Source organism: Carcharhinus amblyrhynchos, chromosome 19 (assembly GCF_965287045.1).
Source record: "Carcharhinus amblyrhynchos chromosome 19, sCarAmb.v2.hapA, whole genome shotgun sequence".
NCBI lineage: Eukaryota > Metazoa > Chordata > Chondrichthyes > Carcharhiniformes > Carcharhinidae > Carcharhinus > Carcharhinus amblyrhynchos.
Genome location: NC_137342.1, coordinates 14,247,379 through 14,319,467, shown reverse-complemented (window position 1 = coordinate 14,319,467; position 72,089 = coordinate 14,247,379). Strand labels below are relative to the sequence as shown.

Genomic DNA, 72,089 nt, shown 5'->3' with positions numbered 1-72,089 from the left:
AACCCAAAACATTCCTATAATGTTGACAGTACTTTTTTGCTGCGTAATAGGTACAAACATAGAAATCAAATGTAAAGCAACTTTTCCATCTATTTCCATGTATATATTAGAATTAGGAAGAAGCACATAGTTACACATACTATCACCAGCTATAAGGCTTCCTCACATTCACCCCCACCAAGCCATCCTCCCATTGCCCTCTCACATTAACTCCTAGATGTGGTACCCAATTAAAAAGTCCTCTAATTAAAAAAAATTAAGTTTTATGTTCTGTCATTTTTAATGGGAGGAATGATGTTGGAAGCTGATTATTTTAATGGATATAAACAGTTCCTGCTCCCTTGCATACATTCACATCTCTCTAGTATTCACAAACATACTCACATTTCTCACTTTGCTCTCTCTCACACACACACACTCTCACCCCACTCTCTCTCTCACACACACACTCACACACATATATACCCTTCTGTCCAAGGGCCAACCTCCCCACAGCTCTTTTCGAGAGGCCTCAACATCCCCACATCGCCCACCTGATCTTTTCTGAGGGCCGAACCCCTCCCCCTGCTTTTCAAATGTGTTTGCTGGTCATGTGGCTCCCTTGGAGATGCTTCAGAGATCCCCCAGGTTCCATGGACCCCAGTCTGGGAACCCCTGGTTTAGTGGATGTTCCTACGTTAGCTGCACTTGTATTTCCTGTGTGGCTCTCACAAGCACAATTCATCTTACAAGTTATTGACTTCAGTTACTGTGGGAATTTGGGTTTGTCCACAGTCTGTCCTTTGAGACACTGCTGCCAACAAGTGGCTGACTAGCTCCTGCTGTGTCTCTGTGAGACTGAGTGAGACATTTTCCTCACTCTCTGCTATTTGTTTGGGGATTTTCCTTGTCCTGTTTAAATCCTGATAGAAGGTGTCTGTAAACCAGATCTCTGGTTCAACCTCTTCTTTCTTTTCAAATTCTACACATCTTTCCTGGGCTTTTTTTAAACTTTACTGACATGGGTTTGGCTGCTTTAACTGTGATGAGTTGTATCCTGCCCCAATTTATCTTGGTTGATCCTTTGCTGGTCTCTGGAAAATTCTATGAACTTTCTTCTATCCATTGAATCTCTACAGTGCAGAAGGAGGCCATTCAACCCATCTCTGCATGACTCTTTGACAAAGTATCTTATCCAGGCCCCCCCCTCGCCTTATCCCATAACCCCACGCAGTTACCATGGCCAATTCACCTAACCTGCACATCTTTAGAATGTGGGAGGAAACCGGAGCACCCAGAGGAAATCCATGCAGACACGGGGAGAATGTGCAAACTCCACTCAGACAGTTACCCAATGCAAGAATCAAACCCGGGTCCAGGCAATGTGAGGCAGCAGTGCTAGCCATTGTGCCACTGTTCTATCTCCTTAATCTTTATTCGCTCTATCATCTGTATCAGACTTCCTCAGCCTGGCCAGTATTTTGCTGGCTCTTTCTTGTTCCCCCAATCTCTCTGGACTGTGTTTGGGTCTCTGGTCACAGTACCTGGTATCCCACTAAGCTCAGCACAAGCCTGCCCATCACCATCCTGGTGTTCCAGTTACTCCGTTGGTGATTTTTTTTAACTAGAGAAATCTCTAGGTGCTCCAGTTTTCTTTCCTCCGGGTGCTCCGGATCCCTCCCACAGTCCAAAGGTGTGAGGTTTATGTGGATTGGCCATGCTAAACTTGCCCCTTAGTATCAGGGGGACTGGCTAGGGTAAATGCATGGGGTTATGGGGATAGGGTTTGGGTGAGATTGTGTTTGGTGCAGACTTAAAGGGCTGCATGCCCTCCTTCTGCACTGTAGAATTCTCTGAACCTTTAAACATGGGCCAGCAAACCTGCCTGCTGGCACTGTGGTGTTTGTTCAGCTTCTGTGATCAGCGGGCAGTCATCTTTTTCAGCATTTTACTGGCAGTTTTGAAAATCTAACAATTAGCTTGAAATTCAGAATGTCCTGGGACATGACAGTTTTCAGATGTGGATGGGGGTAAAGTAGAACTGAGAAGTGGGGGGACGGCAATGGTAAAGAATTGAAATGGAATAGGGAAAGCCAAGAAGGAAAGTATAAGATAACGAGGGAGGGGATTCGTCAAAGATGATGGAAAGGGTGTGATGGCCTTGGAGGGGGTCCAGAGGAGTTTCATAAGAATGATCCCAGGAATGAAAAGTTTGTCATATGAGGAGTTTGCGGCCTGTACTCAATGGAGCTTAGAAGAATGAGGGGGGATCTTCTAATTGAGACTTACAGAATACTGAGAGGCTGAGATAGAGTGGATGAGGACAGGATGTTTCCTCTAATGGGAGAGACTAGAACTTGAGGGTACAACCTCAGAGTGAAGGGACGCTCCTTTAAAACTAAGATTAGGAGAATTTCTTCAACCAGAGGGTGATGAATCTGTGGAACTCATTGCCACAGAGGGCTATGGAAGCCAGGTCATTGGGAAGAAGGCAGAAGAATGGGGATGAAAGTCATATTAGCCATGATTGAATGGCGGAGCAGACTCGATGGGTCAAAAGGACTAATTCACCTCCTTATGGTCTTATGGCGAAGATAAAGGAAAGCTGAGCTGAGAGGGATATGGCTCAGGTATGTAAAATATCAAGAGGACAGGATGAGGAGAGGTATGGACAAGTAGGAAAGGCTGGGTCACGGACATGGGTACAGGGAGAGTGGAAAAAGGTTCCGGTTAGATGAAGACTGAAAGCCTCCTTTTGAATCTCCTCAGCCCCACTGTTTAACTTTATGCTCCCACTATCACCATTATCTTCTAGCTCTACTCTCCAGTGCCAGCTCTAAAATTGCTACTTTTGCATCTGGAATCATGGAACAGTAATGGCTGACATGAGTGAGCAGAACGGGGGTAAATGGAAATTGAATTGGGAAGTGCAATGGGATGTGATAACCACATTCTGGAGGGGAACACCAAGTAGGCAGATCAGACTGAGGGAGTGCAGTAATTCTCTGCCCCACTTACTCTTGCTGCTAGGCTACTGGGTAGACTTCCCTGAAGTCCTAGCCATGCGCTATCAGCTCTTGGCTTCCAACTGCATATGGCACTAAACCTTGGGAATCGTTCCAGGGCCTCAGAAACCTTCTCTGAAGTTGGCAGACTCCATAGCATTTGAAACGTGGTGTTTGTTTTCCAGCACTATAGGGATGAGGTTTTAGACAGGAAGGGGAAGTTCCCAGAGCCTGGAAACATGACAGTCATAGACAGGAATTCAAGAGGCCTCAAACAGTAGGTCTTGGACCTGGCAGCATAGGGAGGGGAAATCCTTTGATCTGTAAGCAAGAGGCCTGCTGCTCTTCAAGAGTGGGTTTTGAATGTGGTAGCCTGGAAGAGCCAGGGTCCTATTTCCTGGGACCTACACATCTCAGAGCTCTCTTCCTGTGACATGTGCTTCCACTATCTGAACATTTCTGCACCTACATACCTCAATATTAGCACTGTCCTTCTTCACTTGCTACAGATCGCAGAACAGTCTCCAGTACCAAAAATATTAACAACATTAATTCCATCTCCAATATCACAACACTATCCTTTTCAACAGTCCAAAATGCTCCTCCCATGATATCGCCATTCACTATTCCCAGTTCTCGGAATGTGTTTCCAATGGTCAAAAATTGACACTCCGTACCCAATCCCCTATCTGAGAAACATCCTTTTTTAACTTACTCCACACTTATAAACAACCCCTCCCAAACTTATACATTCTGAAATATCCAAAACACCTAAACTCTGAAACTCCCTTCCACATTTCTCAAATGTTTTGTTTTCACTTTCTTCTGTAACTTTTCCTTCATCACCTCCCCCTTATCAACTTATCTAGCTCTTTACATATTTCCCAACAGTCTGTTTCACACTCACTGTCAAACATTTTGCAATTCCAATTACTGATCACCAAGCTCCCTGCCAGCCCAACCTTGCTTTTTCTTGAATCTTTCACCATTCCCTGCCATTTAACTTCATCAAATCATGGGTGGTGCGGTGGCACAGTCGTTAGCACTGCCAGGGACCAGGGTTCAATTCCCAGCTTGTATGTTCTCCCCATGTCTGCATGGGTTTCCTCTCCCCTGTCCAAAAGATGTGCTGGTTAGGTGCATTGGCCATGCTAAAATCTCGCTCAGTGTATCCAAACAGAGGCCAAAGTGTGCGACTAGGAGATTTTCACAGTAACTTCATTGCAGAGTTAATGTAAGCTTCCTTGTGACATTAATAAATAAACTTTAAACAAATATAGAAGGACCTGGCTGGACAAAGCTTATTTGTGTTTTACAAAAACTTAATGTACTTAAAAAAGTTTTACAAAATCTTAATATACTTAAAACTTAACGTGTATTTTAAGTAGACTGATGTAAAGCACTAAAACTGGGAATGGATAATAAACAGTGTACATATAGATAAATTATATTACTCTACGGGATAGAATGTAGGTGGGGGAATTGATAGCACTGGGGAGCAGATCAAAGAGCCATCAGTACAGTATGAAGCAGCAATAAAGTAAGTAAATAGTATTTTGTATAGCACAGGAATAAACCACAGTTTTAGGGTGTGATTCTGAGTTTATACAAAGTGGTACTTTGTAACCCACCTGATAGGCACAATTCTGGTTGTTATATTATGAGGAATAAATTCAGTGGAGAGAAACTGAATTGGTAGCCAGGCTGATTTGTGAAGAGGTGTGGCAGAAAGTGAGAATGCTTACATCAGAGAAAACACAGGATCTTTTCTTATTGGAGTATTCAAGGTTTTTAAAAGGCATAGCCAAGGAAAATGTAAGTACAGATTAAAAAAAAATTTCCTCTACAGTCTCATCTGAACTTCTTTCCAAATCTCTGAATAGAGATATGCATCCAATCCCTCTCCTAAAATTATTAACATCATTGACGTGAATGGGGTTTGTGTGTGACTCACAATTTCATTGACATTTATGACCCTTCCCATCACACAATCTGATTTTGGCATGGTTTGATAAATTTATGTGAGTCCACAAGACAGAAAATTATGACATCTCCTGGCCTTCTATGGAAACATGGCGGATGGGATTCTCCGACATTGCCCACGGCTGGGATTCTCGGGTCCTGCCGCTGTGAATGGAGATTTAGCTGAGTGTCACACTCTCTGTTCCCACTGGCAGCAGTAGGGGGGCACGTGACACTGGAGAATTTGGATTGGCATCTCTGCTCATTTCCATATCGATCCCATTTCATATCCAGCGCCACACCTGAAAACCTCTGAGCCCTCTCTCTGTCCTGTTTCTCCAAATACTGTCTTTTACCTTCAAACCAAACCTTCCTGAAACTCTTGCTGCAGCTTTTTTTGCATGAGGATTTTGTTTTGCAAAAATATACCTTATTCATAAAATGTCTGAAATAAGATTACAAAACATTTCAAAATGGTCACAACAAAATAGGGAATGATATTCAAAGTGCCTACGTGGATCAAGTGAGAATACTTGCACAAAAAAACCCAGGATTTTTCTTATTGGAGTATTCAAGATTTTTAAAAGGCGTAGATAAGAAAAATGTCAGTACGGTTAAAGAAAACATTCCCTTTACTGTCTCATCCGACCTTCTTTCCCTATCTCTGAATGGTGATGTGTGTTCCATCCTTCTTCTAAAACTATTAACATTACTGATGTGAATGGGGTTTGTGTGTGACTCACAAGTTCATTGACATTTATGAGCCTTCCCATCACTCAACTTGAGTGAATGCTATATGTATCACAATTGTATTGAAGTACCATGAGGTGTTTCAATACAATTGTCATACTTATAACCTTCACTGTATATATCCAATGTGAGTCATTCAGCCTGAAGGGCATATACATTTTCCAGGCCCTCAGTTCACAATGGCTGGAAGATCTTAGACAGTAAAATGTCCCCCTTATGCCTCTGCAGCAGCTGCCCCAGGCTTTAGTTCATTCCTCAGCACGTAGTCCGAGGACTTGCAATGTGCCAATCTGCAATACTTGATTGAGGACAACTATTTATACTGGGAGATTAACTAGTTCTGACAGACCAAAGACCATCTTTCACTGAGTAGAACATCCTCCAGCTGCAGTCAGTTTGCATCCCTGGGAACAGCCCATGGATCAGAGTGCTGTGTTACAGAGCTGCTCAGGATAAACATCGACAAAAACCACTGCATCTTTCCCTAGAATTTTTTTGCAAAGGCACAGTCCACAAGGAGGTGGCTAACAATCTCATCTCTTCCACAGCCACCATGAGGGCAATATGTGGATGGCGTGAGACTCCAGGAGGGATTTGATAGGGAGAGCATTTCTCACCACTGCCAAGCTCGTTCTTTGCTTGTTTGAAAGTTCTGACAATGAGGCATTCTGCCAAATGACCTTGACAATCTGCTGAGGGAACCATCTGACAGGATGCATCATCTCCTTTTCCTGTAAGGCCTCTAAGGACATTATGTGCAGAGTACTGTCTGATGGACTAGTGGTCAAAGGTGTTTCTCTGCCCAACTCCCACGGGAGTGTGGCTTTACCCATCCTTTGTAACACTGGGGACAGGTAAAACCGCAGTCCAGATGTTTGCGTACCGAGGATCAATGTACAGCTTGATGTAGCTGCATACAAAGGGTGAGGGCGATGTTGGGCACATTTCTCCCCCTTCATCCAGATGTTTGTCCATCACATTCCAATCTATTTTTGACTTCCAGGTAAAGTGGACAATGGCTTGAGTGATTGCTGCAGCGTGGGAGTGATGAATGGGGCAAACTTGCAACATCGATAACAGCAACACCGAGAGTGCCTCACACCTGATGGCCAGGTTCTTACCCACACTGGAGAGGGAACATCACTCCTACATGCCCAGATTTTTAAAACCACAGATACTACCGCCTTCCAGGTTATATATAATACATAGTTCATCTAAATGAGATCCCTAGGCAGTCTGACCTGATAATGAAGGACCAATCTGTTGGTTCGCAAAGAACGTGGTCCCACTCTTGCTGTGATTTACCTTAGCTTCCAAGGCCATGTCGAAGTGGTCATAGATGTTAATCAGTCTGCGCACTGACAGCGGATCTGAGCAAAAGATGTTGGGGGGATTCTTCCAGCCCGCTGCACTGCTTTATTGCACAGTCGGCTGGAAGACTCGAGTGGAGGCCGTCACATGGGCTCCCCAATTGGTGCCATGCCTTCTGTGCATCTCCGGCAACCAGGTTTCCAGCACAGTCAGCTCCACGCCAGAAATTGGCATGGAGCTGCATATTTCATTTAAATGTTCATTTTAATCTATTTTACATATTATTAGCTGGCCCGGGACTGAAATCTCTGGACCTGGTGCCCCCCCCCCGCCATCCCCCTCACCCCCGCCAGGACTGGGAATGGGTGCAAAAATGGGCACCATTCCTACAAGTCACATCATGTCTGATTTTATGACATTTTCCCGCCGCAAAATGGGCACAATGAGGTCATAAGATTCTGCCCTATGGGTGGGGTTTTATGACCTCGCTCGAGCGAGACCAGAAATTCCCATCCGAGATCAATGGAGATTTCCGTTTTTGATCCCTAGCCTTCTCCACTTCCGTGACAGGTGAGGTGGTAGACTTCCGGCGTTTATGGTTTATGAACACTCTGACGTGAAAAAAAATTCCGATCTCTCTTGGTGATGCTAGTGATGTTCTTCAAATTAAGTCCTCAAGTTTAAGCTTTTTTTTAAAGTTTATTTATTAGTGTCACAAGTAGGCTCACATTAACGCTGCAATGAAGTTAGTGTGAAAATCCCCTAGACACCCACACTCTGCTGCCTGTTCCGGTACACTGAGGGAGGATTTAGCATGGCCAGTGCACCAAACCAGCACATCTCTCAGACTGTGAGAGGAAACCGGAGCGTCTGGTGGAAACCCACACAAACACAGGAGAGTGTGCAAACTCAGCACAGTCACCTAAGCTGGAAATTGAACTCGGGTCCCTGATGCTGTGAGGCAGCAGTGCTAACCACTGTGCCACCGTTACTGACACATTTTCCCAATTTACCTTACCAAACTTCCTCATAATTTAAAATCCTATTATCAGATATTTTCTTAATCTTTACTGTTTTTATGAAAAGATTATTTCCTCTGGTCTATCTTCGGATGCTTCGGATTCCTGGTAGCATCTTAGTGAAATTTTTCTGCCCACTTGCCATTTCCTTGACACCTTTCCTAAAGTAAAGGGTGAAAAAAGAGCATTGTGTTCTAAATGTCATTTAACCAATAATTTTGTACAGGTTCAAAACTACCTGTTCGGTTTTGTACTGGGTGCCCTTATTTAAATAACCTTGGATCCCATATTATTTTTGAAAGCATTGTCAACTTGATTTCCCACTTCTCAAGATTTGTGCAACTGTACCCTTAGTTCTCTGCTTGGCTACTCCTGTACTTGCACTGGTTAGAGGTAGAAGACAGAGTTAATGGGATAAATAGACAGACAGACTGCCAGTTATATAGGTACTGACAAGAAATTATATTTCATTGCCATAGCAACCAAACTAGGATGTCAGCCAAGATAATTGTAACAATCTCCCCTTAATATCAGTAATCATGTCACAGACTTTCAATTACTGTTCCTGGACATCTAATCTTTTTTGTTACATACATCCAGCATCACACTAATATGCACCAATCTTTGTGTCAAATCTGGCATAAGATGTCGATAGCTCCAATCAAAAGGATCATAAGATATTCGCAGATTGAAGAAAGTCATTCTGTCCCTCTTAATCCAATAAACAAGAAAAATTCTACACTGCTCCTCTCCAGCGTTGCAGCATCCAGTCACTGCTTGAAATATCCCTAGGATTTTACCCATACCACTCTAACTTGGAGTCCATAGCAAGTTTTAATCATCCTTTGTGAAAGGATTACATTCATGATCTGAGGACCAAATTTTGCTTCTACTTGTTTGAACTATGATGACTTGTCTTACGGTCAGTTTGATTCGTTTTAATACATTATTGAGTATTTACAGGTCAGACATAGGCCGCTTGGCCCATCAGGTCCATGCTTCACATACACCTCCCCAAACATTCCTTATCTAGATCAGCAATATATATTGCTCTTTGTTTCTCCCTCATCTAATCACATCGATGCTATTCATCACCACTACTCGTTGAGGTAATGAGTACCATTTTTCTAATCAGTTTCTGGGTAAAGAGTTTATTTCAAATTCCTTCATGGATTGATTTGTGACTATCTTATATTTATGGCTCCTCGTTCTGGTCTTGCCCACAAGTGGAAACATCTTCACTATATCTTTCATATCAAACTCTTTCATAATCTTAAAAAACGTCTATCAGGCTACCCCAAAGGCTTCTCTTTTGTAGGGTAAAATGCCCCAGCCTGTTCAATTTTTCTTCCTAGACATAAACTAGTTATCATTCCAGCAAATTATTATTGCACCTTCTCCAGTGTGCTCCTTCTGTAATATGGAGATCAGAGGCATGGTCTCACCAAACCTCTATACAAGTTCTTCACAATTTGTCCGCATCTCAATTTTACCCCATCAGAAATGGACCTCAGGGCACTGTTTGCATTTTAAAAGTCATTTTAACCCTTGGTGATTTGCCTATCTGTCCTCCCAGAACCATTGATTTCTCTTTCCCATTTAGACAGTCATTTTTTTGGGTAGTAAGTGGTCTTCTTATTCTTCCTTCCAAAATGTACAAATTCACACTTATCTACATCGAAGTTCATTTGCCAATTACATATCCTTGTTGCAAGTTAATTAATGTTGTCCTTTATTTCAGTGCAGTTCTCCTCTGTATTAATCAGTCACTTGCTATCCATTCTGCTACTTGCACCAGGCACCACACAGGCAGAATTTTCCCATTCCGCCTGCCATGGGAATCATAGTGGGTGAGACATAGACCATGCAAAAGTCCATTGACTTCAGGCAGGATTTTCCAGCATTGGGGCGAGCGTGGCAGTAAAATCTCAACCTACGTGTCCACCTTATCGAAGGCTTTTTTGGAAAAGCAAATATACTTGGCTGTAACCTCCAGGCTCCCCAGTGTTGGATTGGACGGTTACCCCCTAGATTCACTGGGGATTCCCTCGCAGGACGTCACAGGTTAACGTTTTCCAGGGCAATTGCCCAGCAGCACAAACTCCCTCTGGGCAATTTCCGAGCGCTAGAAATGATTCAAAAATGTGATTTAAACCACAAACTTTGGATGGTTCCAGAAGGATTACATACCACCCTACTTTCTTTTCTTACCCTTAAACAGTAAGTTCAAATTGAACAATTCAGCAGCAACCTTTTCTGAGTTTAAAATTGACAAGGTTATTTAGTCTCACAAAAATCCTGAAGTAGCACAACATCACATGTTCATTACTCACACACAAAAATACAATACAGATAAACATGGTGCACCTTTACAGATTACAGTTAACTCAGGCACTGATTTATGATTTCTGGTCTCCCATGTGGCTTCTTGAATGGGTTTGATGATTCAAATTTGAAGTGCAGGTCTTGCAAAGTGAAGGATTCACAGCAGATTGCAAGGTTTCTTGGGTTTCTGATTGTAAGGTTTCTGGGCTTGGTTCCCAATGGGAGCAGGTTAAATGCTTTGGCTGCTTGATGACTTGCAGTTAGTTTCAGAGTCAGATTCTCAAACTGGCTGATGACTGATAGTTCTGCTGGGTTTTGCTCGGTCCTGAGGTAATAATTGTAGTAAGGGTGCTGGTCCTGAAACCAGCTTTAATTAGAGTCTATGGCGTTAAAACATCTAACACAGTCTAGTTTGGATGGGGAGGCCATAGCAATACAATTGGAAGCTGATGGTTGGTAATTGAGTTTTGATCTTTGCTCTTGTCCAGTATAAAACATGGAGCTAGGGATGTCTGGAAATTATACATGTTGACCCATCCTTAAACAAAGAGATTTGCAAATTCCACATATGGCTGTGATGTATTATTAAGAATCCCACTGACACTATCTGCGAGAGTGTCTCAAAACCCCGAAGAGTAACTTGAAGAACTGATTCTTAGTGGTGCATATTTGTTTGGAATACCGTGAGGAATCATATACAACCCAGTGAGGAATCAGTGCAGACATTGTATAAACAAGGAATAAAGTGTATTTATTAAAGTTTAAAAAACGGTATTATAAGTCAAATCCACACAACAGTTACCACACAAAACAGTTTAGATGACCAAGTCTGACGACACGTCTTTTCCTGGTTCAGCAAAGGCATGAAGCTGTGTCTTTTGGAGGAAATTATCTGCAATTTACTGTGGTTCTAAATGTTAGATGGAATAAGCCTCTGCCTGACTATTTTATGGAAAATTAGCGTCCTTCCCCAGTGAAGATGCTAGCAGTTAAATTGTTCAGTTTCTTTGATATTCCGCCCTATGGATTGGGCTGTCTGCATCTCTCAAATGTCTTGCTTTTATAAGTTATCATTTCCTTAGTTCCATTGATCTCTGATAGATGCTTTTTCTGACATAGCAATTCATACCTCGATTTCTCTAGAAGCCTGTTAATCTTGTTACTGGGTAAATTATTTCTCATTATTCCTCCAGTTTCCTGCTGGTCTTGTTACTTGTTTGTTACTTTCTTTTCCTCTCAAGTTCAACTATTAACCTCATTAACATCCCAAATTTCCTAGCAGGTATCAATACCTATGTCAATATCCAATTTGGTATTTGCCAGTGACTTGATACTGCCTACCATACCTGGGATGTTGTAATTAATTTTCTTTCCCTTATCTAATAAAAGATACATGGCCAGGCTTGACAGAGGCAAAGTAATTATTTAATGTTTCTGTCATTTCGTGGATATTACATGTGAGTTTATTGTGTGCATCTCTCAGTTGCACTTTTCCTATCCTGATTTATGGTTTTTCCTTTGTGTCCTCTACATTGTTGTCTTTTTTTACTGAATGCCATTTATTTAGCTTTAACGTTGCCCTATTTTTTAATTCATCCTTAGTATGTCATTGTTGCTTTTTTTGCGAACTTTAGTAGAATGCATTTCTCCTTGATTTCATTAATCTCTGTTTCAAGTGTTTCCCACTGCTGTTCTGCTTCTTTGCCAGTAACATTTTCTGGGTTATTTCCCTAGTTCCATTCTTATTGTCTTAAAATCAGCTTCTTTTCAATGTATTACTTTGGTATTTTTCTTTATAGTAGCATTTGCCTGTTCCACCTCATTTACTATCTTATGGATCTTGATAAAATCACCTTCTTTTCTAAGCTGAAAAGCCCAAGGTGGAGGGATGCAATCCTGAAATGAACAAGGGGACTGTGATGTGTCATTAAACTGTACCTATTCATTGTGATGCAGACAGCACGTAAAGGTCAGGTTCTTGCTGATTTTAATAATAGTTCTGAGCAGCATAGTGCTAAATGTGCTGTTGCATTTCTGCTTTCTAGTAAGGGAACCAAATTTATTTGAGGCTGGCACCACTGAAAGCTAGCCCATGCTACTTAAGATCAGCTTGCATCTCTTTTTAAAATTTTTTTCATGGGATTTGACAAGGCCAATATTTGTTATCCATACCTATTTTATTTTTTTACTCCACGCTTAAAGTTACAAAACCAATGATCAGAATGGACCGGGCAAACCCAAATCCATTCACTGCTTGCTCCAAAAGCCAAACTGAAACTCTAATTGAATCCAATTCATGGTCCCAACAAGAGAGACAAACAAGATCCAAGCTGACAAGATAAGGCATTGCATCCCATCTTGGGCTTTATCTGATGTTTGATCTTAGCCAAAAGGCCAATTCCCTTGACCTGAGTGCTTGCTGGACCATTTCAGAGGGTAGTTAAAAGTCAACCACATTGCTATGGGCCTGGAGTCACATTTAGGCCAGACTGGGCAAGGATGGTAGATTTCCTTCCTTAAAGGACAGTAGTGAGTCAGATGTGTTTTTACATTTGACAATGGCTTGTTTCATTGTCACCATTACTGAGGCTAGCTTTTTAATTCATGGTTATTAATTAAACTTATATTCCACCAGCTGCTGTGGTCAGATCTGAGCCTTTATCCCCAGAACAGTAAAATAAAACAAAACACTAAGGATGCTGGAACTCTAAAATAAAAACAGAAAACGTAAGAATTGAGCAGGTGTGGCAGCATCTATGGACAGAGAAAGCAGAGTTAATGGCTGGAATTTTACCGTCACACCCTCCATGGGAATTGGAGCGGGCAAGGGGCAAACCATGGGAAGGTTGGTTGACCTTGGGTGGGATTTTGGGACAAGTGAGGCTGTAAAATCTCATCCAATGTTTCAAATCCAAGTCATAAGGACTTGAAATGGTGTTTTTGTTTTCTCTCCACAGATGTTGCCAGACGTGCTGAATGTTTATTTCATTTTCTGTTTTCATTATCCCTAGAACATTTGCCTTGACCTCTGGATTACTTGTCCAGTGACTATACAACCTTCTCCCTTCACCACTTAAGGGGAGCTGCATTCTGGCTGTACTAGGTGCTGAAAGTGGCTGAGGAAGAGTGCCCAGCCTGCAAGGAGACTATGGTGCATCAAGACAGAAAGACTCTCAGATGCAGCACTGGAGACTTTAGTGAAGAAGATATACAGTGGGGAGGATTCACAGGGGTTAAGAGCTCCCACCAGATAGAAAACAAGAACACATTGGGAACAGATAGTTATGCAGGTCAACACTAAGAGTCAAGTCTCAAGTGCTTGAATTTTGAGAAGTTTAATGATAATATAAAACCTTGGTTAGGCCGCATTTTAAGTATTGCGTGTAGTTCTGATCACCACATTAGCAGAAGGATTGGAAACTTTGGAGGGAGTGTAAAGAAAGTTCACCAGGATGTTGCCTGGTCTTGAGGGTGTTGACTATGAGGAGAGATTGAATAAACTATGATTGTTTTCACTGGAAAGGTGGAGGCTGAGGGGAGACCTGACAGAGGTCTACAAAATCATGAGAGGCATAGGCAGGGTGGATGGACAGTCAAGGATGGAAGAGTAAATTACAAGGGGCACAGGTTCAAGTTGAAAGAGGGAAAGTGTAAGGGAGAGGTGCAGGGAAAGTTTCTCACGCAGAGAGTGGTGCTTGCCTGGAACATGCTAACAGAGGAAGTGGTGGAAGTGGGCACATTAGCAACATTCAAGAGGCATCTGGATGGGTACATGAATAGGGAGGGACTAGAGGGAAACGAACCGAGTAAGGGCATCATAATCGGCACAAGCTTGGAGGGCTGAAGGACCTGTTCCTGTACTGTACTTTTCTTTGTCCTTTTTGACCTCACATGAGTACTCATGGTCAGTGAATACTTCTTCAAATTACACATCCTTGCAAATAAAGCACTAGCCTCACACAGTTCCATTCAGCATTCTTCCTTCACTCATCTATCAACCACAATTAAATGTCACACTCATAGCTTCATTTCACCCTCACACACTTAGCACTGCAGCAAAGCTCACTCCCATGTCTTTCACTCATTGTCAGCTATTCAACCTTGACTGGCACATCACTCAGAAACATGCTCATGTTTATTTACAACAAGCGACTTGGTTGAGAATTCTGACTAGTGGACAGGACAACTACGTGTCTGGAATTTGTAATTTGAGCCTGCAATTGTCAAGAGGCAAGCAACCTTTGGAGCTCATAGCGACTGAACAGCAAAACTGAGGAAGATGCAAATCATGTGAGAACAGTGATATGGTAGAGTGCACAAAGTGGAGCTGTAGTTAACTTTATGAAGATCCACTGTTATCTAATATCCTGCAATTGCAATTATAGCCGTCCTTGGCAGATGAAATGAAAGACGCTGTACTTTAATTATTGGGTTAGTTATTTCTTTTGAGATTTGAATTTTTTTTAACTCCCTTCTGTATGTGATAAAAAAAATTAATTCAGAATGAAGAGAACAAGGTTAGGGTTCCAATTTTACCCCAGCACATTCACTAGAATAGGAAATGGAAAACAATAAATACAAGTATTCAATGGCCTTTGGATTTCAGAGGTGTTAATGTGGCAGCAGCGTGGTAAAGATTTAAATCAATCAGTGTGTGCAAAATTGCACGTGTACAGGAGGCACAGGTATGTGGGGCATCCAGATGTGAGTGGGGTATGTGTGCATTTCTGTGCGGATGCCCCTGTACTTACAGCATGTATTTGTGTGATGTGCATGTATGTGCGTACTGTGTGCAAGTGCATGGGGTCCTCATATATATGTCTGGGGTGCCAGTGTGGGTGTACATGGGCATCAAGAGGACTTACATGCAGGATTATGGGGAAAAAACTAAGCTCTGGGAATAAATTGGACAACTTAATCCGTCAACACAAGATGGCCACCAACATCCACACTTGCACAGAAATCCAGTGCAGAATTTGAGCTTAGGTGAAACATACTTAGTATTCTTTTTTTTTAAGAAATTGGTGCAGTTTTTGTGCGTTCTAAACTTGTGCATATTGAATCAAGTGGTTCACATAGCATTGAGAAAAATTGGATGAGAAGGATCACATTGCCGGAAGGGAACCAGCCAATTTCCCAGCCCATTTTTAATCCTTGTGGCTGGTGCAGGTGTTTCAGTAGCTTCAGAAACGGCAACGTGAAAATCTGCTCAATGGCATGTTAAAGGGAGTAAAAAGTCTGACAACACCAGGTTTTAGTCCAACCGATTTATTTGATAATAGACTCACAAGCTTTCGGGGTTAGTCCCTTCGTCAGGTGAATGGAGAGTTCTGGCCTCAGACAGAGCATATAAAGCACAGAGAGTTTAGAGATTACTGATTAGAATGCGAATCGGTCTCCATATACATGCTCACTTGTTTGAAATGGATGCCTGCCGTAGAGAACATTGAACTAAAGGAAATTACCTAGTCAGAAGTGGGTACAGTGTTTGTTCTGAACAAAACAGCCCTGTCTCGCTCCAAAATCCAAAAAGAAAATAAGAAGCTAAGTGGAGAAGATAAGTCTTACACTGAGGTTTGGGGAATGAGTGGCGTTCTGACCTCCATTGTTCACAATGATGTCACGGATTGAAGAGGTATAATACCACATGCATGTCAGCATTGAGTGCAGCCAAATTGGACAGGTTTTTCAAAGAGCTGGCACAGGTGTGTAAGGCTGAAAGGCCTCTTGCTGTCCAGCAAATTCAATGCTTCAGCATTCATGTAGTACTGTACAGTAACCACTAGTTCAGATTGGCATCTCATTTACAGGTTCACCCAATGCTGTTCCTGACATTCTCTTCCACGCTCCTCATTAGATCAGGATTGAAGTTCAAAGACTTGGATAATACACCAATGGTCACTCAGTTCTGGCACCTCCCTTTTACTATTGCACCATTTGGTTTATATTGCTTCTCTTCATCCTTCTTATTGATGGAGGATCCTTAACAGATTGACCCTTCAGAGCTAAGTGGAATGTAGCAAGGTGAATTTATTCAAGCTTATACCACATGCTTGCAGGAGAGGCCTTTCCAAGTCAAGCTCAGAAACACTCTGCTGATTACAGTTCAAAGAAACGCATTTACACACTTCTGTGTAACAATGGTTACATGCAACAATACTGGAGAATAAACCATGCGTCAATCAAGAATCAATCCTTCCCTTTCCTCTGTACTGCAAACTTAGGTCACGTTCTTGTATTTTGTGATTCCTGGGCCTCACAATCTCTGTGGTTTGTCTGTCTCCTGAGGTTTTATCAGGACTTCTACTTCTGTGTTATTTTTAAGGCCTATCTGTCCACTGTCCTTGCCCTATGCTTCCTCTTGTGAGTCATATTGCATGGTTGCCTGGAACAATAAAGAGAATCTTTATACCTAGGTAATCGCTGACTGCTCTCTTTCATGGTCCTGCGATTGAATTACTGAAGCTGCACTAGCCATTTCCTTATACGGATATATTCTGCTCTTAGTCCAACTCTCTGCTGCGTGTCGGGGCTTATTATTTTTTGCACTGTCTGCCAAGTGTCACATTATCCTGCTCCTTTCCTTGTGTTTTCCCCCTTTACACTCTCTTATTTTCCTTACCAACTTCATTTTGAGAACTAATCACTTCATATTTCTGAGCATTAAATTTTATCTGCACTTTTTCAGCCCATTTCACCAGTCTGACTTCTAACTCTCTTTTCTTCCTCACAATTTACTACATTTATGGGTTTTGTGTCACTAACAAACTTTGCAATTATGCCTTTAAAAACAGTTATTCGCTGCTACTCTCCACTTCTGTCCCTTAGCCAATTTTGCATTTATGCAACTCGTTAATACCTTGGCAGGATTTAATTTTGCTAACCATCTACTTCGCGGTGTTTACCAAACTCGTTTTCAAAGTCCACATTCACAACACCAACTGCACTATGCTGATCTATTCTCTCCATTATGCCATCAAAGAACTTGAACAAGCTAAACATAATTTACCATTCATGTATCCGTTGTAACTTTCAATTATTAACACACACTTTTCAAGATATCCATTCTGGATCATTGGCTATAAATGTTTTCGCATCACGGACATTGTGCTGACTATCTATCCTCTGGTAACAGTTGGTGAGTTTATCGCACACTCATCTTTAAAAAAAAATGCAAGATTATTTCCATTGATTCAATCCATCAGCAATAGGGAAGTGGCCCAATGTGGAGGATACTGCAAATATATCAACTAACATAAGGAATAGCCAGAGACTCCCTGATTGACAATGTTGCAGTGCGGCCATGATAATGCCATCTACCTGTTAATGTTATGGGTCACCTTGGAAAAGCAGAATAGCAACCAAGGACCATAGGGCATACCTGGTCAAATGTCTCCAAATCAACAGTTAAATGACATAATGTAAAATGCTGAAAAAATACAGCATGTCAAGAGGGAGAAGCAGAAGGTTCAGGTGTTGACCTTTCATCAGAATGTGAGAATGCACCCTGACTTGGTCAGTGTTTTAAGCACTTTGCACTAAGTTTCCAGTTTCTGCAGTATTTTGTTCTTGCTTCAACAGAGTGAGGGTAGGACCATCAGCCTATCATGCAGCACCTGCACACAGCTGATCTGCTCATCAATGACAAGTTCCGGTTTTCAGGAAATCAACATGCTGCTGTTCTCAATAAATGTCCAGGAACAGGAAAGGAGGAACTGGAGGACATGGTAACATGACACTAATGTATAGGGGTGGAGATAATGTTTGGGTGGAGAACGTGATCCATGTGTAACAAAGCAGGGGAGAACAGGGATCACATCTTTAAGTTTAAGTTTTTTTATTAGTATCGCAAGTAGGCTTACATTAATGATGCAATGAAATTATTGTTTACCCCTAGTCGCCATATGTTTGGCTTATGTTTGGGTACACTGAGTGAGAATTTAACAAGGCCAATGCACCTAATCAGCACATCATTCAGACTGTGGAAGGAAACGGACCATGCAGAGGAAACCCATACAGACACGGGGAGAATGTGCAGTCTCTGCACAGACAGTGACCCAAGCTATTGAACCCGGGTCCCTGGCATTGTGAGGTAGCAGTGCTAACCACTGTGCCACTGTGTGTTGCCCCACCTTCCAACTGAATCACTTTCTCCCTCTCATCCAACTTCCCCTTCTCCTGCTTAGACCTGGAATATTTTCTTTCCCTACGCCCAACAGTCCTTGACCTTCCTCTGCCCAATTTCCAGACTGTCTCCAACTGCCGAGTTCCAGGTCTTTCTCGTTCCTCCCAAGTTCCCAGACCCAATACTCACAATTCCAGCTTGAGACCTTCTACCCCCCTTCCCCCCCTCCTACGCCATGCTCATCACCCTGAGTTACAGGCTTCTGCCCCTAAGTTCCTGACTTCCCCCCATACAATTTGCTCAATTTTTCTCTACCAGGTTCCAAATTATTTCCATCTCAGAGGTCTGTACCTTCACCTGACCTTCTGCCCCTGTCCCAAAACCTCCATTTCACCTATCCCCATAAAGTCAGGTCTTCTGCCTCCATTTCTAGACATTTTCCTGAGCTAAAGTGCTTCAGGCCACAAGCCCTGATTAGGTGCCTGCTAAGTCACAAATAAGGCGTGTTACTCTGGTGAGGTGGGACAACAGGACCATCTTTGGTCTTGGTTCCCATATAGATCGTCATGTGCAAAAGAATGACTGAAATGCTTTGTAACTATGTAATCATATGAAGAATGTGAACTAACACAGTGGTGTAGTTGTAATTTTACTGGAATAGTAATCCAGAGACCTAGGCTGCTGCTCTTGGAACATGAGTCCAAATCCCACCACGGCTGCTGGTGGAATCTAAAATTCACTTAATGAAACATTCTGGAACTGAAAGCTAGTATCAGTGATGGTGACCATGAAACTATCATCAATTGTTGCAAGTAAAAAACATTTGATTCACTCACGTCCTTCAGGGAAGAAAATCTGCCAGCCTCATCCAATCTGGCTTATATGTGACTCTAGATCCACAGTAATGTGGTTGAATCTTAATTGTCCTCTGAAATGGCCTAGCAAGATCTTAGTTCAAGGGCAATGAGGGATCGGCAACAAATGTCGGCCATACCAACAATGTCTGCATCCCTTGAACAAATGAGAATTTAAAAAAAACTTCTCCCTCTTGTAGACAAAGTGATGCACAACCATAGGAGGCAATATCTAATCGACAGGGACCAGTCAGAGCTGCATGACCTCGCCTTCATAGAGAAGATGGTGCTCATCATTGTTAGAGTGGCGAAGACCTCAGCTGTGGCCGTGTTGGAGTTGTTAACGGTGAGGGTATGTTCCTACTTAACCCACTTCCCACTCTCTCATCATCCCGCAATCCCTTTTGATTTAGAAGTTTTAGATGGCATTAGCATGCTCCCTGATGCCTCCCCCGCCCCACCCCAGTCCCATTTTCTCATCACAAGCTTACTCTTGTGTTTTTTTCCTTTCGTTCCTATAGTTCAGGAATGCAAGTCCAAGTGGAACAAGTAACTGAAGATGAATGGTGAAACACTATAATTTGTTCTCTCAATCTCAGACACCAGCTCAGATATTGATACTGCATTACTTTAGATGGTGGCATACAGGCATAATCTGCACATCAGTCACTGGGCACAAGTGATCTGCAACCAGAGAGATGGGTAGATAGGCAAGTAGCGGGTGGGGTGTGCAAGTGGGTGCAGTGGGGTAGTGGGATGGTTAGAGAGGTAGTTGGGTTGGGTTGGGTCAGAGGTATAGTTGGTTGAGGTGATTGAGGAGAGTCAGCTGTGGAGTTACCTAGCTGTTAGACCAGGTTTAAAACTGTCTAACATTTCCAAGGTACATGCGCAATTAAGTTTCTTTCACCTAACCAAATCTCCAGCCTGAGCTCAGGGTCAGAGATATTCCTGGAAGGTCCCAGACAGTAGGGATTCAGTCCATTAGAAATTTAAAGTTCCTGGACAATTTCCACACATCTGTGTGTCAGGACTTCCACAGGGTCCTGACGTGTTTCTCCCAATCTCTAACAATCCAAAGGTTTAAGTTATTGTTTATTTCTTACTGGTTGGACAGTCTGCCCATAGTGCTGTACTGTTTGAACATTACCTTCCATTCCTCTGTTAGCTGTGTGTGGACTGTTCTACTGCTTGTTGATTGCTGTTCTGCAATTGGTTGGAAGAGGAGATTCAACAGTTTCAGACTGAATACTTTCTAAGTGAGTTCAGATGTTAATATGTTGTCCTCCGCTTTGTACATAGTGAGAAACTGAGTTGACAAGAGCAAAGAAGGGTTCTTGCTGGATGATAGTAGCTTATCTCCAAATTTTCCTTTCTTAATTCATTCCACAGCTGAAAGGGGAAGTTATTAATCAGCTGCTAGGATTTTAGATAGAATACACAGTATTACCAGTAAAGAGTTAAATGATTCTAAAAACAAAGTTAATAAGGTAATGAGACAAATGGTTTACAGATGTATAAATGCAGAAAGAGATTAAGACATGTAATTATGATTTTAAACTATTACTGATATTTTAAAATGTATTTTAAGTATTGTATGAATCATTGTTCACTTCAGCCAAGAGCAGGTTGCTGCAAAGGATGATGGTAAATGTGAAGACTTCAGAGCCAAAGGCCTGGGAACCCGAGCCATTAGCAGAATTCATATCAGAAGGTTTCTCATGAGGGAACATATTTTGCAACTTTATGAATAGGGCATTCGTTGCCCAGATATAGAATAGATGTGTACCTGGGTGCAGGATCACGTGTCCATTCAACTTGGCAACTTCGTTCACTTTGACCTCTATGATGAGTGTTTTAGCTGATCTTAGCAACAGGTCGTGAGTTCAGTCAAAATGGGAATTAAAATAGACAAATGAAGTTTCATTATGCTAAATGGTAAAATGCAATTGGCTAAGGAATATGTCAGGAATTATTATTGATGTGCGTTTATTGAACGTAATTGATTTTAAACTAATATGAGGCGGGAATGATCAATAAGAAAATCTATAATTGATCTGTTTCTGATTGTATGCATTAGATTCATTGGAGAGGTTCTGTCACTTTATTCCAGGGCTACCAGTTCAAAAACGTGCGGGTTAGGTTGATTGATCTTGCTAATTGTCCCTTATCTCCCTGGGATGCATAGGTTAGAGGGATTAGTGGGGTAAATACGTAAAGTTACAGGGATAGGCCCTGTGTGGGTTTGTCGACGGTGCAGACTTGATGAGTCCAATGGCCTCCTTCTTTACTGTAGAGTTTTTATAATTTCTGTGAAACCTAACCCTCTTGGTGATCTCCAATCAGCTGCTTGCTGTATTTTTGTTTCTAAATAAATAATACGTCTGTATGCAGAAATATGTGAGTTTTGCATTGCTTAAGTTAAAACATTCACCATCTCAACAACAGCCTTCAAGTGAAAATGCTTTGAGTCACCCTTCACAGGACGACTGCTACTTTACAGCTGATCCCTCACCAATGACTTTTAGCTGTGGCAGCTGTAAGCTGCTGGTAGAACAAATGCTAAAGCCCCCTGACAGCCTTGTGATCTGATCACATCCCATTTTTTGTGATTGTATTCCAAAGTGGCTTCTTAGTGCTTTCAGCATGCGTGCACTGCCATCAAAGGTTCTTCAAAGTCCCACAAAACTGTAACCTATAGCTTCTCTGCAATGAGTGTGCAGAAAATTGGAAACGTTTGTTGTGGTTTCTTGCCCGTATGTGCTCCTGATCAAAAATTAGGTTTGATCCAATGTGAACTGTGTCTCAAAGCAGGCAAACCTACTGTGACATTTCAGCTGACTCTACAAACTTCTTCCTCATTTGTTCCTTAAACAGCATGCACCTCCTCAACTACCAAATAACTTGTCTTCTATCTGTCTTGATGGGAGAGTCTCTTTCCTCTCCAAAGATGTCATCTTCCTGTGGTAAAACCTGCAAAACGTTCGTATTAAAAGTGAATATTTTCTTCATACTTTTGTTCCGAGTTTGATTTTTGGTTTTGCTAGAACACATCTCGTGCCATTTTACCTACAGTTCAGAACTGTTCCTCTCCAATCAGCATTACAACAGTTCAATTCAGCTTTCATAGTAAGCAGTGGTCATTTAAGGAGCTGGTGTTTGACTGGGCTTCCTTCTTAAAGCCCTATCTCCCGAGTTCCCAGTACTAATTTTCCATGAATAGAAAGAATATTAAACTGCAGAGAAGCTACTTGCTGTGTAAAATTTGGCAAGGTCATTCATCCTGTTTGCTGATACTTCATCTGTATTTTCAGGGAGCATAGTTCCGTTTTTATTAACATTGTACAATCAAGACAATGCTTTCAGAAGTATGCACTATTTCTGAAAAAGGTGAATTATACAGTTCTAGCAAAATCAACTGCTTTTATGTCCTTCTAAAATCCTTCTCTTTTGTTACATTTCTCTTTACTGTGCTGGTTTATGCTATAAACATTGTCACAACAACTTCTCAGCATCCGATGGCCATTCAACAGCCTAAGCAGTACAAGCAGACTATCCAACCATAGATCTCCTGGCGGTATTAAGACTGATCCTGTCATTACCTGATTTCTGCAAGCACTTTCCAACAGGCATCCTTGCACAGACACCCGAAACAGCTTTTCCCCTCCCTGGGGCCAACTGAACTTTCCCTATTAAAAGGTAGGAAATGCTGGATAAACTTAGCATCTGAGGAGTGAGGAACAGAGTTGATGTTCCAGTCCTTATGACTCTTCTTCAGAGTTAAGGAGAAGTAGAAATGTGATGAATTATATAGTTGGAGAGGGGGGTGCAGGAGATGAAGGTTAGAGATAGGTCGGAGCTGAGGAGAGAATGTCAAAGATGTCATGGGCACAAAGCAAAGGAAATGTTAATGGTAGCTTTAAGGACTAAAAAAGGTGCTGATAGTGGCATAATGGTAAGTTAGTGCAATGTGTTACTAGAAGAACAAAAATCATTTCTCAGTGAAAGTAAAACTAAAGAACAAGTGACAGACAGTCCTGTGAGTGGGAGGGGGTTTGCACTGGGACAAACAAAGAAAACAAAATTTTAAAATGGGTCAAATTGGGGGAGAGGGGAGGGTGGGGGAGTTCACAGTCTAAAGTTGTTGAACTCAATGTTGAATCCAAAAGGTTGTAATGCACCTAACCAGAAGATGAGCTGTTGCTCCCCACGTTTGCTTTGGGCTTCATTGGATCATTGCAGTAGGGCAAGGACAGATATGTGGGCATGAGATCAAGATAGTGAATTGAAATGTTAAGCAGTAGGAAGGTCAGGGTCATTCTTGCAGACTGAGCGAAGGTGTTCCACCATGCAGTCACCCAGTCTGTGTTTAGTTTCCCTCACTGTAGGGAAGCCAGCAATTGGAGCAGTGAATACAACAGGTCAGATTGAAGGAGGTGCATGTGAAATGCTGCTTCACCTGGAAGGAGTGTTTTGGGGCCATCAACAGTGAGGAAGTAGGTGGTAAAGGCGAAGGTGTTGCACCCTCTGCAATTGCATCGGAGGGTGCCATGGACATGGTGGAGGAATGGCCAGGGTGTCTTGGAGGGAATGGTCCCTATGGAATGCTGATAGAGGGGGTTGAGGGGAAGATGTGTTCTCGTGGTGGCATTGTGCTGGGTGCTGGCATCGTGCTGAAGTTGACAGAAATGGTGGAGGATGATCCTTTGAATGTGGGGGCTGATGGAGTGAAATGTGAGGACAAGAGGCACTCCCTCATGGTTCTGGGAAGGAGGGGAAGAGGGCAGAGTACCATTGTTCTGCTGGGATTCACTAACTCCGCACTGACCAAACTGTCCAGCTGAGACCTGCATGGGTCTGTGGTTCTACACTAGGTGGTGCAATTATCAAGTGAGCATTCGGGGAACACGTCTTCTTCCAAAAAAAATGCATCTTCACCTGTGGAATGTGTAAACAATACAGAGAAGAGAAACAACCTGTGAAATGGAAACTTGTTGAAGAAAGAATTGTCACGGTGAAGGCCGAGTTACTCAAATCTGTTTCCTGCCAATACGGACCACTTGTATTGTACACATGTAACCTGTACTTGTTCCTGTTCAGTACAGTACAAACTATTGTTTGCGCTAGATTAACCTGCTATTGCGACGACCCCCTCCCAAGAAAGTTTACTGGAGATTCCGTCCAACTGGTATGTTTGAAAAAAAACTTTCACGTGTCCCAAGATGGAAATAAGTCTACATTCCTGCAGGATTACTGACTGATACTTCATCAGGGTGGAGTTGACAGTGCATCAGGAAAATGTGGCTGTTATGACCTGCTTGCTGATAGTGGGGATGTTTGCAGGAAGGTAATACTGAAGATCAGGATGCGTTGCTGGAGTGAGTGACACCTGTTGCGAAGCAGCGATTGAACAAACTCAGTTTTAACCATGGGAGCCCAGCTTTCGAGATAAAGGGATGCACTTGTCTCAGTGTTTTTCTGTGAACAAGTAAACTGTTTTCATATAAAAAAAAGACTTAGGTGACACAGTATCTAATGACTGAGATGGTGTAGTTTTCTTCAGAAAGTTGTTTCGGAGTGAGGTTTAAACCCCCTGAGACGGTGCACCTGGAGTTCGTCACTAAACTACAATGATGTAAATTTTTGCATAGCTGGCTCTTGGCACTCACTGGCTGCATTACATTGTACACTGGCCCTGATTACAGTTTGTCAAAACAACAGGTTCTCTCCCCCGCCTCTGGAGCAATGGTCACAACGTTTTGTGGCAAGCGGTTGAAAGGGAGGCGTTGAATCTTCGTTTGTGAATAGCTATTCCCCCTTCACCAGCGCCCCCCCCCCCCCACCTCTCCACTTCGCCCACTTCCCCAGCCCCTGCCAAGCCTGACCACCTTAATGTAAATCCAGCTGTAACGCTAACGGCCAAAAGTGGCACTTAAAACGTCAAAGCTAGAGAAAAGTTCAGGGTGTGAGTAGCTTTCTGACTTAAGAGAGCAAGAGACGCGGAGCTGGCTGGCACACACAGAATAAATTTAAAAAGGGTCAGTGTGGAGTTTTGGAAGGTTTTATTATGGGAGTGTGTGTGCGTGTGTGTGTGTGTGGTGGGGGGGGGGGAACCAATATCAGGGATGTCAGTCATTCATAAGGGGAGGGGAAGGTGTGGGAGGGAGTCGCCACTGTGTGAGCTCTCGCTGGGCTGTGAGTTGGAGCTGTGTGGCTTTGGGGGGGAAAGTAGATTTGGAGCCGGGAGTCAGACGTGTTTCTTCTCGTCGTCGTGGAGAAAACGTCGCCTTCGCGTCATCGCAGGGGATGGTAAGGGGCTGAGCTATTTTAAATGCTGTGATTTGCACAGTCCCTGCCCATCTGTCTGTGTGTGTGTGTCTGTGTGTGTGTGTGTGTGAGAGAGAGAGAGAGGTGTGGAAATCAGACTGCGAGCATTTACAGTCTAGGGGGGCTGCTGGTTAGAGAAATGCGAGACTCTGTCCTGGTGGGCGGTGGCAGATCAGAAGGAGAGCCAGCTTGACACCCACCCCCCCTCTCCCCCACCCCACCCCACCGCCAAACCCCATCACCACCTCCTTTTGCCCCCGCCAGCCCCCTTCTCCTGAGGAGGAAGGAAGGAGACCTTCCCGGCTGAAGATGACACTGGTGGCCGAGGAAAACATTGACGAGTCGGTGGTGCTGACCGCCCTCTCGCAGGGCAACTGCGACTCGGAGGAGCCGGAGCCGGGGCAGGAGTGCTGCGAGCGGGCGTTCATCAACATCTCGGGGCTGAGGTTCGAGACGCAGCTGCGGACCCTGGCCCAGTTCCCGGACACCCTGCTGGGCGACCCGCGCAAGAGGATGCGCTACTTCGACCCGCTCCGTAACGAGTACTTCTTCGACCGCAACCGCCCCAGCTTCGACGCCATCCTCTACTTCTACCAGTCGGGGGGCCGGCTGAGGAGACCCGTCAACGTGCCCGTCGACATCTTCCTGGAGGAGATCAAATTCTACGAGATGGGCGACGAAGCCATCGACAACCTCCGCGAGGAGGAGGGCTTCATCAAGGAAGAGGAGCGGGTTCTGCCCAGCAGCGAGTACCAGCGGCAAGTTTGGCTCCTCTTCGAGTACCCGGAGAGCTCGGGCGCAGCCAAGGGCATCGCCATCGTCTCCGTCCTGGTCATCCTCATCTCCATCATCATCTTCTGCCTGGAGACCCTGCCCGAGTTCAGAGAAGATGCCCGCCCCGACCTCACCCGATTCCCTGCCAATGGCACTGACACCTTGAGGGTGAACTCCTTCACCGACCCCTTCTTCATCATCGAGACCCTCTGCATCGTCTGGTTCTCCTTCGAACTCTTGGTCAGGTTCTTCTCCTGCCCCAGCAAGCCTGGCTTCTTCAAGAACATCATGAACATCATTGACATTGTGGCCATCATCCCCTACTTCATCACCCTCTTTACCGAGCTGGTGTACCACCAGAGCAACGGGCAACAGACCATGTCCTTGGCCATCCTCCGGGTCATCCGCCTGGTGCGGGTCTTCCGCATCTTCAAGCTTTCCCGCCACTCCAAGGGCCTCCAGATCCTAGGGAAGACCCTGCAGGCCAGCCTGAGGGAGCTGGGCTTGCTCATGTTCTTCCTCTTCATTGGGGTCATCCTCTTCTCCAGCGCCGTCTACTTCGCCGAGACGGACGACCCGGAGTCCAGCTTCTCCAGCATCCCCGACGCTTTCTGGTGGGCGGTGGTCACCATGACCACGGTGGGCTACGGCGACATGCACCCGGTCACCATCGGGGGGAAGATCGTGGGCTCCCTGTGCGCCATCGCCGGCGTGCTGACCATCGCCCTGCCCGTGCCCGTCATCGTCTCCAACTTCAACTACTTCTACCACCGGGAGAACGAGCACGAAGACCAGAGCGAGTACCTGCACATCACAAGCGGGCAGCAGCCCGCCTCCCTCGGCCGCCTAGGAGGCGGCAGCAACCAGTCCCTCAACAAGAGCCAGTACCTGGAGGCAGAGGACAACGTGGATGCCCTGATCTTGGACCACCAGCATCAGTACTCCGCCTACACCCCCTCCAAACAGAGACCCTCAGACCCCCCCAGCAAGAAAATATTCACTGATGTATGATGCAAAGGACATATTGGGGAAGAGGGAACAAGGATAGGAGGAGGAGGGGGAGGAGACCAAATACAAACTGCCAAACTCTCCATCCAGTGTTTTTCAGTCACATCAAACAAAAAAAAACAAACATTTTGTCCGATAGTCAGTCAGTCTCAACCCATTGGGAGTTAAGTATTTTTGTACAAATATATCTTGTGGCGGAAGCAGATGTAGAGGGAGCGGGGGGGAGGGGGCTGGGGTTGAGGGGGGAGGTTCAGATCGCAAAAACAAAGGTCTTCCTTCTTAGCTTTGCTGTCAACGTGTTTCAGTTTTGGACATTTTTTTTCTCTGCCGTTTAATGCCCGCCATTTGTTTTTGCTCGGGTCCTGGCACATTTAATGAACAATTTAACCTTCTGTGTGTGTGTGTGTGCCTGTGTGTGTCAGCTAAAGAAAAGGAGGGCTTTTTTTCATAAAGAAGAAAGCAGCTTCCATCTCCCTCCACCCCCACCTCACCACCCGCACCCCAACAAGCTTCTTTATTTCCCCACCCCCCACCTCCCCAATAATTCTGTGCCAAATCATCAGGGTGGTCGATTGGGTGGTGGGTTCTTCTCTCTGGGAATGTGTGTCTGTCTCTAAGGGAGGGAAGAGCGGGCAGGGAGATTCACTGCCCCATAACTCTCACCGATTTGGGAATAATTACCTAATTCTGAGGAGAGAGAGACAGAGAGGAAAAAAAAGCGAGGATTTAGAATTATCCAAACCAACCATTGCGAAGAAAACTGCCGGGGGCGGAGGGGAAGAACAAATAGCAATCAAATAGATAGCGGGAGGTGGTGGGGTGGGGGGAGGGGGTGAAGAAAGGAAAGAGGACCAAAACACCGCTTAAAAATTACAACCCAGACAGGCAGCTGTTGCTGCCTTCTGCAACACGAAGATAAGTGAACAGCCAAACTGGAAGCCATTTCCAGCGCTCATCCGACCCCACGGGCTTTGATATCTCGTGTCCAGCGCTTTTCATGACCATCAGCTGAATGGATTTGAGACAGTCACCGCCCCTCTCTGAACTCTTGGAAGACTCAAAAGTCAATAATAAGCACGTTTGCTTCTTCATCGTGCTCGGCATCGTCTGCGTTGGATTTTGTTTTTTTATGTCCCCCCCCCGCCCCCTTTCTCTCTGTTGGTGATGAAGACACGGGGACCGTGACCTGCCAATGCACAGGGTGGATTAATGTTTACATTCCTGCCATAGTTTTGTCACATTTGACAATTAACAGCAACTCCCCGGCTTCCCCGAGGAAAAAGAAAGTAACAAGTTAAACGTGTGTGTGTTTTTAAGAAACATAAACACAGAAAAACAAAAATTGGAAGGCGGCAAAATATTGGGACAGGTGCGAGCCCCAGGGCTGGTGGACGGAGAGGGTGCCGGATTGCAGCTCTCTCGGGGGGGGGGGGGGGGGGTCCGCACCGAGCAGACAGCGCCTCCCCGCGGGACGGCCCGGGCAGCGTCGGCGGTTGCCATGCCAACCTTCTCGAGTCTTCTCTGCCGTCTGGACAAGGCGACGTGGTGGAGGAGGAGGCAAACAAAAAAAAAGTGGCTCAATGTGCAACATCTTCCTGCAACCCCGAATCTCTCAAATGAATCTGGCTGCTGCGTATACAATTTATTGCATTAGGAGAGGGGAAAAAAAGGGGGAAGGAAATCTCCTTTTCTGTGTTTAAGGACATTGTGTCATCATCTCACCCTGTGAACTGGGATCTGTTTATCTCTTCATTAATGGCGTTATAATTTATCCTCAACAACCTCTCCCTACCCCACACGAAAAAAGGATCTAAGAGGAACGCCAGAATGGATGGAAGCAAAATGTGAATGCTTTTCTAAGATGTATGTGACCTGCAAAACAAAAACAGTTGCAAAAAGCTACCTAAGCAAATCATTAGAGATGATGTGCCTTCCCCCCCACCCCCCCGACTCCTGGGGAAAGATTTATTTCCCCCAGCCGGCTTTATTTAAGTCAGAGATCGGAATCCGTGCTTTCCTTGAGATGTCCCGGGAGGTCCGCCTGCCTCATCATGACAATCGGAATAGAATCTCCTCTAGGATTAGAGTCAGGATGGATGGGGTTAATGAAGGGGAGTGGGGGAAGAAAAGGGGGGGGGTGGTAGGGTGAATCACATCAATGCCCCGAATTGGCTCCCTGACAGACAAAGTTATCCATTTCGCAGGAATGCAATATAATCCTTAAAAGAAAAAAAGCCAGGAGTGGGAATTACTTCTGGAATTAGTTACTAAGGTCCAGGTTAGACAAGATAACATACATCTTAAAATACCCTAACTTAACATAACCTAAAATAACATACACCTCCAAAAAAACCCGACTCCTACCCCTTCACCCACCCCTCAGCCCCCTCCTGCCAAGGCTAGGTTAGACTTGTGGCTGGGGAAATTGGAATTTGGAAGGGATTGCTGATTATACTGGCTGTGACCCCTCCACCACCCTTCACTGATCAACGGGATACGCCTGAAATCCCGAAAATCCGCCCTGCAAAGCCTGCCGTGGACGAGGAGAGGATTCGGGCAGCCAAACGTTCCTGGGAAAGAAACTTAATCGGGAAACCAGGATCCGGAATGGGAGAGGAGCGTTCAGGATGTGGTCCCAGATGAAGTATCGGAATTGGCGTTCTGTGGGAGGCACGGTGTGAAAGGTGAGTGCATTCACGTTTAGATTATTCCCCCTTGCAAAGTATAACATGGAGATCTTTGTATGATAGAGCGTCAGCTTTAACTAACAGTGAAATGGCGAAATTTCGACACGGGGGAGGATATGTTTGTAGTTTCCGTGTAGTGCACTGGACAATACTTAATAGTTGGTAGGGAAATGACAGATTTTTTAAAACATGCATTGTTAAAAAATATCTTTTTTCAGATGCGACTTTCTAAACGTTTTTAAACCAATGCATCAAGCAGCATGTGGGTGAGCGGAGTTATTCCTATCACCGGTTTGTGGTCTGATTCAAACCACGAGGCAGCGATTGTAAATTTAAGCGCGGCTCTCTAGAGAGTGAAGGGTAACCTTTTTGTCCTTTCGAGAAATGGAAATGTCGAACATTCCCCTCGCCTGCAAATGTTCCGCTGACGACAGGGCTAACAATAAATACCCTGTGGTGCGAGGGAGCGGGCGAGTCCACCACCTCCACAAAAGTGTGTGTTTGTGTGTGCAAAAGCCGCTTCCCTATGTTGCCAGAGGACTTAAGCAAACCAAATGACTAGGCTAAGCTAACGTCAGAAATTTACCATTCTGTCCTAGTATCTGATAACGTGTGTGTGGAGACCCCTTCCCTCCCCCCCGCACCCCAGACACATATGAGCTATTTTGTGTGGAAAACGAGGAAAAACTTCATAGGTTGAGTGTGATGGGAATACAGAATCGCACCGTTCCTTTTCCTGACGAGATCTTCGTTCTACCTGTTTCCATTTTTGATTGATTTGAGGGTTTGCCCAATCGAGTCCAATTGAAATAGTCCCCAAATGCCTGAGATTTCCCCTGCTTGATGAGGATATCTTGTACATTGATGTTACTGAGGTTGGAAACATCTGTGGACAACAAACCATGATGTGGGTATGCCGGCGTTGGACTGGCGTAAACACAGTAAAAAGTGTGACAACACCAGGTTTTAGTCCAACCGATTTATTTGTGAGTCTATTATCAAATAAATCGGTTGGACTAAAACCTGGTGTTGTCAGACTTTTTACTGTGACAACAAACCACACAGGGATCAAACACAAATGTTTACAACTTCAGTGGTCAATAATGTATTGAAGAACACTGGGAGAGACATACTTTTCTATCAACAAGATCCATTGTTAAGAGTATAACTTTGACGCAAAAATGTTGCCTCATCTCGAGAGACACTTGTCCTGTCTACGATCGTTATTTTCTTATTGTTTCCCGTGATGCGGGTGTCGCAATTCTGAGCTGCCTTCTTGAACCTGCAGCACATTTGAGGTAGGCGCATCCAAAATGTTGTCAGGAACGGAGATTCAGGATTTTGACCAGCAACAGTAAATATATGTAACATAGTTCCAAGTCAGGATGGCGTTTGGCTTGGAGGGGAACGTACAGATGTGTTCCCATGTCCTTGGCCTCTTGCTACTAGAGATCAGGGTTTGGAAGGTGCTGTCCAACCAGCCTTGTTGAGATACTGCAATGCACATTGTAGATGATACATACTGTTGCCACTGTGTATTGGTTGTGGAGGAATGAATATTTAACATACTGGATGGGGAGCCAATCAAATGGACTTCTTTAGTGGCGTTGGAGCTACACTCATTCAGGCAAGTGGAGAGTATTTCATCACACTCCTGACTTTTGCTTTGTAAACTTGAAAGAGCCAGAAGGTGTGTTAATTGGGGATGAATTCTCAGATTCTGGCCTGCTCTTGTAGGCACGGTATTTCTACAGTTAGGCAGTTCAGTTTCTGGTCAATAATAACCCTGAGGATGCTGATAGCAAGAGATACAGTAATGGCAATGCCTCAGAATGCCAAAGGGAGATGACTGGATTCTCTCTCGTATGATATGACTTTTCCTGATAGCGTAGGGGATTGTGAACCATAAAACACAAGAAAAGAGCATTATTCTATCTTACCTGTGCTTACCTTTTGAATGAGCTGTAGGAGTAGTCCCATCCCACTACTTTTTCAGCACATACCTTTGCATATTTCTCCTTGTAATTATGCAGGTATAACAAATTACATTTTGGAAGTTACTGTTGAATCTGCTTTCACCACATTTTCAGACATAGTATTTAGATCATAATAAATGGCAATGTTTAAACAAAAGTACCTTCCCTCTGGTTCTTTTGTGGAATAGATGCATATAATTCATTTTTGAAGTCAATGATTTGAGTGTAACAATTCTTGCATGTGGTGCGAAAAGTAATGTTTCTTGATGATCACAACAATGACCAGATCCTCTTGTTAAAAAAGTGTCCAGTTGCTTTGGTGAAAGGATGTGTTTGTTTTCAATATCTGCAATGAGCCAATAGGGCAGTGAACTATTTAATAGTAAGAGCTTCACAACTTCCAAGGTGGTGAGCATAATGTGACTGAAAGAAATGGCCCTTGAATGTCAACAAAGAAGGTAATATTGAACTTGTAGAATACATTAATTGTGTCACCTTGGAGAATTTATGCAGTTTTAGGCAGTTCATTATTCAAACGATGTAGAAGCAATGGGGGAAAAGTGCCTCGTTTTTAAATTAAAATATTATCAGGGTGAAGAATTTAAGCTTTGAAGAGGTAGCTTAGAAGTTACTGGAACTGAACATGTCAATAGGTGACCTGATAAAACTGATCAAGATTGTGAATGTGTGTGATAGATGAACAATCATTTTCTCTGGTTTGTGAGGTGGCAACAAGATAGCACAAATTTAAGATAATAAGAAAAATAATAACTGGGATGATTAAAACATTTTTACTTACATAGAAGAGAATTAAATTGTGGAAATCTGTCCTAAAACATTGTGGAAGCCTAGTGTGTCATTTTTTTCAGAAGAAGTTATTAAAATAGAAGAAAAGGTGTAATAACAGATATGGGAAGCAAACAGGAGAGTGGGAATAAATTTAGCAAGTCAAGTGAGAAAAGAACACTAGCAAGAGTTCTCATAAGCTAAATATCCTGTTTCTCCTCTTTTAATTGGCCAAGTAGGGTGTCATTAAATTACCCAAATGTCATCAGTCATGTAATAACCAGTTTCTGTGTTGGGGGGACATTCTGTGAGTTAAACAGTTGGAAGGATAGGATTATCCAAAGTAAAACATTTTGAAGAAGATTCTTGGCCTTCCATGCAGCATCTGGTTATGATGGGAAATGAACAACTGGGACACTATTCAGGCACTCCATCCACATTATGGGGCTTGATCTTACCTAACAAGCCTTGTGAACAGTTTGTGCAGTTTCTGACAACTGACCACACTTCTCTTCCACTCTGTTCAGTGCCCAGGGCATGGAGTGTTCCTCAGCTCACTCTGTTTAATTTTAGGAAGACCTGGTGCCTGATGTGGATCCTGGTGGCTGTGTTCCTACTTCTGTGTCAATATGGCAGGAGACTGAACAGACAGTAGAGTTCTTTAGGGCTGTACAATTTCCCAAAAAATACTTGCATTACAATATTATGCATAATTTATTCAAACCTGGAAAACTTATAAAAGCAGGAAGCTTTTTTAAGTGCTTAAGAGTGCCAGCTGAACAGCACCTTCCTGAAGTCGATGGGTTGAACTTTTTATTTCAGTTAATAATTCATTTCAATAGGGAAAGCTGCGTTGCAATTAGTGCCTACAATTCGGGTGACATTTTGACCAAGGGACCATCTATTTGCTTAATTGAGTATAAAATTGCACTACTAAAAGAAAAGGAGCAAATTCTCCTCATATATCCCCTCTCAACCAACCCCCTATCCCCCAAACAAAACCAACTAATATTATAGAATCCCTATAGCACAGAAAGAGGTCATTTGGCCCATCGAGTGTGCACCAACAACAATCTCACCCTATCACCATAACCCCATATATTTACCCCATTAATCCCAGGACACGAAGGAGCAATTTAGCACCTAACCCGCATATCCTTGGACTGTGGGAGGAAACAGGAGCACCTGGAGGAAACCACGCAGACATGAGGAGAATGTGCAAACCTCACACAAACAGTGACCCAAACTGGGAATCGAACCTGGGTCCCTGGTGCTATGAGGCAACAGTGCTAAGCACTGTGCCACTCATTGTGCTTAGCACTAGGCATTTGCCAAAACAACAGAGGACTACATTTCAAAAGTGAATCATTATTTGCAAAATATTACGCAATGTCCTCAGGATGTATTTAGGTGGTATGTAAACACAATTTCAATTGCTTTCTTTGTAAATTACCTTTGGCTGTTGCAGTCTAAAGGCTTCTGCGGTTACAGTTGTTCATAGAAATACTACAGTGCAGAAGGAGGGCATTCAGCCCATCGAGTTTGCACTGACAACAAGCACACCCGTCCCCTTAACCCCACATATTTATCCTCTTAATCCCTCTAATGTTAAGGAGCAATTTAGCATGGCCAATCCACCTAACCCGCACATCTTTAGACTGTGGGAGGAAACCGGAGCATCCAGAGGAAACCCACACACACATGGGGAGAACGTGCAAACTCCACACAGACAGTCACCCAAGGCCGTAATTGAACCAGGAGGCCTGGCGCTGCGAGGCAGCAGTGCTAACCATGCTGCCAGTCAGACACCTCAGTCTTAATACATTGTATATATTTCTGATATTCATATGTGAATCTATCATTAAAAAATGTAACTAGTTCACTGAGTTACAAATTAACAAATAACCATTGTGGGTAACCGGAACTCATGGGAGCTGTGCGGTGCCTATTAGTGCTTAACACCTAATGGTTGATATTCAAAACTTATAAACTGAACTGAGCCTGTGTTGGGTTTGTTTTTTCATCTGGTTTACATTTTGATAGTACAAGATTAATTCATCATGTGATAGATTAGGTGTAAAATGACCTCAGTTCTGAACTCTGGACAGATCCTATACCAAAGAGAACCCATTCATCCTGCTATGAGCTCAGGGCCTCAGCAAGGGAAATATTAGGAGGAAGTAGTTATTCAAAAAAAATGCCTCAGTGCCACACAGTGTGGCATTTCATTGTTCCACCTGGAGGAGTCAGTATAGGCAAGGCATTTTGATGTGATTAAAATGGGATCATTGTGACAAAGTACATTACAACAGCACCTTTTTGCTTTTGTATCAGTGTTTGAATCTAACGCATTCTGAAGGAATGTGATTTCTCTCTTTTTGAAGACCATAGGGATTCAACATGATATGCATTTCTGCTGGCTGTGAACCCATTGCACAAAACTATCTAATTTGTTACTAATCAATCAGTCATAGATCTTCAGTGTCACAGACTTTGCAAGGACGCTGGATTGAAAATGGATACTGAATCAGTAGGACTTGTTTTTCTGAGCTTGAGCATGCATTTGGAGCAACATTATGGAATCAGGTTTGGTATAATAGGTTTGGGAGTTTTGATAACGACTGATGGGGTTATATATTTCCTGGAATTTAGAAGGTTTGTGCGGGGGGGATTTGATTGATAGTTTCAAGATTGTAAGGGGAACAGGTAGGGTAGACAGACCAAAACTATTTATGCAGATTGGATAATGTCTAAAAATTAGAGATGCACACACACACACACGCACACACAACTTTTAAATCTGAAACTGACTGAGTTTTGTATACAGATGTCATTAAGGGACAAGGTGAAAAGCTGGGCATATGGAGTCAGATTGCAGATGAGCCATGGTGGAAAAGACTTGGACACTAAATTGGCCAATCCATTTCTGCAATATATACACAGTCTATAAATATGTTTACTCTCTATAGTTTTATCAATATCCTCAGTCATTTTGCATTTCACTGTATGGTCTGTGCCTGGTTTGTTGAAAAGTGACAAAAGGCGTAGTGATTTCCAGACAGTAAAACCTTCCCAACTCTGTAAAGGCAGTGGCACAGGAGATTCCCCCAAGATGAAAGCATTGTGGAAGTTGTCAGAAAAGCACGTATTCATGCACATTATTTTGGGGGAAAAGATCTCCAGGTATGTTTGAAGAAGTGATTCTAATTATCAGTCCTGAACAGCAAGAACTAATTGAAAGTTAATCATAGAATCACTACAGTGCAGAAGGAACCCCATCAATCCAGCAGTGACAACAATCCCACTCAGGCCCAATCCCTATAACCCTATGCATTTATCCTGCTACTCCCCTGATACTAGGGACAATTTAGCATGAACAATCAGCCTTGTGCACATATCTTTGGACTGTGGGAGAAAACCAGAGTAACTGGCGCAGACATGGGGAAACATGCAACTTCCACACAGTCACCCGAGGCCGGAATTGAACCTAGGCCCCTGGTGCTATGAGGCAGCAGTGCTAGCCACTGTGCCACCATTATGCCACTGTATTCCACACTGTTTCATCAGAGGGGATTGCTAACCTATTGTTGTCTTTAATGATTTTAGACACTTTAATTGGGGGGTAAACCCTTGTCTCCTATGCGCAAGGAAATATTGTGTAAAATGTATCATCACCTTTTCAAGGGCAATTAAGGATGGACAACACATGCTGGCCTTGTTAATAAAGCCAAGGATCCCATTTGCCTTTTAACCCACTTTCTCAACTTGCCCTACCATCTTCAGAGATTTGTCCCCCTTTTAAGTTGTGTCACACCTTATATTGTTTCTCCTCAGTCTTCTTATCAAATTGTATCATTTCACATGTGTATGTTAATTGCCATCCATCATGCACCTGTCCATTTCACAAGTTTTCTCATTTCCTCCTGAAGTTCGTTTCTAGCCTCTACATTTCTTGCCAATCTTTTGAATTTCATGTTACCTTAAAATTAGTTACTTGAATATTTAAATTTGAAGGAATTTCTGACTCATATTTTGTGAAAATCTGCACTTCCTTGCACTGATTAATTGTGACCAAAATATTTGTGAAATCACATTTAAATACAGTTAGCTATTGAGAGAATGATTTGTCACATTGTAAGGGCAGCATGGTGACACAGTGGTTAGCACTGTTGCCTCAGAGTGCCAGGGGCATGGGTTCAATTCCTGGCTTGGGTCACTGTCTGCATGTTATTCTTGTGTCTGTGTGTGTTTGCTCCGGGTGCTCTGGTTTCCTCCCACAGTCTGAAAGATGTGCTGGTTAGGTGTATTGGCCACACTAAATTCTCCTTGATTGCTTATTTAAAGTGAAAGTTAGTTTTAGATTTTCTACTAACTCTTTCCAACTTGTTTATGAGCCAAAAATAATTTCCAGAAATGTAATTACACTAAGAAAACATTTTGCACTGTTAATTTTAATGCTAACCTTGCTGGTGTTTTTTTTTGATTTGTTTTTATGGCAAGAGAATAATATTAGCTAATTGGAGAACATTTATGGGAACTGTACAGAGTGAGATTTTAAAGTAGGAAAAGTACTTCATTATGTTAAATGCTCAATGTTCCAATGATTTATTCAATCTATAATTATATTGAGAATTTGTTTTAGTTTTAGAATTTTTTATTCTGTGATGTCTATATTAAGTATTGAAGAGTGAAAGAATTTTCTAAATAAATGCTCTGCACAGCCATTAAGAGACCAGCATTGGGCCAAGGGCATGATGCTCGTTGGTTCTCAGTGAAGGCACCATTATACCATTATAATAGGCAGCATGGTGGTACAATGGCTGGCCCTGCCTCACAGTAAGAAGTCTCGCAACACCAGGTTAAAGTCCAACCAGTTTATTTGATAGTAAATCAATTACTATCAAATAAACTGGTTGGACTTTAACCTTGATTTCTGAGACCTCTGACTGTGTTTACCCCAGTCCAACGCCAGCATCTCCACATCATGACTGCCTCACAGTGCCAGGGTCCCAGGTTCAATTTCGGCCTTGGGTCACTGTCAGTATGGAGGTTGCACATTCTCTCTGTGTCTGCGTGGGTTTTCTCTGAGTGCTCTGATTTCTTCCCACACTCCAAAGATGTGCAGGTTACGTTGATTGGCCACGCTAAATTGCCCCTTAGTGTCAGGGGTATTAGCAGGGTAAATACATGGGGTTACAGGGTTAGGGCCTGGTTGGGATTGGTGCAGGCTGGATGGGCCGGAGGGCCTTCTTCTGCACTGTGGAATTCTATGATTCTGTGATGATTCTTTGATTATACAATTCACCAATGGTATCTCACCTCCAGATTAACTGTAGTCTAATAGAGGTGTGTACCAAATCCCTCACTGAACTGACTGTGTAAACACTTTCAAAACATCTCTAGGTGCCGTTTCAATTGAAAATGCTGAAGCTGTGAGTCAGCCAGGTCTGGTGAAGGTACAGACAGTGCAGACATTTCTTTGCAGATGTGAGATGGGAAGGTGCCTGTTTTTTGTTTTCCTCATTCTGAAGGACTAGACCGGTTAGAGCAGCAATTGTTCAGTTGCAAATACCGAACATTATGAACATCGTAACATCAAAAATGACCCACAAGGTATTGAGGGGACCCGGGCAGGGGTCTTAGGGGTTTAGAACATAGAACATTACAGCGCAGTACAGGCCCTTCGGGCCTCGATGTTGCGCTGACCAGTGGAACCAATCTAATGACCCTCTAACCTAAACTATTCCAATGTTATCCATATGCCTATCCACTGACCATTTGACCGCCCTTAAAGTTGGCGAGTCCGCAACTGCTGCAGGCAGGGCATTCCACGCCCTTACTACCCTCTGAGTAAAGAACCTACCTCTGACGTCCATCCTATAACTACCACCCCTTAATTTGAAGCTATGTCCCCTCGTGTTAGCCATCACCATCTGAGGAAAAAGGCTCTCACTGTCCACCCTATCTAACCCTCTGATCATCTTGTATGCCTCAATTAGGTCACGTTGTAACCTCCTTCTCTCTAATGAAAATAACCTCAAGTCCCTCAGCCTTTCCTCATTTTAGTTTAGTGGGTCTGAGTGGAGGGACTTGAGGGGAGAGAAGGCTGAATGGGTGGTCTGAGGGGAGAGGGAACCTGAATGGGGGATCTGAGGGAGGGAAGAGGGCTGAGTGGGGGTTAGGTCAGATTGACCTCATACCTATGGTGCAAGGATGGAGGGGACGGTGGAGGAGGTGGCATGGTGGAGGATGCCATTCATTGCTGGTAGTGCTTCCTTGCACTTGGGATCCAACATGCCAGGTCCTCCCTTGTGAGGACCTGTACCAAAAGCCACCCAATGTAAACCCCACTGGGATAGCAGGTGAGCAGTTTGATTCAGGCTGCAAGCTGCTCCTTGTATTTAAATATGTGTATTTGCATATTAATAGGCTTCCCGCCCACTCTGACCATGCAGCCTGGGAGTGTCACAGTGGGTATGCGTTCAGCAACAGCAGAAATAGTATTTTGTATCAGAATTGGTACAGTGTGGATTGTTTAAGTTCTGAGGGCTTGTGAAATAGTCGGATGCAATTGCTTAACTAATTGTATGCAGAATTCCTTATCACATATTAGAATGATGGAATTCCTACAGTGCAGAAGCAGGCCATTACACTGACAACCTTCCCACCCAGGCTCTATCCATCCTCCACATATTTACTCTGCTGATTCCCCTGCCACTAACGGTGGAATTTTCTCATCCTGCCTGCCACGGGAATCGTAGCGGATAGCGGTGGACCATGCAAATATTCATGAACTCAGGGAGGAATTTCCAGCCTTGAGGCAACACAGCCAAAAAATCATACCCTAAGGGGCAATTTAGCATGGCCAAGCACATCTTTAGACTGAGGGAGGAAACTAGAGCACCTGGTAGACACCCGCATAGACGCAGGGAGAGTGGAACTCCATACAGTCACCCCAGGCTGGAATTGAACCTGGGTCCCTTGGCACTGTGAGACAGCTGTGCTAATCACCGATCCACGTCAAAGACTTTTGTTCAATTTGCTGGATTCAAATGTTAATTCCTGTTATTATTCTAATTTAATGCCTATTGATCATTGATTAAAATGGTCATTGCAGCCAGGTGCATAATTAATTGTTTATTGGTCTGGCAATTGTTGTGGGAAAAAAGTATAATTGGATTCAATAGCAGAAACAGAGAATGCCAGAAAAGTCCGGCAGGTGCAGCAGTATCTGTTGGGAGTAAAATCAGAGCCAACATTTCAAGTCTATATGACTTCTTCAGAAGCAAAGAGAGGAGAAATGTGTTGGGTGATATAGTGTATAAGAGGCGGTGGGCGGAACAGCTGAAACAACAATCATTGGGAGCTGGGAGAGATGCAACAAAGATGCTGCAAAACTTAAGAACAAGTGACGGATGGCCTGTTGCGGGAAGGGGTGGAAGGGTTTTGCATCAGAACAAATATAAGAAAAGGGAATAAGGCGGAGGAGAAAGGTCATTGTCTAAAGTTGTTGAACTCAATATTGAGTCCTAAGGGCTGTAACATGACAAATTGGAAGATGAGGTGCAGCTCTTCCAGCTTGCATTGGGCTTCACTGGGACATTGCAGCAGGCAATGATGGACGTGTGGTCTGAGAATAAGATGTTAAATTCTATCATTTAATTATTTTTGTTTGTTAGTTGGATCTGAGAGATTACCAATTTGTATATCTGTGAATTTTAACTGAAGGTATGACTCTTCTAAAACTGTTAATCGTGTGACAGCTGTCAGGATTTAGGGGAATGGAAAACAATTGGACTCAAATATGATGGAGATTTCCCAACATGTACTTCTCATGATGCTTTACAAAGTAAATTGCTCTATACAATGTATACAGTAATAGTGACAGGGATCATCTTTCACACGCATAGAAACCTCGAGTTCCTGCTTAGACTCTAAAGGAAAGACCTGAAAACATTCCTATTGTTGCATAGGAATGAACAGGTCTTTCAGCCCTTTCAGCTGTTTCACCATTTAATATGATCATAACTAATCCTATATCTCAGTGTTTCCCAAAATTCTCGAGCCACGGAACCCCTAATGACCTCCTCTCTCTCTCACAAACACACACACACAGGACCATAGAATCTCTGTGCAGAAAGGAAGCCATTTGGCCATTGAATCTGCACCCACTCTCCAAAATAGCATCTTAAACAGGCCAACTGTCCCGTCCTAGCCACATAACTCCACGCATTTACCAAGGTTAATCCAGCTGACCTACACATCTTTGGGCTGTGGTTGGGGGTGGGGGGGTAACCTTGTGACTAATAAATAAATTTTAAGCTTGTCACATCATTCAAAATAGACTCTAGCATTTCCCTACTATTGATATTAAGCCAGTAATTCCCTGTGGTCTCTCTCCCTCCTTTTTTGAACAGTTTTTAAACATAGAATTCAACTCTAATATTGAGGAAGTTGTGGTCCCTTTGGTTTTGAGCTCAACAATACAATAAGTCATGCTGCTGGTAATCTGGAATCTAACCATAACTTCCACTCCATCAGAGAGAATGAAAAAGATTAGTGTAAAGTTTTAAATCTTATAAAGTTAAATCTATATGTTGGTATAAGGTATGTTGTTCTGCATGGGTCAGAAGTTTGGAAAACACTTTGTTGAACGTTATTGTGCAACTGAGTAGCATGTTTATATCACATATCTCTTCAGTAGTTTAAAATTATTAAAAATGCATTTTTAAAAAGAATATCCTTTTGTGAAAACAGTAAATGAATTGATATATTACAATGTGTTGGGCATCTAATATTATTACTACTACCATATTACGTTTATGGGTAGGCATTTTTGGGAAAGTAGTGGTGTAGTGGTAATACCATAAGTGATCTCAAGCTCTGGGGAATGGGTTCAAATCCCACCATGGCAGCTGGTGGAATTTAACATCAATTAATACATTTGGAATTAAAAGTTAGTCTGAGTAGTGGTGGCCATTGTAAAATCCCATCTGGTTCACCAATTTCCTTCCTTTTAAGGAGGGAAATCTGCATTCCATAGCTGGTCTGGGCCACCCATATCTCCAAATCCACAATGTGTTGACTCTTAAGTGCCCTCTTGCCAAGCAAGCCACTCAGTTGTATCAAACCATGAGAAAGTAAAAAAGGGATGAAGCTGGATGGACCACCCAGTGCCAGCCTAGGCATTGGAAATGACAAAGGCACATCCTGCCTTGTCGACCCTGCAAGACCCTCCTCATTAACAACGGTGGGGGGTTTGTGTGAAACTGGGAGAACTGTCCCACAGACTAGTCAGCAGCAGCCTGACGTCATCATTCTCAGCGAATCAAAGCTTATAGACAATATCCTGGACGCCACCATCACCATCCCTGGGCGTGTCCTGTTCCATCAGCAGAACAAACCCAGCAGAGGTGGTGGCAGCACAGTGGTATACAATGAGGAGGAAGTTGTTTTTGGAGTCCTCGTTCTGGACCCATGAAGTCTCATGGCATCAGGTCAAACATGAGCAAGGAAACCTGCTGCTGTTTACAATCTACTGCACCTGCTCTGCACATCACTCCCCAACTCCCCCTCCTCACTGCCCACAGCTAAAGAATTAGTACTTCTCCATATTGCACACCAATTGGAAGAAATTCTTTACTAAGATGGCAAAAGAGGAAACTATTACTCCTAAGTACTTAACATGTGGGAAATAATAAATGGCATGTAAAAATGGAGTAACATTAATGGTAAAGAGCTTCATTTTTGATTGTACCTGACAGATCAGGCAAAACATTTAGCATTTCCTGCACTGGCAGCCCATCGAATATCACTTCAGATTTTTCAAGGTGATATTTGAATTGAGACAAATTGCATTTTTTCCCCACACGTGCAGTCAACCCAATCACAATCTACATTTTGCTCATATCCTATCGTGTGTTCCAGCCGCTCATTTAAATTCTTCATGTGTTTACAAAGCCACTGACTCAAAGCAAGTGAAAGAAATCTTCCTCGCAACTATTTATTGTCTGGCATCTATATGCAATAAAATAAGAGGCATCGTTTTGTGTTTTTTAATTCACTCACAGTTGAAATCCTCTGAACTAAATCACTAAAGACAAGATTAACTGTAGCAGACACTGGCATGATTCCAGAACCCTGCACTCCCAGTGGGGAACTGCAGTTCTCTGACCCATGTTCCCAGTAAAAACAGTTTCTGGTTGGGAGCCTGGGATCATGGAATCAGTGCCTACTTTGCCATTTATCGATAAAAAGGTATTGGTAGCACGATGTCTCACAATGCCAGGGACCTGGGTTTGTGTGGAATTTGCACATTCTCACTCTGCCTGTTGAGTTTCCTCTAGATGCTCTGTTTTTCTCCTACAGTCCAAATATGTGTGGGTCATGTGGATTGGCCATGTTAAATTGCCCTTTAGTGTCAGAAGGACTATCTACGGTAAATGCATAGAGTTATGGGGATAGGGCTTGGTGGAATTGTGATCAGTACAGACTTGATGGGCCAAATGGCCTCCTTCTGCACTGTGAGGATTCTGTGGGTTCTGTGAGCAGGGCCATTTATTGTTATAGTTGCTACTGCACAATCTTTGTCAAAAGTTGAGAATTCTTCCAGATGAGATACAGGTCAGTACATTTGAAAGATAAACCGAAGTTAACTCATTAGTCACAAGTAGGCTTACGTTCACACTGCAATGAGGTTATTGTGAAAATTTCCTCGTCGTCACACTCCGGCACCTATTTGGGTACATTGAGGGAGAATTTAGCATGACCCATGTACCTCAACCAACATGTCTTTTGGTCTGCAGGAGGAAACCGGAGCACCCGGAGGAAACCCATGCAGGGATGGGGAGAAAGTGCAGACTCTGCAGAGACAGTGAACCAAGCTGTGAATCAAACCCAGGCTCCTGGCACTGTGAGGCAGCAGTGTTAACCACTGTACCACTGTGCCTACACATGTAAAATGATGAAAATATACTTGTCTTTAAATGTCACACTTCTCTCCCTAACTTTAACAAAGGAGATATTATTTGGGGGTGGCAGTAATGCTTTAAATGTGGCTAGGTTAGTATCCCAAACACTCAAAAGAAGTCACAAAGAAAATGTGGTTGATGTAGCTATAACTTGCTACTGAGAGGAAACTTGTTTTAGTTGGGCTCAATAATAATAAAGCTATCCATATTGATTTTCAATCTGGGGTTAAATATAATGAAGATTCTCTCCAGGGATAAAGAATAGACTGAGAAAGGTTAAAGTCGGGCAAAATGATACCAAGTCAAACAAATAATCCTCACAGAAAGGAAATAAAGGGTTTAATGCCACATTAAGCTGGGTATTTTGCTTTGGAATGGAAAGATAATTTCTATATTCATTCCGTATGCAAATCTTAAAAATAATTTTTCCCTATGTATAAATTATGAATAAAAATGGAACTCAAGGATTGACAATGATATATCATGTTGAAAGGTTGGGGCAGTATGCCAGCATAATTGTTAGCATTGCTGCCTCAAAGCGCTAGGTCCGGTTTGATTCCCGGCTTGGGTCACTGACTATGCCGAGCCTTCACATGCTCCCCCTGTCTGCATGGGTTTCCTGCATGTGTCTAGTGCTGGTTAGGTGCGTTGGCCATGCTAAATTCTCCCTCAGTGAACCCAAACAGATGCCGGAGTGTGACAACTAGGGAATTTTCACAACAACCTCATTGCAACATTAACGTAAGCTTACTTATGACGCTAATAAATAAACTAAACTTAAACTCTGCACTTGCTGCCAGACCTGCTGAGTACTTCCAGCATTTTCTATTTTTATTTCTACCATCCACAGTACTTCGTTCAAATCACCTCAGGTCAAAATGGACACACTGTTTACCTCAAGCTGGCTGAGCATTTTTTGCTTGACTAGTGTCTTGTTCGATTTTCTCAGAACAGTAAAGTTCCTATTTATTCTATGGGGCAAATTCCAGGTGATTCATGTAACCCTTTGTCCCCAGAAAACTGTACCTTAGCGCAGCACTGTATCAGGGAATCACCTTCCAGTTTGCAGTTGGCCAAAATACAAAACTTAACCAATTGTTATTTTGTTAACTGGGTGGCACGATGGCACAGTGGTTAGCACTGCTGCCCTACAGTGCCAGGGACCCGGGTTCGATCCCCAGCTTGGTTCACTGTTTGTGCGGTGTCTGCACATGCTTTCTGTGTCTGCGTAGGTTTCCTCCGGGTGCTCCAGTTTCCTCCCACAGTTCGAAAGATGTGGTGGTTAGGTGTATTGGCTATGCTAAATTATCCCTCAGTGTACCCGAACAGGCATCGCTCTGGGTGATTTTCACAATAACTTCATTGCACCGTTACTGTAAGCCTTGTGGCACTAATAAATAAGCTTAAAATAGTTTGGTCAACTTATCAGAGGTGGCCTTGTAAGGAAATAAGACAAGGCGAATTTTCCATGCCCACATACTGATTATGAATCTGTGTGCAGTTCAGTGACACGATGATGGCAGTTCTTTCTGCACACAAAACCTACTCATATTAATATCTTTGAAGTGATTTATATCTTTTTAAAAAACTTATTGCTTGTTGCTGAAGACAGTGAATGTGTAAAAAGAGATTTTTTTTCAAATTGCTCCACACCTTTTGAGGAGGACTGTATTTATCCACACCCTCAGTTGGTGATTGTTTGTAGAGGAGCCGAGAGGAACTGTGTAGATGAGCAATCTTGACAAAAATTAAGTTGGACAGGATTATAAGGATTAAAAAAAGGCTTAGGCATCTGGATAGATCTGTTCAATCACAGCAGCAGTAGAACATTGGAGCTGAGGAGGAAGAGAGCAGAGAACCTGAGGACAGCACTACTCGGGGGGGGGGGGGGATGTGGAGTGGGGGAGGTGGTGTAATATGCAGCTTACAAGTAGAAAATATGGAATGAAATCAGAAAATGCTGGAAAACCTCAGCAGGCCCGGCTGCATTCATTTAACTCTTCTTCAGAATTGGGTCTTATAGATTTGAAACTTTTACTCTCTCCATAGATGCTGCCAGACCAGATTGATTTTTTTGCCACATTTCTTCTTTTTATTTCAAATTTCCAGCATTGGCAGCAGTTTGCTTTTATTTTAGCGGAAAACGTGATGAGTGTTGTGACTTAGTTCGGCAGGAAGTGAAATTTCAGTTTCTCAAAGACAAGTTCAGATCATGTCAGCATTGTGATTGTGGCATGTCAAGCATTACTCAGGTCTTTGGCAGGTTCTTACTGTAATACATTGACATGCCATAAGTAGTCATTTGCATGAAACAGTTTTTAGTAACATCCTGCCCTTTGGATAAAGTCAGTAGCGCATGAGACTTTCCTAACATCCAGTTCACAATTGCTTAAAAGGTAGTGTGCATCAGTTGGTTTTGTACTGTTGTGATTAAGGTCAGAGGTTTTCCCTGTTTAACTGTACAAAGGAGGGGGGCAGGAGAATGGCAACTAGCATGGAGATTCAAATGGAAAAGCTGAGTCAACAGTGAGAAAGCATGTGAAGTGGGCTCAGGGGTTTGGAGAAATGCAAGAGGGATCCAGGGGAGGACAGAGGTTGGGGTGGGGGTAGAGAGGGGGCAAGTGGGAAGGGCCGTGCATCCTGGATGTGGGTGAGGGAGTGTGGTGGACAGATAGTGAAGAAAATGAGGTACCTAAAGGGATGGCTCAGTACTATCAACATGTTGGTCCATCTTGGGGTGTGGGCTGGCAGTGTCTGTAAGAGCTTTGAGTTCATCTACAATATTTCAGTTATCCCCTGTGAGAGTGACCTTGAACAATGTCCTTTACAATACATAGGAGAGGCAGCTGAACCAGCAAGTTCAGCCATGTCCCAGAGTGGCAGGTACAACCCTGGACACCGGGGTGTGCAATAAGCAGAGAACAAAAGCAATGCGATGGCCAGAATGTTACAGCCATTCACACTGGTGGGATTTTCCCATCCCGCTGCAGCGAACGGAGATTCGGATGGGCACCAAATTCTCTAACTTTGCTGCAGCGAGAGTGTGGCATGAGTGGCCAGTATGATCGCACCCATTGTTTATTCCACACAGAAGGAAATGTCTCTCACTCCCCCATAACCATCAATGCATACCAGCCATGAGGTGTGCCAGTGTATTTAGCTCTCTGACTTAACTAGTCTTAGTAAAAATGATGCATGCATGAATAAAGTGAAATCTGTGTAATGGGAATTATTTCTGAGTGAAATTTAAATTCAAAGAACACCTTTGTGCTCTCAAATCTTCTGTTAATAACAATGGAGTTGGGCAAGAAAGTTATGACTGTAATGTAGACTCTCCCAGTTTCACTAGGAGTCTTCTTTATCCCCCACCCATACCTGTTGCATTGTCAGCTGACAGCAGATTTTGCTAACTTCCCCCACCGCTGAATCGCACATGTTTTCCATGAATTCTGCCGGCACTTAGAATTTTGATTGTAATTGCCAAAAATGGGATGAAGACAGAGAGCATAAGCGGGCACACAGTTCTGGTTACTTCATCAGAAATGGCATGTGTTTATGTTGGGGTGAGACTGAGTGCCAATTATAAATGAGGGAAGACAAGAGTGTAAGGATCATCCAGGGTAAGGGGTTAGAGGGAGGAAATTACCATAGTTAATTGGCTAGAAGGCGAACTTATTTTGAATTGCGAGGGGAATGAAGATGTCAACATTAACAGAGAGAGGGAAGCGTCAGATTGAAGGAGGAAGGTGCTGGTATTAACTGGGAAGTTTGAAAACGGAATGAGCGGCCACATAAAGTGTATTGGTTAGGTGGATTGGCCATGCTAAATTGTCCTTTCGTGTCCCAAGATGTGTAGGATAGGGGAATAGTGGAGTAAATATGTGGGTTATGGGAAAAGAGCTTGGGTGGGATAGCCTGGCCGGAACTTTACCAGCATGCCCGCTCCGAATCCAGGGGTGGGCGAGGCTCGGAGATTGTACAAACTTCGGGTGACAGTCTCGGTAAAATTCCGCCCTTTGTTCAAGAGTTGGAGTCGACTCAATGGTTCAAGTAGTCTCATTCTGCAGTGTAGGGATTCTATGATCCTATGAGTCTGAGAGGGAGAGTTGTGGGAGGGGAACCTATTTGGGAAAATAACCATTGGTTGCCTTTTGGGGAATTTGGGTCTTTCATTATGAGAAGTTTAACATTTGTGAAATATAAAAATGTTGAAATTAATCAAAATATGCCATTTTAATGTAAATAATTTATTTTTTCTGGATGAATATGCACAATTACTTCCAAGAGATATATTACGATTTGGCATATGTGTCTTGTCAGGATTTGGAAGAAGTGTAATACATTTTTAACTTTGAATGAAATGTGTATAGTTTAAATTTGGAAACCTTATGTACAGTTTTAACTCTGGAAGCAGCCGGTGCAAATTTAACCTTGCAAGGAATGAGTGCTGATTTAATTCTGGAAGCAATGGGTACTGTTTCGCACTGACTTTGGAGATAATTTCTTTGATCATGCATTCACTGGAGGGAGATATATTCAAGGTGATCGCAGTTCAGATATTGGGCCACAATTTTGTAGCAGTGATTTTCTCACTCATTCTCCCGTTGAGTGCCGCTTGCAACTGGGATTAGTGAATTTATCCTCTAAAAAAAATTCATTTCCATATGGTAAAACAAAAAAGCGATTGCTGAAATTAACCAAAGCTGCTTTATTATCAGCTAGATGAAAACTGATGGATTACCCGTGTTCAATCCCAGTATAGACTCAAATATATTGCAAAACGAATGTGCAAACAGGTGAAAAATCAAATTCTTTGGACAGAAATTTACACCCCTCTTCCCCCACCCCCTAGGAGCAAGCTGGCAGAATGGAGTCTAAAACTGGGTGATGTGGCATGGCAAAGTGTGCTCATTATCCACCCGATATTTACTAACAATGGGGGAGGCACGGGTGATGAGTTTGCCTTTGAGCAAATTGAGGCCCTTGGGACCAATTTAAGGTCATTCTAGGGCCTACCCCTGTCATAGCTGGGTATTTTACTCACAGAGGGAGGTGTGCCCACGTGGTGAAACTGTCAGGTGATCCTGGTGTCTCGGGTGGACCGGCTTTGTTGCAGGCTCTTGGCGGGAGAGGGGAGCCCCTCCTGTTAGTGCGCACTGTTCCCAACAAAAACCTCCATGTTGCCACCCATCCTGGCAAAATGTTCCCACCCACCTAGTTGTCTGGCTCCATTGATGCTGTTCGTTGGGTACTGGCTGAACCCCAACAGTTTCCACAGCTACTGGTGACACTGCTTGGATTAGAGAGTGGCCAGCCTTTCCACTGGGGCAGAAGGCTTGAACTGAGCCAATTAATGGACATTCAGTCAGCTCAGGCTTTCCTGTCTATGTGGCAGTAGGTTCACCTCACGTAAAATTCCAGCATGTGTGTTTGTGTGAGTGTGAGTATTTGTGTGTGAATATTTGTGTTTTTTTTGTGCGTGTGTCTTCAGTAGGGTAAGATGTATCACTGATCATAATGGGCAAGAATTCAGTCAGGCGTAGTATTATATAATATCCACTATAAATGGGGTGCACTGACGTTAACAACTTCTGCACTGGAACCAAAGTCTGACTGAATTCTTGCCAATCATGGCCAGTCGCATGTGTGATTCTGCAATTGGGCGCTGAGTGAGAAAGCTATGCTCATAGGCTGCACATTTCAGAGCTGGGATTTAATGATTGTAGCAGTTGCTTCCTTCTGAACGTCGCAGGGATTGTCCTGTTAAGGGCAACACAACCAAAGAGGGTCACCTGGCTTGAGTGATCAATTGGGGCTGTGAGTGGATAATCATCCCAGGGGGTTAAGTCCTCTCTTAGGCAGAGGACGTCTAGAAGACATGTAGAAGATTGAAGATTGGGCTGATTCAGGGTAGCCAGTAAGGCTGTCAACCTCTGTATAGTTTTTTCCTTGTTAATAGGTACCCATTATATTCCTGATGAAGTCAGTGGGTATGCATGATTACATTGACAATGAGGATAAGATTGATTATTGATGACTCTGCCTGGGGCCTGACGCCTGAGAGTTTCCAGTTTGAATCAGAGTCTGAAGAAAATAAATGCTTGCTCAAATGCTTGCCTTTGGCCGATTTGAGATTTGAGATATTGACACATCCTAAGGGACAGACGACAGAGCAAACCTGAATTGTCTGCTGCAATCAGACATTTCAAAATGCATAGAAAGAGATAAGAGAAAATAACTCAGAAGAAAGAGATGCGACTTTGAGTTTAAGGAAAATAAAACTTGGATTGAGGAAAAATAAAGAGTTGCTGCAAGTTTGTTTTTAAAAAAGAGAGGATAGAAAGCAGCGTTTTATGTGAAAAGAAAAATGCCATAGGGAGCTGCCAGCTAGAAGAGCTGTGGTTTCAAACTTAGGGGGAAGGAATTTGGATAAGAGGCAAAGAATTGCTGTAGTCGAGTAAGTCCAAAAACTTAAAAAAAACCTGGCACTAGGAGGCACTACTGCAACTTTAAGAGTAAAAATAATAGAAAAGCCCATCGAGACACTCTGTATCTGCATTGATACATTTACTGTGAAATACATGGCAAACGGAAGCCACACGTATCTGAGTAATGACAGCCTGTGTGGGGAAAAGATAACTACACAGCCTTAAAGTGCTAAGGCATTTAAAGAAATAATGTATCTTAAAGTAGCAACCACAAGAAGAAACAATGGCAATGGACAGGAAATTTGGAGAAGACCTCAAGGAAGAAGTGGAAGACCTCAGAGGAGGCAATGAAGACCTCAAAGAAGGCAATAGAAAGATCCCAGAAGGAGGGCACTGAAAGACTCCAGAAGGAGGACAATGAAAAACACTAAATGACTAAATGAATTAGTCTTGCAACAAGAGAATTGCAGAATGGAAACAAGTAACTAACTTGTTGGAGACAGACTCAGTGAAGTCAAAAGAGGTCTAGCTGAAAGTAAGACAAGTAGAAATGAAGATTCCATTTGTGAAATTTAAATGTCCATTTAGAACTTGATGGATGCATCTTGGAATAAATAAAGAAATTAGACTTTGAAAGAAACTTGGAACTATTGAGCATAAACAAAAAGATTTAAAGCGCTAAAGAAGACATTAAAACAACAGGCTGAAATGTCTGACAGCTACCTTGAAAAACATTGAAACAATTTATAAAGTGAATTCAAGAAGGAGAAATTAATAAGGCAATGTAGAATAGGCGCAACTGTATGAAAAAGCAACCAGAAAATAGGAACAAGGCCAGTAAAGAATTGAATCAGGAGAATAAGAGCTTGAAGAAAGAAGCTTGACAAGGAGAAATTAACTGAACAGGTGAAACAAAAATTGAAATTGACAGCAGAATTAGCAATTCAGTCAGAGGAAGAAACTGATCTTACATACCAGAACAAGATTGCTGAAATGGTCATGTGAATGGAAAAACAGTAAGCCCATATGGAAGAATTTCATGCAAGACCAAATTTGGAACTGTACATGGCTAAAGCCTACCAATAATGTTTGGACATACAAGCCTCAAGACCTCAATGAGCCAGCACCACTGCAACAATAAGAAAATAGGCATAGGGCAGGATTTTCCAGCCACACTAGCCTGGGAATCAGAAAATCCCATCCAAGATCAACAGACCTTTGAATGATCTTTGTCCCGTCATCTTTGATTCCTGTGGTGAAGCGGGTGGGGCAGGCGGTGGCGAGACAGGAAAATTCAGCCCATGGTTTCATAATGTGAATCTTAGTAACAAATCAAGTTAATTTTCTATTATTCTTGTCTCTGTGACCAAGTTCCTGTCGTACCCAGTAGACATGGAGGGACGGATCATTCATAACCATGTGGCTCACACCTCATGTACAGATACCCCAACAGCCAGTGTTACCACCAAGAAATATTTTCAAATTTCTAAACTCTGAAATACCCAATCGACCTGTTCTATACATGACGATATCTCTGTGGAAGCATATAGTAATGAATTGCCTGGAGAGGTTCCCATTATTTGCAGTTCCTGTTAATGTTGATCCTGTGGAAGTATCTCAGACTGCAGAATTACACTATTCTACAAGATTCAGTAAAAGCCCTCAATGACTCGATTGTATAACTCGTATATAATGTTTACTTAGTGAAAATCTCAGTCCTTGTTCGCATTTGGGATTTTCCAGTGCCGCTGAAAGTGAACAGAGTTTTGGCTGGAATGCCAAATTCTCCTGTCTCACTTGCAGCACGGCAGGTAAGGACGAGCTTGCAGAATCCCACCCATACAGCTTAGGACTGAATAACTTAGTTACTGAACACTATATAAAGGAATTAAAGGGGGACAGACGTGGTGATTGCGGTGATCGTCCCTTTAAGGGTTATACAGCAGAAGAAGAACCAATTGGGACCAAGAGTGGGTTATCACCCCAGGGGTGGAACCCTCTCAGTCAGAAGACATGTAGAAGATGTGGAGGGACTGAGTAGTGGGGGGAGCTGCCAGCCCCTGTACAGCTTTCCCTAATTAATAAGTACATTTTCTGTTCCTGACAAAATCTGTGAACATACATCATTATAGTCACTTAGTCGAGCAATGAAAATAATGAATTGATTATTTACATCCATTTAATTTCTTATTTTAAAGGCAAAGTACTTTGATGTGCAGATAACAAGGTAACCCAGTGACCTAGCTTTGAGCTGTCCCTCTTTCTGAAAGTGACACAATGGCACTATTGCCGTGGAATACTATAAAAAGAATATGCCAGTTAAAATGTCACGTGATGGGGCACAAATAAAAATAAAACATTCTATAAATGACTGGCACTGTGGTTTCAATGTTGTTCCATATTTATAGTCTCTTCCTGTGCATGTATTTTGCTAAGGAAAAGCTGTTTGCCAAGAGAACAAAAATCTTGTTTATATTCGGGACAGTCACTAATGTGTCCCAGGACTATGGTACACAAGGTTACTGAGCTACACTTTAAGTCGAGAAGCTAAAAGCGCTAAAAGTGTAACTGGCAGTGTGTGAATGCTTCCTAGACCTGTTCCACGTTTCTGCGCTGGCTATTTTTACACGGGTGTGTTAACTTATTTATCTAATTAAGCCGAAGGCTGAAAACAGTCCACAGCTTTATTTTCATATTTTGGCACGTAGAGATGATTTTACGATTAACAAGGACATAGATTGCCAGTGCTTTTCGCTGGGAATGCATGCACTGGTTGTCAATTTTTCCACTATAAGAGGGGCCTTGGAGTCAGCTGCCTATTTTGGGTGACAGGAAGTCAACATTTCAAGGGAAAACAAAAGCAAAAAATGCTGGAAACAAAGATACAAATTGCTGGAAAATGTCCAGCCTGGCTGGCGCCATCTGGAGCAGGAGAAACAGAGGGGTGAGTGGGGAGGGTGGAGGGGGTGATGGGGTGAGGTGAAGGGTGGAAGGGGGTGGGGGGGGTGGTTGGTGGTGGTGTAGGATCTGCAACTTCTGAATCGACCACACCAAAGGGCTTTCAATTCACTTTGGCATTTTCTCCATGTTACCCGAAGAAAAAAGTCAACCAACTCTGCGATCTGGCTGGAAATTTGTTCGGAAAAGTTACTTTGAAAATTTTATTTTAGTTGCTTGATTCATTTTTGATATTTTGTATCAATAGTCTTGTTTGTTTGAGTTTTTTTGTTGCATTACCTGTAATTTACAACTGTGTATCCATTGGGAATCCCATTATTTGAACACATTTTGAGATTACTGAAATTACCTCTTACTATAGATTCATATCTAAACACAGAATCACAGCTGCCTTGGCATATCAGAGGAAATATGTCTTAATATGTTATGCTTGACACTATTATAGAGAGGAAACAATGTAAAGCAATGTTTCAACTGTCTAGACAGATAGTGGGCCCTATATTTACCATTTTAATTCTAAGTGCTGGGCGGACTTGAAACTGGGAGTGTTTCAGATCTGGCTTTTAGACCCATTCTCAGGCGCCCCCATACGCACACTGCCTGAAAAAATACCAGCAATTCTGAATCGTGCTGCAGAAGCCTGTAGATGGGGATTAATGCGTCTGAAACCCTGAAGCTCTGATCGGCACCTCCAACTGCGCTTACACAGAAAAAAAATGGATAAAATGCACTCTTCTGCGTGTCCCTCCCAGGCCAGATAATGCCTCCCCGCTGGCCCCCACTGACATTGCCTCACCCCCACAACATACCGACCCATTTATTCCCCCACCCCCTCTGAAACCCAGACTGATCGCAGGCCTCTTCCCCTTCCCCCTCACTGATCTCAGGCAGAGTGGCAGCATGTTCCATCAGGAGTAACTCTGCAAGCGCAGACAATAAAAATAGAACAAAACTGACTCCAACTTATAAATAAAGCAAGGGTTTAATAAAGAAATATCATTACTCCAAAATTGGGGCCTCGCCCTGGGCCAATCCAAGCTCACCACGTTTCTACACAGTTTCTTATTTATAGCGAGTCAGCTGGTCAACTGACTATTACATCATTCTGTAATTGTTTCCATGGTTTAATGGGTCAGCTGACCCTTATACCTTGTTGCCATTGGTCACATTACATTCAATACAAAGAACAAAAGAACAAAGAAAATTACAGCACAGCAACAGGCCCTTCGGCCCTCCAAGCCTGCACTGACCATGCTGCCCGACTTAACTAATACTCTGTATCCTTGCGGGGACCATATCCCTCTATTCCCATCTTGTTCATTTACTTGTCAAGATGCCTCTTAAAAGTTCTAGGCACCCACCACTCCCTGTTTAAAAAATCTGCCTTGTACATCTCTTTTAAACACCTTGCCCCTCACACCTTTAAACCTATGCCCCCTAGTAATTGACTCTTGGGAAAAGGCTTCTGACTATGCACTCTGTCCATACCTCTCAATCTTGTAGACTTCTATCAGGTCTCCCCTCAACCTCCACCATTCCAGTGAAAACAAATCAAGTTTCTCCAACCTCTCCTCATATCTAATGACCTCCATACCAGGCAACATCCGGGTAAATCTTTTCTGTACACTCTCCAAAGCCTCCACATACTTATGGCAGTGTGGCGACCAGAATTGAACACTATATTCCGAGTGCGGCCTAACTAAGGTTCTATGAAGCTGCAACATGACTTGCCAATTTTTAAACTCAATACCCCAGCTGATGATGCAAGCATGCCTTATGCCTTCTTGACTATATTCTCCACCTGCATTGCCACTTTCAGTGACCTGTGTACCTGTATATCCAGATCCCTTTGCCTATCAATACTCTTAAGGGTTCTGCCATTTACTGTATATTTCCTATCTGTATTAGACCTTCCAAAATGCATTGCTTCACATTTATCATACTCCTGTCTTGTCATACTCCTCAACAATTCTGTTTCTTTTTCATTGGCCCATTCCTCTTTTTCCATTGATTTTTCTTCAGTGATGGATTTGAAGAACATTTGGATGGGAGAGATGTCTGTTTGTGACATTGATGTGTCATGAATCCTTTGGTTTGATAATTTTGGATCACTTAAAGGAATACAATAACAGCCAGATCTTGTGAAATCTAGGTCTACAGTTTTCCCAAAAACCACAGCTTTATCCTGTTTCAAATCCATGGTCATCTGAGCTTTCTTCATCACAGACCTGCTTAACACCAAAGGTATACCATTGGAAACTACATCTATACTTAAAAATAAACTGATTCCCACAATCCTACAAGGAAGTATCACCTTTTGGAGGACGTTAAAATGTTGCCATCATCCAAATCTAAAGCAGGTGGAACTATCTTGTTCTCTTATTTTCTTTCAGTCTTTATAATCAAGAGACCCTAAATAACAATTTAGCCAATCTTGGATAGTCGATGTACATCCACTATCTAAAACAGCACAATTGAAAGAATCTATCAGGACGGTCATTATGGGACTCAATTTTTCTGCCACCAAAACAATGCCTTCCTGGTCCTTATCCTCGTCACTATTGGTTTCCACGGATTCAGTGTCATATGTGGTTTCAAAAACACAATTTCTTCTTTTTGGACAGTTTACAATATAGTGGTATGGGGGAAATCGCATTGGAAACAGCGATTCACAATTGTTCCAGCATTCCTTTGATTTAAGCGTCTTCTATCAGTTTCCCATGTGTGTCTTCTTTCCCCGTTTTCAAATTGGTTATAACCATTTGACAGTAGGTCTGTTATTAGCTCAATTGTCTCTGTTTAAAAGACCTTTGTGTACCATTTGGTTACCATTGACTCCTCCATTCTGGGAGCTATGGCATTCCGGTCTGCATTGAGCAAGGTGGCAGAGAAGGATTGTTTCCTGAAAAACTTTTTGAATGATAGTGCCATTTGATCAAAGAGAGGCTGTGTTCCCCTTAATTCCATTCCAGTCAGTACTAAAAGAGTATCCATTTGCGACAGCCATGCATAGTCCAACAACTGAAAGGCCAATCCTGCATTTGGAATCTCCGAATTAAATTTCATTAGCCTTTTATGGCCCCTATCAAAATCCATGATGTACGTTTCCATGGACAGGGTATCTTGTCTCCTAATCCTGTCAAACATCACCCACCCTTCATAATTCTCCAAGAACTCATCTTTTTGGTGAAACTCATCTAAATATTGTATCAAGGTCTGTAGCCCTTCTACTCCATTTCGGACATCTGCTGTCCAATCAGAAAATACTTGTCTTCTTAGCTTTTGCCTAATTGGAAGTGACAAAGCTAATACCCTACCTGTTTTTTTTTACGGTATTGTGCTGACAAGGATCCACATTTCCACTTTTGCCTTCCATTGCCGATATGGTTCGGCATCTGAAAAGACAGGGGGACAATCCAACCCAACCGGTTTACTTCTACCTTCTGCCATGGTTGTAACAATTCTTCAAAAGCAAACACCAAGTTACAATGGGTGTTCCTCAGCTACCAATGTTTCATCAGAAGTAACTCTTCAAATGCAGTCAAAAAATATAGAACAAAACTTACTCCAACTTATAAATCAAAGAAAGGGTTTAACAAAGAAACATCATTACTCCAAACTTGGGACCTTGCCCTGGACCAATCCAAGCTCTCCACAATTCTACACAGGTTCTTATTTATAGTGAATCAGCTGATTATTACATTATTCTGCAATTGGTTCCATGGTTTACTGGATGAGCTGACCCTTACAGCTTATTGCCATTGGTCACACTACATCCAATAAAAAATTGTCACCAGTTCTAACACAGCAAACCCGCCCCCTTTTCCCCTCAATGATCTCAGGCAGAGTGGCAGCAGAACCCCCACCCCCGTCCCGCTCACTGATCTCAGCCAGAGTGGCAACAGACCCTTTCCCCCCACATTGATATCAAGCAGAGAGCTGTCGGACACTCAGCACTTATGCCCTCACTAACTGGAATGCCCGAATCAGACTTTTGCAGAGTGTGTCTGTTTCACGCCGATGCTGGATGGGTGAATGCGGTGGTGAAAGGGGGAAGTGTCGTTAAGGTTAAGCGTGCAGCCCACTAAGTCAATTTAAATGCATGCAAATACATTTAAATGGCTATTGTGCCCAGTTAGAAGTGGGCCCGATTGCAGCCATTTTCAGGCCTTGGTAAAGAAGGAACCAGCGAGGAGGCAGGTGTGGATCATGTTACTCACCTTACACCCGATTTTACCAAACTTTTCCACCAAAGACAGGCGCAACTTGATGGTAAAATCGGGCCCAGTGTGTCAGACAATACAGCCCCCCCAGAATATTCAAGATTATCAGAGTCTGCCGCAAGCTACAAAATTTTGTCATCCAAAAGATGATAACCTGGAAAAGGTGGAAGAGGAGGGCAGTAGCTCACAGCCCACTGCAGAGCAAAATAAAGTTAAGGAGTTGGAAATGATTTCTGCTCAAGCACCTCCGGAGGAAACAAAAGCTACCAGTCAGCTTTCCCTGGACCAGCATTAGAGGAGAACAAAGAGGGACAACGTACCATGATCATAGTCATGGAGTTTGATTTTAGGGCAGATTTTTATGGGCCTGTCTCAGTTGAGGCTTGGCTGGAAAATGTGGTGAGTATTTCCATAGACTTTGACGGACCGGAAAATTCCAGCAATGGGGGGGGGGCCATAAAACTCTGTTGTTCGTATTGTAAGAAGATTGTAGCAAGTATGTTCATCCAATACCTATGTTGCTTTCTGACCTACATTGGGTCTCTATCAATCAATGTCTTGATTTTACAATTCTCATATTCTCATCTTTGCTTTTAAATTCCTTCATGGCTTTACCAATCCCTTTCTCTGTAAGTTCCTCCAGTCCACAAATCTCAGATATCTTCACTGAATTCAGCATCTCTGATTTTAATTGTTCCACCACTTGCCTAAACCTTGCCTTGAACTCTGGAGTTCTCTCTACACACCTTTTCACCTCTCTGCCTTGTTTTCTTCCTTGAAGACACTCCTTAATACCTATTTCTTGGATCAAGCTTTTGGTAATTTGGCCTAATATCTCTATGCGTCTTGGTGACATATTTGTTTTATCTTTCTCCTGTGTAGTACGTAAGGCAGTTCATTATGTTAAAGATGCAACATTGTTGTTGTAAAACAGATTTGAAGATGGGTTGGTAGGAAAGACAGGCATAAAGCTTGATGGGGCAACATTTTTGAGGGCCAGGGAGAGGAAAGGATGATTAGAATCACAGGGACAGATTTCTTGTTTTAGTTCCTGAGGCCAGAAAGTACAGGAAAATAAGGTGGGAGGGTGCTTGTGCTTTTTAGGGACCCTATCCAATTCCATATCCATTAAGATGCTCCTGTATTAATTGGTCTTCTGGCCTATAATGTTGTTTCTTCTTGCTGCTCCAGTTAGTCTCATTTTACTGTCTTTTCCATGTGCCCTTTTAACATTTTCTGTTTCAAATATTTATCCACTTCCCTTTTAAAAGCTATTATTGATTCTGCTTTCATCATTGTTTTTATAGGGCTCATCATGCCAATAATCTTCTGAAGGTAAAGAAAATGAACTAAAATCTTCTTCTTTATTCCTTTACCAATGTTCTTAAACTCATGCCTTCTAATTTCTAACTTGCCAGCCAGTGGAAAAAAAAATTCCTGATGTGCTTCATTGAAGCCTCTCATCGTTTTGCACACCTATACTTAACCTTGTTCTAAATACAAAGAGCCCTAGTTTTTTAAGTTTATTCTCACAGCTAAATGCTGTCATCCTTGGTATCATTTGGTGTAGCTTGTCTGACTCCTTGTTTGTGGCCTTTGCACTCTTCCTAAAGTAAGAACTGAAAGCCAGGCACAATTAGAACACAGCCAGACTGATGGTTGGTGTCAGTTTAGCATTACTTCTTCGCTTGTGTACTACTCTTCATCTTTATAAAACCGGGAAATGTATTTATTGCTTAGTTCATAATCTTGTTCTTCGAAAGATTTACATCTCCAAATCTCTACATCGTTCTGCTCCTCAGTCCTTTCAAAAGTTTCACAATTTGGTATTTATTTCCTCTTGGTTTTTCCTCTCACAATGTCCACCACAAATTTCAATGCATTAAATTCATTTGATTCCTATCGGTTTAACTTAGTCACTTGTCTCTGCCCGACTGAGGGTGCATATTGTTTCCTTCAGTTAATGGTGCTACTTATTTTTGTGCCATCAGGAAAATGTTACATTGTACTACATAATCACTGTTGATGACAAGGCAAGGTCTACTTCAGTTCATTTAGTATGGCATATGAACATAGGTTGCCACCGGACTCATCAGCCTTATTGCCAAAGTATAGCTTTTTTTGCCTCATAGTCCCTTCTGGTTGGAAGGGTATGATAACCTCCAGGACTTGCACAGGGAATAATTGATTGACCCCCTGTAGGACACACTGAATACAAGTTCCTGGATGATTGGTAATTACCTTACCAGGTGGAGCTCGTATATCAAGCCCTTTATAAAGCAAGCCCCTGAGTGGGTCCATTATTCGACCTGTCTGTGTTCACTTCAGGCTTGTGGTTTTACTTAATTTCATTTTATGCAATAAGGCACCGTTCCTTTATAGCTAACTCCTAGAGTTATTATAGAGGGAAGTAGATGAAAGGAATAGATGGAGCTGAGAGGGTTGAAACAGCATTGCCAGTGGCTATGAAAGTGACACCATGAACATTAATGCACTGAATCTAACCAGACGGGTGCAGGCAACGTTTGCAACATCTGCTGGTTTGCCATTCAATGTTGCAGTATTTCTTTGTCATCATTGTCCTCCTGCTTCTCCACTATTTGCATTTCCATTGCTGCCTGACCACTTTGCATTTTTGGGCCAAAGACACAAGGGTAAGATTGTGTTGACAAGGAGTCAGCAGGAGATGTATGCTTACATTATTTGCCGCATGTAAATCTATCGGATGACATGATCATACCCACCATGTTCTGTGCTTTCAGACTGCCGCTGACAATGGCTGCTCAATGAAGGTGAGCACCTTCAGTGTCTAGCACTGCTGCCTCACTGTGCCAGGGACCCAGGTTCGATTCTTGGTTTGGGTCACTGTCTGTGTGGAATCTGTACGTTCTCCCCATGTCTGCATGGGTTTCCTCCGAGTGCTCCGCTTTCCTCCCACAGTCGAAAGATGTGCAGGTTAGGTGTATTGGCCATGCTGAATTACCCATTAGTATCAGGGGGACTAGCCAGAGTAAATGCCTGGGTTATGAGGATAGTGCTTGGTGAGATTGTGGTCAGTGCAGACTCGATGGGCCAAATGGCCTCCTTCTGCACTGTAAGACTTTATGATTCTCCCTCATTGGAGTAAGCACAAAGAACTGTGCCCATCTCCTGCCAAGTTGCATCTTCAACCCCTGGCTGTGCATTGCCTTGTTCTGCAAGAGAAGGTGGACTTTATGGCTCCATCCATGGTTGAGATCAGCCGTCCCTCCAGAAACAAATGGACTTTAGGCAGGGCTGTCAAATCTCCCACACCGTAACCCACCACGACGGGGCCACAAAATCCCGGCCAGAGAGAAAAGTGTGTGAGCACGATGCAATCTGCTTGTGTTATGTGGCTATTATGGTTGAATAGCGTGTGAGAGTGAGTCCTACAGCAATGTTAAATGTGTGAATGAAGGTATACATTTTTATCATCTTGGCTTCTCTTCCCATTGTACTGTTATCGGTGGAGGTCCCAAGGATTGATCCTTGGCTCTGTTCCAATTTAACATCTGCAGGCACCCCAAGAAACAGCACCCAAAAACATAACATCCTGTTCTACACATATGCCAGCACCGCTCAGCTTTATCTCACCACCACCTTTCTGGGCTTGTTCACGTTCTCTGATTCACTACGCTCTTGTCTGACATCCAATATTGAATAAGTAGAAATTTCCTCCAACTAAATATTGGGGAGTCCTAAATCATTGTCTGCATTTTACTGCCCCTGCTGCATGTGTTTCCGGCAAGGGGATAAGTAAGAATAGGGTGTATTCCTGTCCCATACCCATCTCTGAGATCACCCCGTAATACGAAGGGTGGGTAGGTTCCATATTCAAATAGATAATCAGGGGCCAATTAGGATTGGTACCAAGACAATTGACCTGTCTAATGTGCAGCCCAGGTTTGGTGTGGGCAGCTGGGCAGGAGTGGGCAGTCTGTTATTTTGAAAGGGAAACTTCAAAAGGTGGGATCATTGGAAACAGAGAAGGAGCTGGCTCCCCTAAGATTGAACCACAGTACCCCCACCCTCCAACACTCCAGACCCAGTCCCAATTCCCTTCAAAACCAGCTGAAATGCTCCTTGGTTAAACCCCAGACTGACCGGCTTTGGAAAGCCCTAGACCTTCTTTATCTTCTTTTTGCAGCTCCAGCAGTGACCACTAACATGTTCTCGGCACTACTGGGACTGATGGGGCTGCTGGCCATTCGGATTGGCTGGCATCTCAGTAAAGGGCAAAAGTCTTCCCACGGCATATTATGGTTATGGATGGCTGAACACGAATAGGTTAATTCCATCCCAACTTTACTTCTGGATGTTGTGGGTGATGGGGGGAAAGGGGGTTTTATTCAGACCATTTGACCCCCAACATAAGCCCTATTCCCTGTCCATCATTTCCATCCCTGGCAACTGTCTTAAGCTAAGCAAGACTGTTCCCAGTCTTGATATTGTGTCAGACTTGAAGATGAGCTTCCAACTATATATCCACCACTGTTTACTGCCACCTCCCTAATATTGCTGTCCAGCCTTTCCATTGTTACCTCTAGATTTGAAGTATCAAATGTCTGGCCTTCCATCTACCACCTGACATAAACTTATAGTCATCCAAAATGCAGTTGCTCTTACCTTAAATCATTCCAAATTTTATTGACTTATTGCCCCTGTGCTTGCTGATCTTTACCGACTCCCCATCTGATGACAGCTCAGTTGCTAAACACCCTGGGATGTGCAATATAAAGTATGTCCCTCAATTCATTTGATTTATTACAATTGGAAAATTAGTTTTAATTCAAAATAGAGTAAAATGCATGGGCTGGAATTTTCCAGCTGTTTATGTCCCACCGCTGCTACAAGCAAGGATGGGGAATTTGACAATCAGCCAAATCTCCGTTCACTGCAGTGGAACCAAACAACCCCTCTGGCCTGAACAGCTGGAAAGTTCTGGCCATGTGGCAATTAAATTTGTTATTTTTCTCATTAGCAAACATCGTTGGTAGTTAAGAGATAAGAGTGTGGTGCAATGAGCAATGTGGGAGGATCATGTTGAGTTAGTGGAATACAGCTTCTGAAGATACATTCACTGACCCTGACCATTCACAGCGCAAAGCTTTCGGGTGGGATTTTCCAGCCACGCTTGTCCCAAAACCGAAAAATCCCTCCTGAGCTCAATGGAACAGTCCGTGGCAGGCAGGACAAAAACATTCTGCCCTTCACTTCACATTTGTGGTGGGTGTCTATGGCGACATAGTTGAAAATTATGGCAGGAAGGCCAAAAATCAATTTTACATAATATGAAACCAGTCTGCGATCGTCCACTCCACTAGTCAATGGAAGGCTGTTTCTCCTGCCACTACTGGATCTCAATCCCTCAATCTGGTTATGGTTCCTTTATTGTGGAGTCCAATAGGCGTAGACAAAGGTCATAGATAGAAGAGGGCACTCACAATGTTAAAATGGCGGCGCGGGCTTGTTGGGCTGAAGGGCCTGTTTCCTGTGCTGTGTTGTTCTTTGTTTGTACTCATTGAGAAGCTAATTTCAATACATTAGAATCTCATTATAAGCTTTACTCACTGGAATCATCCCTTCCACGCTGGATCATGAACTCAGGTTGGTGTTTCACAATGGTACATAAGCAACATGCACCTGGTGACCTGCACTTCAATTGGTACTTCAAGGTTAGTTTGCCCACTCTTCACTGGGCAGCACTGGTAGTCATCAGCACCAGGGTTCACACGTAGCACCATCTCGCTTTTAGCAGGGCTCACAGGCAAGTCTCTACCAACCAGACCAGCGGTAAGGTGGAGCTGGCATTTCAATAGCTGCAGGATTGGGACTGAACTGGTGAAGGGGCTTATCCCAGAGTTTGGGGTTCGCACGTCAATCCGTGTGCAAGTGGCATCCAGTTGGTGAGGGCTGAGGAGGCAGTCTCCTCAGGAGCTGAAGCCAGTTGGGGAGATGAGGACATGTGTGTGAGAGTGAGTGGTGATGTGCCTTGAGCTGCCAGTGAATGTGTGATGGGCCTCTGCGTGTGTGAGCTTCGAGTGATGAGATGGTCACCTTTCCCTGGCAGCACAGATGAGATCATTCATCCTCTTTCTGCATTGAACAGCTGACCTCTTCAGTGCCGTGTTGGCACTGCCCATCACTGCCACCATCTTCCAAGATTGCTGGACCTCCTGTGGTCTGAGTGATGGCAGAGGACATCACAGCAGGCCTCCAAAAGGCGTTCCAGTGACCACCCACTGAACTCTTCCTGGCTTTCAGCCCATGTCTTCACTGGAGCAATGCTTGGATATCTGAGAATTGTGTGCATGGCTGCAGTTTAAATATGGCATCCAGAATGAGGAAACGGTGAGGTAACTGTGTGACAGAGGATTCAGAGGCCATCCATCAATCACACAGCATTATTTCCTGTGGCTGCATAATCAATGAGGCAGGAAGCAAAGGACAGAACATTAAAACCCATCCTCAAAGCCAGCGGGGAAAGCATCTGTTTTCACACACGTTAGTGCGATTCTGGAATGATTCCACCAAAAAAATCACAATTGAACCAGAATCACACAGTAGTTACAGCGCAGAAAGAGATCATTCGGCCCACCATGTCTGCACTGGCTATCTGAATGAGCATCATTACTTAGTTTTTTAAAATTCATTTACGGGATGTGGGCTTTACTGGCTGGTCTAGCTTTTATTGTCCCATCACTAGTGGCCCTTGAGAAGGTGGTGTGAGCTGCCTTCTTGAACTGCTGCAGTCCATGCTATGTAGGTACATCCACTGTGCTGTTAGGGAGAGAGCTCCAGGATTTTGACCTGGTGACAGTGAAGGAATGGCAATATATTTCCAAGTCAGGATGGTGAGTAGCTTGGAGGGTAAGTTCCATGTGGTGGTGTTCCCATGTGTCAGTTGCCCTTGTCCTTCTAGATGCTATTACTTATGATGCCTAAGGAGCCTTGGTGAGTTCCAGCAGTGCAACTTGTAGATAGTTGTACTTGACAGCCATGTGCACAATGGTGGTGAGTATCAATGTTTAGGGGAAGGGGAGCCATTCGCCTGGCCTTTCCCGTGCCCTGGTTTCTACTAAAATAATCATCTATTTCCCTCTTGAATGCCTCGATTGAAACTGCCTCCACCATTCTTCCAGGCAGTGCATTCCAGGCCCAAACCACTCGCTGTGTGATAATATTTTTTTCTCACTTTACATTTGCTTTTTTTTATAAATCACTTTAAATCTGTGCCCTCTTATTCTCGATCATTTTCCAAGTGAGAACAGCTTCTACCCCTCTACGCTGTCCAGACCGTTCATGATTTTGAACATTTCTATCAAATCTCCTCTTAGCCTTCTCTCCAATGTGTTCACCTCCTAATGTGTGATGCCCAGAACTGTCAACAATATTCTATCTGAGCTCTAATGAGTATTTTATATAAGTTACTAAAATTTTTTTGGCACTGCGTCCAAACCCTTGGGATTAGACTGCTAGTATTGGCTGAAATGGCCATCTATTCTCACTGCCTTCACAGTGAGAGCCCCCTGTATGTGGATCTCATCTTGCCTGCTCTCCGACATTATGCCTTTTGAAATCCTAATTACCAATGATTCAAATACTGATCCATATTAGTGACAGTGGGGTGGATTTTCTGGCCCTATTTTCAGAGAATCCAGAACAAGTCCCTGTGGGATTTCTCATTGGGATAATCCCTGCCCTCTGTTAATAACATAATTGGGTTCTTGCCTTGAAAGGTCAGAACACCAGTGCATTGCATTTGAATGTCATTAATGGGTCTCCCTGCCTGGGCTCACTGCCGGTGGAGGGACTTTCAGTTGAGGGGGGCTTAATCAGAGTCTGCCGCACCAGCCTGACATTGTGGGTTTGCCCTTTCACTATTCTTTCTAATTGTTTGAAAAGACGGCGGGAAAAGCTGGCAACTTCCCCTCCAGTTTCACACCGGAGACATAGAATACAGCATTGAAAAGTCCCACCCAGTGAATCAATCTAAGTAATGTGTAATAGATTTTAATATTTAAGCAGTCGTCTTCCAGGTCCAGTCGATTACAAATATAATTGAATAATATTATGTTGTTGAGGCCTGTGTAAAATTATGGCTGTAAATGTTTCTACTCTCTGGCCTTCCCTTCTGATCTAAATTGCATAGAATCGTAGAATTCCTATGGGAGGCCATTTGGCCCATCTGCACCGATTGTCTGACAGAGTGACTTACCCAGGCCCTCTCCCTCGCCCCGCCCTGTTCCCATAACCCTGCACACTTATCATAGCTAATCTATCTAACCTACACATGTTTGGACACTCAGGGGCAATTCAGCGTAGCCAATCTACCTAACCTGCATATTTTTGGGTTGTGGGAGGAAAACAGAGCACCTGGAGGAAACCTACGCAGACACTGGGAGAAGGTCCAAACTCCACACAGTTACCCAAGGCCTAAAGTAAACCCAGGTCTCTGGCACCGTGAGGCAACAATGCTGACCGCTGTGCCACTGTGCTGCCATGCAAACTTCACACAGACAACCGCACAAGGCCAGAATTGAACACAGGTCCCTGGCACTGTGAGACTGCAGTGCTTGCCATTGTGCCACGTTATATCTTTTATCCTTGTTGTCTATTGGAACTCCTTTCTTATATGTAGCATGATGGCACAGTGGTTAGCACTGCTGCCTCACAGTGCCAGGGACCCGAGTTCCATGCCAGCCTTGGGTCACTATCTGTGTGGAGTTTGCACGTCCTCCCCATGTTTGTGCGGATTTCCTCCTGGTGCTCCGTTTTCCTCCCACAGTCCAAAGGTTAGGTTGATTGGCCATGCTAAGTTGCCCTTTAGGTGTCAAGGGGGCTGACGGGGTAAATACGTGGGATTATGGGAATAGGGCATGGGTGGGTTTGTTGTCGGTGCAGATTCAATGGGCCAAATGGCCTCCTTCTGCTCTGTAGGGTTTACATGACAATTCTATGAATTCAAGAACTCTTGTGCCTTGTCAAATCAATCACTAACCAACAATCAAAATCTCATTATCCAATTAAAGAAATGCCACATACACAATATCCTTGTTTCATAAGATCATAAGATATAGGAGCAGAATTGGGCCATTCAACTCATTGAGTCTGCTCTGCTGTTCGATCATGGCTAATAAATTTCTCAACCCCATTCTCCCGTCTTCCCCACTAACCTTTGATCTCCTTACCAAACAAGAACCCATCTATAAAAATAAGAACCTGCCTCTGTCATAAATATAGTCAATGACCTTGACTCTACAGCCTTCTGTAGCAATGAATTCCATAGATTCATCACCCTCTGGCTGAAGAAATTCCTCATCTCTGCTCTAAAGGTTGTCACTTTATTCTGAGGCTCAGGCTTGCTCAGGATCTATCTTCTACCCAAAGCCTCCTCCAATCACCTCCTCTCATTCTGCCCTTTAGCATCATTTATTTTAACCATTAAGACAGGAGCGTCAGGCACAGTTCTGGTGTCACAAAGAGCCATATTTTCACACTGGATGTATATGGTGTTGGAGGGTTTTTGAAAGATTGAGACTTCAGACCTGAGTGGAGAATAACAAGGTGAATGTATTCAAGCTTGTACCACCTGCTGTGGGAGAGGCCTCTCCAAGTCAAGCTTGGAGACATTCTGCTTAATGCAATATATTTATTGCATTTTTGTGTCACAATGGTTACATGCAAGATTGCTTCAGAATAAAACCATGTGTCAATCAAGTGTCAATTCTTCCCTTTTTTGCGTATTGAAAACTTAGGTCAACATTGGTTGTGGTTTCATATCCTGTCACTCCTGTGCCTCACAATTCCTGTGATTTTGCCTGCAACCCGTGGTTTTATTTGACCTTCTGGTTCGACTGTCCTCATGACTTGATATCTGCTTTACATGCTGTAGACTCTCCTTGTGAGCCATACCGCATGCTTGTCTGGAGCAATGTAGAGAATCTTTGACACCTAGGTGATTGTTGACTGCTCTCTTTCATGGTCCTGTGGTTGAATTTCTGAAGCTGCACTAGCCATTCCTTATATGGATGTGTTCTGTTCTTTGACCTACTCTCTGCTGTTTGTCCAGATTTATTTCACAGTACCCTGCTCCTTTCCTCATGTTTTCCCCTTTTACACTCTATCTTCATTACCAATCTTTGCATGGCATCTGTAATAATTATTGGCCCTTGTGAAGCACCTATCACCCCAGCTTTTTCTTTGTAAACATTCTAGTGAGGTTATGTATGACCTTGTTTCCCATACATAGTTAGTGCTCCTCCATCCTATGCTCTTACTGGTGACTGATGTCCAATTCTTACTAAACTGCTCAGTTTGAAATCTATCTATACCAGCTGTCCCACTGTCTCCTAATTTGTGTATAATGTGTTATTCAGGTACCTTGCAACCTCCTCCTCAAGGCACCAGTGCAATGTCAGAGACCATTGACACACAGTGCTGTGCAGTAATTCACTCATTGTCTTGCTCAGTCACAGTAGAGGCACCTGCCCCAACTTCAATAAATCTCCTGTGCCACCATACTGGGCAGTACAGTAGCATGGTGGTTAGCATTGCTACCTCACAGTGTGAGGGACCCGGGTTCGATTCCTGGCTTGATTCACAATCTGTGCAGAGTCTGCATGTTCTCCCCATGTCTGAGCTGGTTTCCTCTGAGTGCTCTGGTTTCCTCCCACAGTCTGAAAGACGTGCTGGTTAGGGTGCATTGGCCATACTAAATTCTCCCTCAGTGTGCCCGACCAGGCACCAGAGTGTGGCGACTAGGGGAGTTTCACAGTAACTTCATTGCAGTGTTAATGTAAGCCTCCTTGTGACAATAATAAATAAACTTTCAAGAGGTGCCAGCCGGATTTAAGTGGTGCTAACCATGCTCAAACATGGGCCTCCCAGTGAAGTGTGCAACCACTCAGCAGTTCTGGCTTTACACAGTAATCATGCAGATTAGCAATTAGCACAAAGTTGGCATGCTGCCTGCATCCGAAGCAATGGGTCCAATTAATCACACTTTGATCCCTGTGCCAATTATTTAGGGGCTATCAAACTTTTTCCCCGCTGTTTCTGTTGCATTTTTAGCAAATGGCTTGTCCTTTGCAGTCTATCTGTCCTTTATAGTCTTGTCAACCTTTCGTCTCAATGCTTCACCGCAAGTTGGCTGACATTGCAACAGCTTTCCACTCCACATGTACTGCTAGTCTTGATTCTTTTCGTGGGTTAATTTGACAAGTCACATGATGGATTGGTGTACTTGTGTCTGCAGTGCTCTGACTTATGCTCTTGTGATGCAGTGTTAACATTTGGTCCATTTATTCTCTTCTGGTTTACAGGAAACTGGAACACAAGACTTTGCTCCATGATTACCCCTTCTACGCACCAGCTGATGGAATTGACGTCCACTGCTTGACCCAGGTTGAAATAAATATTTCTGAATCATTGTGTGCCAACTCGCGAGAAAAGCCAGAAGCCCAACAGTAGAATTGGAAGGGAAAAAAAACCACAGGTACACAAACACACTGGAAAAAGAGGATTCCACGCACACTGTATCTGCTGCTGTCTGGTGACAGAACCCCCAAATCCATTCAATAATTAGCATTCAATTCACTTATCTAAAATGTATCAGGCTTTGATCACATTTTATTTTTCTTTCTCACCTTTTATGGATTATTTCTTACATTTTCATTGAATTTACCACAAAATGACTTACACACTGCAAGGAAATAAATTCAGATTTATATGGAGGCCCATACTGTATTGACTATACGTCTTGCTTATGACCTATCATTTACCACGTTGGAAATACTAATTTTTTTTTGGGGAGGGAGCGTAACTATTGTAACAATTAAAGTTTATCAAATGGAGGTCTATTTATCAATTGTAGACAGTAAATACTGTTCTGATACTGGGTTTAATCTCGTGGGTGAATTGTTCAAATATCTATTTTTGTATATATTATATATGTTTTATATCAAATAATTGAGTTACTAGTGATATATTAATTTTAAAAATTAAAGCATTTTATGTTGCCTGTACTCAGATTTTAATTTCTTTTGGAGACCTGTTCAGGGTGATAATGGTAAATGTTCCAGCAAGAAATTTAGTTGCATTTTTAACATATTATGATTCGTTGGTAAAAAAACTTATTGTTGCATTTATCAATGCACTTCTGTCAAATCATTGTATCACTGTAATTAAAAACATCTACCTCAGTTTGTTGTATTCACTCATCTTTCTTTTATTTAAGTGTCAATACATTTTTGACATAATTATTATATGTTATCGTATGGATAAGGGATTTTGGGAACCGGTTAACACCTTAACACCTATATCTCAGGGGTCAGAGACGACAGTTATATGTACTATGAAATGATCAATAAGATTATTGATATAAAACACAAATCAAAGACATGAGGTCAGGATCTCAGGATAAGCACTGGATACCTAAACGAGGGAGGTCCAAAGAGACTTTTTTATGCAACATTATCTGAAAGCTGAGTGCTTTACGACAAGTGATGCTAATTCGATTGCAGCGTCCAAAGAGGTGCAGAATAATTACTTGAAGATGAGTTTAAGAGAATGCAGAGGGAAAGCAGAAAAATGGGATTGTGTAAAATTATTCTCCAGGAAGGACCTAAATTCAGCGTAGGAAGGCAGGGCCTTTCCTCACACTTCCTCTTTCTATATTACTGTATGATAACATGTAATAACACATTTGTTTTTTCCCACCACATTTTCACTTCATTTTGCCACAGATGGTCTTGAAATGGATACATTGCAATGCAGCCATTTTGAGTGTTCTTCCATGTGACATTGATTCTATTTAGTACGCAACTATACATTCTTACACCTGCAATAGCGACATCAACATTTCATTTTGACTTTTGAGGGTCCAATTCTCACTCATTTTGTTTTCAGATTCGTGGTTTTTGAACAAAATTGTGTTGAAATTGCTCTTGGGCAAATTGCACACAGGGGAGTAGATCTTTCACAACTGCCTGACAGAAGGCCCAGTCAATTCTGAGGGGCAGGTCTCACCTGCATCAAGCTGGTGGGATGGCAAGTGGGCTACTCCTCTAGCTCTGGGTTATCTCATTGATGGGCGGTCCACCTGAAAGGAGATAGGTTAGAGGTTGTGGTGAATGGGGGGAGGCGGGGGACCTGAGTGGCAGTAGCTCAGACTGGCTTTGTTTAAACTGGGGTGTTGAGAGAAAGGTAGGTGGTAGGGTGCAGGGCCAATGAGAGGAAAAAATCTGGCTCCTCCCAGCACCAGAAAATATATCTTTCTTTTTGGTTCCTCTTTGGTTGGGTCACTAGCTGGAATAGGATGGAGTGAGCATGCCACACACTCCATCTAGTTTGGTCCTGAAATGGCTTCTTAGATTCAAGCGACATCAATAAAACCCTGATTTAAGCATGTAAGTTAGCTGCATGCTTCAGTGCAGGCAGCACTGAGCTGCCTATTCAGAGGACCCTACCAATATAAAGATGATGTAGCGATGCCGGCGTTGGACTGGGGTAAACACAGTAAGAAGTCTGACAACACCAGGTTTAAGTCCAACCGATTTATTTGATAGTAAATTCACAAGCTTTCGAGGTTTGCCTCTTCGTCAGGTGAAGAGGCAAACCTCGAAAGCTTGTGAATTTACTATCAAATAAATCGGTTGGACTTAAACCTGGTAAAATAGAGATGCCCAAGGCACCAGCAAGAGCATAGCAGTAAATTCTTCAACTCCATCTTTGGGGTGCTACTAGCCCTGCTTTGCCCAAGCAAGAGGCTTCAAAGTTCAGCCTTGGATGTCTTTCTTTAAGTAAAGCATACAAGTTAATTTGTTCTACTTACTCTGCAGCAAGACGTGGAAACAATAAGAAATGACGTTATTGAGTTTTTGATAAACTTTGATCATCAGTGGAGCAAATATTAAAATTCCAACCTTAATCCCGTATCTGTATCTGTTTTGATAAAAGTGAAAATCTATTCACTCTTCTTAACTATCCAAGATCAAAAATCTATACAAGTGTGAACAGAGTATTAATGAGGTGGCTTCCTTTTGAATCCCATCATATTAGTATTGTTTGAAAATGCGACCTGGTTCACGAATCTTTTGCTATTTTTTTCGGCACTCAATTTTCTGCTTTTTCCTATCCTCTTTTCTGAAGGCCCAGAGATGCAGCACCACAGGTGTGGACTTACACTGGGCGCAGTTCCAGTGTTACCCTCAGCTCCACAGCCAGTGATATTTACTGGAATAATTGTTTTAAAGTGCACGGAGTCTCACTGGATATGCTCGCCAAGCCATTGACTTGCGCCAGTTACGGTTACTGAAATGCTCACTCTCAGCGGGTTACAGTTCTACACGTGCTAACTCAAGCTGGGTTAAAGTTACATGATAGCGGGTATAGTTCCATAGGCTTTGATTTGCACTGGGACACAGCTTTTATCGACTTACCAGGATAGTCTCACAGGCAGCTGTGCTGGAAGCGTAATTGGACAGACACTAACTTGTAACACAGTAGAGTTCCACAGGTGCTGACTCAAGTTGAGGTACAGCTGCACAAGTACTAACTCGTGTAAAAACAACTCTGCCTTTATCGTGTTAATGTGGGTCTCAG

At 43.1% G+C, this 72,089-nt stretch overlaps 1 protein-coding gene and 1 long non-coding RNA gene across 2 annotated transcripts; both read left to right on the top strand.

Moving 5' to 3' along the window:
- The first annotated feature begins 25,927 nt into the window (after window positions 1-25,927).
- Window positions 25,928-27,628, top strand: LOC145355572 (potassium voltage-gated channel subfamily A member 3-like). The gene has a single exon (XM_080207823.1). It carries the CDS (start codon window positions 25,964-25,966, stop codon window positions 27,437-27,439), a length of 1,476 nt encoding a protein of 491 aa, XP_080063949.1. The 5' UTR covers window positions 25,928-25,963; the 3' UTR covers window positions 27,440-27,628.
- A 1,965-nt stretch (window positions 27,629-29,593) lies between these two features.
- On the top strand, window positions 29,594-69,688 carry LOC145355571 (uncharacterized). The gene is made up of 2 exons (XR_013889008.1): window positions 29,594-30,120; window positions 68,810-69,688. It is a non-coding gene; the product is annotated as an uncharacterized LOC145355571 (long non-coding RNA).
- The last annotated feature ends 2,401 nt before the right edge of the window (window positions 69,689-72,089 follow it).

Bases quoted from the DNA above. Each gene is read 5' to 3' on its own strand.
- LOC145355572 (XM_080207823.1), top strand. From the start codon at position 25,964: ATGACACTGGTGGCCGAGGAAAACATTGACGAGTCGGTGGTGCTGACC.